This window comes from Monodon monoceros, unplaced genomic scaffold, assembly GCF_005190385.1.
Source record: "Monodon monoceros isolate NGI ecotype Baffin Bay Population unplaced genomic scaffold, NGI_Narwhal_1 Super_Scaffold_21, whole genome shotgun sequence".
NCBI lineage: Eukaryota > Metazoa > Chordata > Mammalia > Artiodactyla > Monodontidae > Monodon > Monodon monoceros.
In genome coordinates this window covers 161,518,298-161,590,386 of record NW_021703778.1, presented here as the reverse complement: position 1 = coordinate 161,590,386, position 72,089 = coordinate 161,518,298, and the positions used below count along the sequence as shown (strand labels likewise).

The window sequence follows — 72,089 nt, the reverse complement described above, 5'->3', positions numbered from 1 at the left end:
TTAGCCTCTGTTGGCCCTGCTTCAGTCACCTTCTAGACTTTACCCGGTGCGGTTGTGGGAGAATCTGGAGGGAGCAGAGCCACGGAGAAAATGCAACCCCATCCTGGGCCCAGCAGGCAGAGTGGTTTACAATCAGACAGATCTGACTTGGGTCTTTCCTGGCAGGTGTGTTAAACCTCTCTGTGCCTCAGTGTCCCCATCTGTATAATGGGGAGGTGGATGATAATAACAATGCCTCCTTAGAAGGTTGTTGTGAGGATTAAATGAGAAAATGCTGGACTTCCCTGGTGGTCCAGTGGGTAAGGCTCTGCGCTCCCAATGCAGAGGGCCTGGGTTCAATCCCAGAACTAGATCCTGCATGCATGCTGCAACTAAGGGTTCACATGCCACAATTAAGAAGTCCACATGCCACAACTAAGAAGACTACATGCCGCAACTAAGAGTCCGCAAGACGCAACTAAAGATCCTGCGTGCCGCAACTAAAGATCCCGCATGCCGCAACTAAGACACGGCACGGGCAAAATTAATTAATTAATTAAAAAAAAAAGAGAAAATGCAAGTAAAGCACCTAGCACGGTCCTTGGCACACAGTAGGTGCTCATGAAATGAGGTGGATTATAGTTGGCAGGGCTGGGTCCCCTGGTCTTTAGCCCAGAGCTTTCTTCCTTTGACTTGTTGATTTTTTTAAAAAAGTGATCTGATTTGCTTTCTTCCATCTCCCTCCAAAAACAAGGTGCCAAAGAACCACTTGTCTAAGCCACTAACGTGTCTGTCCCTTGTTGAGTAGTTCAGGTCCCCCTGAGGAAGGTGGGTCTTAGGTGAAGACACAGGAGAGAAGATGGTGCCCGAGAGGCAGAAGTCAAGCACAACCTCCTTCTTCTCCTCTACAGACAAAGGAAGGAGACAAAAGGATCTAGAGCAGGTGGATCACGACAGACCAGAGGAAGGTTCTCATCTTCCTGCTCAGGCATTTGCTCATTCATTCCGCCACCCATCAAAGTTTTATTGAGCACCTGCTTTGTGCCAGGACCTGAACCAGGGATACAGTGGTGAATGTGACGTGGTCCCTGCTCCCCACACTCTAGTCGTCACATTCTAGACGACTGATCAGGCAGGTACAGTCCATGGGGATCACGGCGCAGAGCAGGGGCCTCCAACCCCATTTACTGAAGTGACTCAAGAAGGACTTTCTGGAGGAGGGGCAACTAGGACCACAGGTGACAAGAGCAGGAGCGAACCGAGCCAGGGGCTGTGGGGAGCACTCACTGAAAACTTTTCAGAACAAGGGAGAAAGTGTTGGCAAATATCACCTAGGACCTGTCTCTACTTGCACCTGGCCTGAGAACCTGCATTTCCACTCTTCCCTGGGGCCCAAGGTAGGAGGGAGGCCCGGAGCATTTCCAGGCAAGCCCTTTGTCCAAGAGACCCTTCCCAGGGGTACCCAGCCCAGAATGGCATCTTCCGTCAATTGTCTGGACTTTATTCTCCCATTTCTCTTCTCCATTGGGACATATCCTCTCTTTATGGGGCAAGGCTCCTGGGACCACAGGGCCATTTCCCCCTAGCACACTGCCTGCCCCCACCATTCACAACCTCCTGGGTCCCAGTAGAGCCCTGGGGGTCCTCAGGGTGCACGAGATCAGTCAACAGCTTAGGAACTGGCTGGCACTCAGCCTCCAAGGGCCACAGGGAGCAGCTGGGCCGACAGTGATTGCCTGCAAATTCCCAGGAACCCTTAAACGACAAGACCATCTTCAAGGAGGCCCCACCAAGAGGAGGTGGTGGGGCGGGGAGCGGGGAGGAGAACTGACCAGGGAGTGGCTGGAGACACAGGGCCTGGGGGCTGCCACACCAGTCCAGGCTGAGACGGTGGGGCAGGAGGAGAGGGACAGAGGACTGAATTGGGCAGAGGGGGCAGAGCCTGGGGCCTAGTTCATTGTGGATGTGGAAAGAGGCCCCAGGATGAGTTCTGGATGTCAAGGCTGAGTGTGTGGGTGTCACTGTTGATTCATGCTTGGAGCATAACGGGCTGATTTTCAGGCGATGCTGCTGTTCAGAGTGGGGTGGGAGAAAGGGGCCTCCTGGGAAGTTGGAACTGCTCTGCATTGTGACCTTGATGGTGGCTGCATGGATGTGTACGTGTGTAAAACTTCACCCACTGTACACTGAGGCTTATGTGCTTTACTCTGTTAGTTGTACCTCAATTTAAAAAGTATAAAGAAAGTGGAGTGGGGTGAAAGTGCTGGAAGAGAATGGTAGCCAGGATGAGGCCAGAAGTCATGTTCCTGCCTCTCTGTATCATCCATCCAACCATTATCCATTGATCTATCATATCATTCATCCATCCAGCTAGCCAGCCTACCAGCAGTCTGTCCATCCATCCATCCATCCATCCATCCATCCATCCATCCATCCTTAGTCCCTCCTGTAAGGTGTCATCAATCAGCTCTTGGCTCCTGATAAGCTCTAGGAAATGTCCTCCAACAATTTGTTTTGCCCTCAAGTAAAACCCCTGGGGCACAGCCAAGGGCCAGAGTGGGCAGGGCGTGCCCTGGATGGTGGTGGCCACCTTCCCTGGGCTCCTCAACATGGTGCCCACTCCTGCTACAGTCATGATCACATCCGCTGAATATGGAAGGCCCTTCTTATAAGCAACACACAGAACAGGGTTGAGGGACATTCCTCTGCTCCTAACCAGCCAAACTTCACCAAAACTCAGGCCACAGTTCTGTCCGGCATCTCTTGATGACCCAGGGGTCTCCATGGAGTGACCCACTGAACTCCAGTAGGACGACTCTAGTTATCCCCTGCACAACGCACTGCTTCATGTCTCTGCACCTTCACTTCTGTGAGTCCTGCTGTCTGGAAGGTCCTTCCCACGCTTTCTCACCTGGCTCCTTATATCCTACTCACCCTCCAAGACCCAGTTCAGTGCCACCTCTTCCAGGCAGCCTTCCTTGAGCTCTCTGAACGAGCCAAGCACCTGTTCTCTGTGTCCCCACAAGCAGTGTTCACAGTTCTATCCCAGCTCCTGAAATTAGCCCCCCCGCCCCGTGGACCCTGGGTTCTTTATCCCTCATTATCTCCCAGAACAAGCCTGGGCCTGGCCCAGAGGAGGGGCTATACAAAAATGTGTTTGTAATTTTGGTTTAATGATGTTCCCTTTTATTTTATTTATAAGGGTGGTACATTATTAATATATTTATGAAGACTGGGTGGAAATGTGGAAGGAGAATTTCCATCCCCAGAGGGTAAGTGTGGGGCTGCGTGAACTTGTTTGGCTGGGTTCAGTCTTTTGTGTCTGCATGAATCAGGAATCATGTGTGAGGCGGCCCTCTGAGTGTTTTTTTCCAATTCAGATCCAGGAAGTGTAAAGAAAGCATAGAAGGCTCTCTGGGCCCCTTTAGGGCAGAACATTTCCCCTGAAAATGTCACTTTAGCGGCGCGACTCCTCCTTTCCCCTCCTCTCCTGCACCCTGGCATTGCCGGAAACTAGGAAACTACTGAGCCACATCAGGAAGAGCTCAGAGTATGGGGTCAGAGAACCTAGACTCAGCTCTGCCTCTTAGCTGTGTGGCTTTGGGCAAGCCACCTTCCCTCTCAGAGCCTCAGCCCCCTCCTCTGTAAAGTGGGGATAACAAACCAATCCGGGGAGGTGCTGGAGAGAAACGGGGGCGGGTGCAGGAGGGAGACAGACACAGAGGCAGAAGGAAAAAGGGAGCAGAAAGGGTGCAAGACAATGTAAAAGAAGGACAGGAAGGAGGCAGGGAGGGGCTCTGGACACAGATGCTTCGCACAAGCGAGGGGCCCCAGGACCTCAGCTGCTGGCTGGCTGGGGGACCTGCAACAGCACCAGCCCCATCTCAGCTGCTGTCTCCAGGCTCAACGCTCAGGAACCTTCCTGTCTCCTGGGTCGCCTTCCTATCTCCCCACACCAGCCTCTGCCACGACGCTGGGAACCCACCCTCTAGTCCAGGGTCTCAAATGTGGTCCCCGCAGCAGCAATATTGCCTGAGAACTTGTCAGAGGTGCAGGTTCTCTAACCCATCTCAGACCTACTGAATCAGGACCCCTGGGGTGGGCCCCACTGTGCGCTTTAAGATGCCCCTGAGGTGATTCCTGCTGTGTGGAAGGTCCTTTAGATGCCTCTAAACTTGGAAGAATCACTGCTTTAATAAAGCACGGCATTCATTCATTCATTCATTCATACACTCATTCATTCAACAAGGATTTACCAAGCACTGGGTTTCCCTCCACTAGTTCTTGGGAAAGCAGATACGAAAGACCTGGTTCCTGATTTCCAGGTTTTCTTTGTTTTGTTTTTTCTTCATTTAGCAATCTATGCCTTTGGGTGAGATAAGACTGGGGCAGCCCTAAGTTGCATGAGACTGTTTGGACTGTCTGGGAGTGACCTTGTGGTCAGCCTGACGGAACTCGAGAAACCTCTCCCCCGACACTGACCCGTTCCCTGTGTCCGAGCGCTCCCTCCTCGCAGGCCTGGGCAGTAGCTCTGAGGAGAACAAGCTCTTCCTCACAGTGAACCAGAACCTCTGCCTTCTGGCCTGCTTGTGTCTCTCACGCGGCCGAGGAGGGTATCTGTGCCCCTCCCCCAGGAAGCTGTTGAGATCTCAGCCCCCCCCAAATCCTCTCTCCAGCAGGCCAGACACCTCAGCTCCCTCTGCTGTTCTCCAGGTGTCCCCAGCCCTCCCCCACTCCTGCCTGCCTGCCCTCAGGCGGAGCTGTCCGCTCACAGGTGAAGTCACCTGGGACCTGGGATTTAGATGTAAAGTCTGGGCTTTGGCCCCAATTTCCCGTGATCCAGTTACTCTGGAGAATTCCCCTAGAAGGTGCCTGGTAGAGACTGACACGCCACCAGCTTCTCTCCGGGGTGGGCGGGTCCCAGCTCTGCGAGGGGCACCCGCTGGGGAGGGGGCTTGAGGCTGGAATCCGTGTCATGAGAGCCGTGGGAACTGAGGCCTGAGGTAGGAACAGTCAAGTCTCCAGGAGCCCATCTCACTGCCCAGGGTCCAGGACCGGGAGCAGGATGCTGGAACCACTTAGAGGGCTGGCTGGCCTTCTCTCTTTTTGTTTTCCCTGCACGTATATGTGAGTTCACGTAAGTCAGCCATGCGTGTGCACGTGTGTGTGTGTGTGTGTGTGCGTGCATGTGTACGTGTGCGTGTGTGTCCTGCCTCTGCGCTGGTCTATGGGGAACGCCTGGAACTGCACACAGCCCTTCACAGTTGGCTCTGCAGTCAGAGGAGCTCACTCAAAAGCCACCCAGTGGGACCCCGGTTGCTCGCTCAAAGCCCTCGCGTGGCTCCCTATTACTTCTCGGGTAGAAGCCTCAGTCAGGAGTTGGGTTTGCTTGGGTCTGGCTCATGTGACCTCCCTCTGCCAGGGGTTCTTAATGGCCCCAGACTACTTGGAGACTCTGATGAAACTAGGGCTTCTTGCCCAGGAAAATCCACGTATGAAACAATTTTGCAAACTGTTTCAGAGGACTTGCGGGCCCCCTCTTTGGGGACGCTGGGGTCAGAAGCCCTCCTCTGCTCCTATCACACCCTGGCTTGCTGCTGCCAACCTCAAGAGCAGTCTCCCCAAACCAGCACTAAGCTGGTCTGCATCTCCCAGCTTTTGTTCCCTCCGGTCTTCCTGCCCAGATGCCTCCCCTTCCACTGGCTTTATCCCTCCCAGCCTTCAGCCCACAGGGTCCTCTTGCCACCTTGGGCCCTCACACCTTAGCACCGTGTAGGATGGCTGACGGTGCCAGCGGAGGTGTCAGTGCCCTTGCCGGGTTGTAAACTCCTTGGAGGGAGATGCTAAGGACACCTCCAGCTACCGCTATGAAGTGCCTACCATGGGTCAGGTATTCCGTCCTTCCAAGAATGCTGACTGCCCCTCTTTCACAGAGGAAGAAAATGAGGTTCAGAGAGGTTAAGCAACCTGCCTAAAGTCAAATTAGAAGGAAAATGGTCATGTATATGAGATCTTTCATAGTGATTTAGAGTCACTAGTAGGTCAAAGTCCAGTCCAGTGGTTGCCTGATGGGAGACCTTTGTTTTTTTTTGTTTTTTTCTTTTTTGTTTTTTTTTTGGCGGTACGCGGGCCTCTCACTGTTGTGGCCTCTCCCGTTGCGGAACACAGGCTCCGGACGCGCAGGCTCAGCGGCCATGGCTCACGGGCCCAGCCGCTCCGCGGCATGTGGGATCCTCCCGGACCGGGGCACGAACCCGTGTCCCCTGCATCGGCAGGCGGACTCTCAACCACTGCGCCACCAGGGAAGCCCTACCAGTATTTTTTAAATACATTTCATAATGTATAATAGACCCAAACATCTTTAGGGTTTTTTTTGTAATAAGAAGACAAAAGTAGGTAAACTTAGACTTGTTTAGCAATTAATTTTCAGTATTTTATCTTATTTGGAAATGATCTAGACATTCAATGAATTCCCATCATTTAACTTACCTTAGAAAAACTTTAAAGTTTTAAATTACCAAAAGATTTTCGAAGTTATTTTTAAGTCTTACCCCATTTATATCAATATTTATCTAAATCATTTTGTTCCCAACAATTATGTTTAGAGTACTCATGAAAACTTCATGAGACATTAAAGTCAACTATCATCCCAAGCTATTCTTCTTGCTGATAAACTTCGTAACAGACATAACGTGAACTTATTTGATTAGTAAACCCAGGTAGAATAAAAGTTTTATATTTAATGCTGATAACTCTAAAGACATGCCTATTTTACTTAAAGCAGTAAATTTAAATTTGCTTTTATTTACTAAAGGTTAATCTTAGATCGTGTGAACTCGAAAAATATTTGGGTTAGTCTGTTATATTTAGAAATATTTAATTCAAAAGTGCTTCCTTTTAAGCCAGTTAGAGTTCTTCTACAAGTTACTTTTGGCAATACCATCAGAAGGTAGAAAAATACCCTGTCTATAACATGCATGCATAGATATACAGACAGACACAACCAGAGACCTCATAGCTTTCATTTTAAGACTTTAGTCATGAATCAGGTATAACAATATAAAACTCACTAGCTCATAAACATCAGTTGCAGTAAGTTAAGTTTATCCACTCAGATGGCAAAGGCTTTTTACCATACGTGGAAAAGACATTTAAGATTTGTATTTGTCCTTGACAAATAATATTAATTAAAGAAGCTGTGAATTAGATTTTTGGTGAGGGAGCACTTCCAGCAGTTAGTAATTTTTTTTTTTTTTGGCTGCGTTGGGTCTTCGTTGCTACGCTCGGGCTTTCTCTAGTAGAGGCGAGCGGGCTTTCTCTAGTTGAGGCAAGCAGGGGCTACTCTTCTTTGCGGTGCACAGGCTTCTCATTGTGGTGGCTTCTCTTGTTGTGGAGCATGGGCCTTACAGCGCACGGGGTTCAGTAGTTCTGGTGCAGGGGCTCAGTAGTTGTGGCTCACGGGCTCAGTAGTTTTGGCGCACAGGCTTAGTTGTTCCGCGGCATGTGGGGTCTTCCTGGACCAGGGCTCGAACCCGTGTCCCCTGCACTGGCATGCGGATTCTTAACCACTGTGCCACCAGGGAAGTCCAGTTAGTACTTTTGAAAAGCTTTTTTTCCCTTTTTTTCCCCCCAGGTTCTACTGATTGATTCCCCAGGCTCAGTCTCAGGTGACTGTGGGCTGTGCTTACATTTCTGATTTTGTAGAGATTTACAAGACAAAGACAGTTGCTTTCAATTCCACAAAGAACTGGGCTACTGCCTAAATGATATCAAAAGGCTGATCTGCTCATCCAACTATATTTTCTTCAATTTGTTTCTTTATATCAGGGAGAAGATTTCCAATTAAAATGGAAATCAAAAGATTTCTATGTTTTAGAACTTCAGAGATCAATGCATCATGCCTTCAAAAAGTCTGCACAAGGTATTCAGTAAAGGCCCTCTTTATGAGTCCTCAAGTCAACCCCAGACCAATTCACCCGAGGGGCAAAAAGCCTCCACCATTGCTCCTATCAGGCCCCAGTATCAGCCCCCAGTTTTCATCTCACATTGTGTGGGCTCAGGCAACCCTACTGACTCTCATTATCATGTCTAATTAACATTGCCCAAAGGGTGGATTTATGTGCCCTGTCTTACAATACCAAGCAGTGGAAACATTCCCCAGGGAGACGCAATGTCTACCCCGACAATACAATCAGGCAAAAGACACAGAACCACCTTACATAAATCCCATTCAAACATTGCAATTTTCTTACAAGCTTTCACCTCAATTTCATCAACTCTTATACCTTTGACCATAGCTTCCATTAGGACCCCATCAATAAGTCTCAGTCTTACAATACTGGGTCGGAGAAGTGTTCCTGGCCATAACATCCATTACCATAAAGCATTCCAGCAACGTCGTTTAACCTCTTCATATAACACCCACTCAAACATTCCGACTTTTATAATCTTATCAACTCTTGTACTTTTTACTTTTCTCAATCTTGTTGTAGCCCAAGTCAGGGTTCCACTAATGGGTTTTGGTACCACAGCTTGTGAGGTTCTGGCATCAAGGAGTTCCAGAAACTTCTTTCCATCCCCCTGCCATCTCCCCACTCTTGTGTAAAAGGCTTTGGGTCTGCAGTGAGGGGTTGAGCTAAGGGACCCAGGCCCTTTTGTCAATCTTGAACTCAATTAATCGACCTAATTCTTGGCCCAAGTGATTGTTGGTTAGGTTTCACATTGTAATTTTTGCCTTCCAGTTTAAAAAATTTCTCCAAACTGAAGTAAGTAGAGAGGACTTGTTTGGGGCCCTTTAATGTTTTGGGGATCAAAGAGCGTCCCTTTGGCCCACCTAATCTTAGATAGTGCTGTATTAAAAACCTTTATTTTAATCCCATCAATGTCCATTTTACTTATCCCATTTCTTAATAGCCATCTGAAGATTTCCATCCTGCTGGGACAAGTCCCGTGAGTCTTCTCTTTCTGATTCCTCTTTATTCTGCAACTTTCAATATTTGCTTTATTTCCCTTCTTAATAACCCTTTAACACTTTCTACCTTTTGGGGAAGAGTACCTTGACCTTCCCCTTGGTTTCTTCCCATTCTCTTGTTAATTAACTGAATGCTTTTATTAGCATCTGTAAGATCCATGAGGGGAAGCTGAGACACCAAATTTGATAAGGTTTCCCAAATCTTTTTTGTTTTGTTTTGTTTTTTAATTAAGGGAGTTCTTAGGGTTAGCCATTATATTTTTTTGTTTCCACCTTTTAATTTGGTCTTTCCACAGGTGCCAGTAAAACAGCTGTTTACAATGAGAGTTCTCTAAAAAATTTACCAGTTTAGAAGTTTTTCCAGTTCAAAGGACCCATCTGCTATTGACGAATAGTATCTTAATAGCAACACAAACCAATAAGTCTTTTTATGCCTTAACTGTGGACGAAAGAGGCATCCCACAAGCCCTACCGAGATCCAGAAATTTCACTCCCCAAAATAGTCTAAGGAAGTGGAGACTTTCGTTGCATCACTAATAAAGCAACAAAGGTTGAACAACAAAGGCCCCTTATGGACTGGACCCTTTATGACAAACTCCCCTGAGAGCTGGCATGGCCACACAAAGAGACGCCAGTCAGAAGCCTGGGTTGTTACCCGGGCTTCTGACCAGTTAGCTACAGCTGCTTGGAATCCCAGTCTATCTGACTGCAAAATGCATACCAGTATGTGTACCCTTCTGATGGCAGAGACCAGAGAGAGTTTTCTCACTGGTCAGCAAACCAAGCTCTTCAGGATGTATAATAAGATGGAAGGAAAAAAACTCATCCAGTTTTTTTTTTTTTTTCTTATGAGACTAGCAAACTCACCAGTGTGCGGGGCCAGCCTGGACAACAAGCTTAATGGACCTATGCCTGCGTCCTACCCTATGGAATTTCCTTCTTATGACAAACAACACAATAGAGAGATAAAGAAAAACAATAACCATCTTTGGAAAAGGAAAAGGATCAACAGATCAAGAGTACTCTGCCAGTTTTCAAAACAAGAGTCTCTGGGTCCAAGGAACTAGGCTCCATAAATATTCCTCCTGTTAGTCTAACTTTAGAAAAGCAGTAAAGGGCTCTTACCACTCTCACTTCCGATAGACGCTGCAAGCAGAGACCTGGGAGACTGACTGACAGGCAAGAACTCTTACCGTCTGTGGCTTCTGTCAGTTGTCCCAGGATCTCTTAGCCGCAGCAGCTTCAGGGAGAGCAGTATCCAGCCAGTAAAGGGAAATCCTGGTGATTATGCCAATTGTCGGGGAGAAAGGAATTTTCCTCCATCTTTCTAGGTTCCTCTGGCTGGTATAAGAATTAAATTGACATGAGTTAGATAAACAGGAGAAAATAAAACAGGAGTTTAATAACATGTATACATGGGAGAGGCCCAGGAGAACTGAAAAATTTACCCAAATGGCCGAAGCCCTCATCTTAAATACCATCCTCAGCTAAAGACAAAAGAGGATGTTGGGGGTACTGGTTTGGGACTTCAAAGGGGAGGAAGGCAATGCACATGGAGATGGAAAAGCAAATGTTTGCCAAATAAATGTTTGCTGGGTCATGTAGAGACAACAGGACACAGGGTGGACTTTGATCTCTAGGCCATGCTGAGTTTCTCCCACTACACCTAGCCCGTATTCCTGCAGATACCTCTGCTTATAGCTCTATTCTGGGAACAGGCCCTTTAACTAAATTCTTTATGCAGCTAAGGGGGAGCTGAAAAGAAAAACTTCCTGAGTCTTCCTTTTCTTAAAAATCCTCCTCCTCTATACACCTGAAACTAACACAACATTGTAAATCAAATATACTCCAATAAAAATTTTTTAAAGATCATCCTAAATTAATCCTCATGCCAAGGAGACAGATTTCTTTTTTTAAAAAAAATAGATTTATTTATTTATTTATTTTTGGCCGCATTGGCTCTTCGTTGCTGTGCGCGGGCTTTCTCTAGTTGCGGTGAGCGGGGGCTACTCTTCGTTGCGGTGCGCGGGCTTCTCATTGTGGTGGCTTCTCTTTGTTACTGAGCACGGGGTCTAGGAGTGTGGGCTTCAGTAGTTGTGGCTCACGGGCTCTAGAGCGCAGGCTCAGTAGTTGCGGCGCACGGTCTTAGTTGCTCCGTGGCATGTGGGATCTTCCTGGACCAGGGCTCAAACCCGTGTCCCCTGCACTGGCAGGTGGATTCTTAACCACTGCGCCACCAGGGAAGCCCCAGGGAGACAGATTTTTGGGGTCACAAATTTTGCTCCCCAACAGGTTCATCACCCTGCCTCTAAGCAGCAGAACTCAAAGAATGGTCCCAAGACCAGTGGCACCTGTAGTACCTGGGAACTTGTTAGAAACACAAATTCTTGGGCCCCAGCCTAGACTGACTTAATCGAAACTCAGCAAGGGAATAGGGGAGCAAACTGAGTTTTAATAAGCTCTCCAAGTGATTCTGATTCAAGTTAAAGTTTGAGAACCATTGCTCTAAACCATCTGGGTTATGCACTGTTAGTGACCAGAAGAGAAGAACATTCAAGCTATAACCCCAGGAAGCCATTCCAGAACTCTCCCTTATGGCTAACCTGAATCCCTCACACTGCATGGAAGCCCACCATCAGAGGGGTTAGGTAACAGCTCCATCAGGCTGTGTTGCATCACTTCTTCTTGTGCTTAGAGATCACTCCTAGGTCAGTCAGAAGCCAAAAGTGGGTTTGTAGTGAGTGTAAGAATTAGGAGCCAACAGGCAAAACGAAGAAACGCCGATTGTGCTGTGATGAGATGATAGTATTTTTGTCCTCCGTCACCCTTCACTACCGCCTTCTGTGAATGTCTATAGTATTGTTATGTCATCTTTTCAATTAAAAAAGTGAAAGGTATGCTGTATTCAAGCATGGCTAGATCATGGGATACATAGTGGAGATCAGGGAGATGAGGCTGAGAGGGTCCCCAAGACCAGGAAAAGGGATTAGACTTGAGCCCATATTCAGGAGCCTGTTCTGGGAGGCCCCCTGTGATGTCCCACAGCAAACTTTGATCTCTAGAGGCACCAGATAGCGCAGAAGAATACACCTTTAGGGCCAAGGCACCATTCGCTTGTGGACCCTGTCGTGGGTTTTTTCTCTTCTCACTTCCATCACACCTGTCTGACTATGGCTGGGCCTGACACCTTGCTGACCAGCCCTGGTGTCAAGAACCAAGGATGGAGTCAGCAGGGCTTCTGTGCCTCCTAATTCACTCTCCTTGGGAGATCCACTACCTGCCCCCTCTTGACTGCCCCTCCTGGAAGAAGAATAGCAAATCTGCTGTGACTACCCAGCCCAGGGCCAGCCTGGGTGACTTTGAAAAGGCTTTCTCTAATCCTCAAAGAGACTCACTTTCTGGGTGAGGCTAGCGAAGCTTGGAGATAAGAGCTGCTATCTCCTTACTGATTCCGGAGCCCTTGATCTTTCTTATCTTTGCTGAACTGAAGGAGCAGACAAACTTCTCTGCTTTCAGGCCCCAGCAGCTCCCAATCCTAATTGGATGGGCCCCTTTCCATCTCTCTCAGCCCCAAACCACAGATTTTCATCTGAAACTCTCATTCCAGATAACAGCCCCTCTCTCCCCACTGCCAACTGGGATCACCTTTTCTCTTTGGGGAACTTCACCTGCTGCTAAAATCGCATCAGTGATGCAGTTGGCCAAGCCTTTGAGATTTGTTCAATTATACAGAGAACCTACATTCTGGGTGGCAGATAAACAAGGAAATCTGGGGACTTCCAAAGAGATTCTCCAGAGGCTCCCTTCCACTGAGATCCAAGACCCCAGGATAAAGGGGACTAGTAAATAACAGACGTGCCGACAGCAAGCAAGCTCGGCACGCCTGAGGGGTAGGGTTTGTCTGGGTGTCCCAGCCAAAAAGTTAACCCAGGGTGGAGACCTGAACATCTTTTCATATCCTTACTTGCCATCTGTACGTCTTCTTTGGTGAGGTGTCTGTTCAGGTCTTTTGCCCATTTTTAAACTGGACTGTTTACTTTATTATTAGTGAGTTTTAAGAGTTCTTTGTATATTTTGGGTAACAGTCTTATCAGAAACGTCTTTTGTAAATGTTTTCTTCAAGTCTATGCCTTCGCATTCTCTTGGCATTGTCTTCTGCAGAGCAGAAGTTTTACATTTCCTTCTTTCAGTTTTATTGAGATATAATTGATATACAGCATTGTATAAGTTTTTTTTTTTTTTTTTGCATTGTATAAGTTTAAGGTGTAAAGCACAGAGATTTGACTCACAAACATCATGAAATGACGACCACAAGTTTCGTGAGCATCCATCAACTCAAATCATCTCCTATAGATACAAAATTAAAGAAACAGAAAACAAGTTTTCCTCGTGATGAGAACTCTTAGGATTTACGGTCTTAACAACCTTCACTTATACAGCAGTGTTCATTATACTTATCATGTTGTACATTACATCCCTAGTACTTATTTATCTTATAGCTGGGACTTTGTGCCTTTTGACCACTTTTATCCAATTACCCCTCCCCCCACTCTTTTTCTCTGGTAACTACAAATCTGATCTCTTTTTCTGTCAGCTTGTTTGTTTGTTTTTGAAGTGTAATTGACCTACAACACTACGTTAGTTCCTGGTATACAGCATAGAGATTCTGTATTTCTATACATTTCAAAATGATCACCCCTGTAAGTCTGGCTAATATCTGTCACCATACAAAGATATTAGGTAATTATTGACTATATTCCTCAAACTGTACATTTCCTACCCATGACTCATTTATTTTGTAACTGGGAGTTTGTATTTCTTAATCTCCCTCAGCTATTTCTTTCCTCCCCAACCCCCTGGCAATCACCTATTTGTTCTCTGTATCTCTGACTCTGTTTCTGTTCATTTATGTGTGTTCATTTGTTTTGTTTTTTAGATTCCCCAAATAAGTGAAATCATACAGTACTTGTCCTTCTCTGTCTGACTTATTTCACTTAGCGTAATCCCCTTTAAGTCCATCTGTGTTGGTGCAAATGGAAAGATTCAATTCTTTTTTATGGCTGAGTAATATTCCCTTATATATATATATACCACATCATCTTTATCCATTCATCTATTGATGGGCATTTAGATTGCTTCCGTAACTTGATTATTGAAAATAATGCTGCAGTGAACATGGCGGAGGGGTGCATATACCTTTTCTAATTAGTGTTTTAATTTTCTTTGGATAAATACCCAGGAGTGGAATTGCTGGATTGTATGGTAGTTCTATTTTTAAGTTTTTGAGGAATCTCCATACTGTTTTCATAGTGGCTGCACCAATTTACATTCCCACCAATAGTGTACGGGGTCCCCTTTTCTCCACATCCTCGCCAACACTTGTTGTCTGTTGTCTTTTGATAATAGCCACTCTGACAGGTGTGAGGTGCGATCTCATTGTGGTTTTGATTTTCATTTCCCTGATGATTAGTGATGCTGAGCATCTTTTCATGTGCCTGTTAGCCATCTGTATATCTTCTTTTGAAAAACAAAATGTCTGTTCAGGTCCTCTGCCCATTTTTTTTTTTTTGGCGGTACGCGGGCCTCTCACTGTTGTGGCCTCTCCCATTGCGGAGCACAGGCTCCGGACACGCAGGCTCAGCGGCCATGGCTCACAGGCCCAGCTGCTCCACGGCATGTGGGATCTTCCCAGACCAGGGCATGAACCCATATCCCCTGCATGGGCAGGCGAATTCTCAACCACTGCGCCACCAGGGAAGCCCAGTATGTCATTTTTAATCAAATTTATGGGCACAGAGTTGTTCATGGCATTCTTTTATTATTCTTTTAATTTCCATGGCATCTGTAGTGATGTGCCCTCATTTATTTTTAGTAACTTGTGTCTTCTCTCTTTTTTTCTTAGTTAGTCTGGCTGGAGGCTTATCAATTTTGTTGATCTTTTCAAAGAACCAGCTTTTGGTTTTGTTAATTTTCTCTATTGATTTCCTGTTTTCAATTTCATTGATTTCTGCTTTAATTGATATTATTTATTTCCTTCTTTGGATTTAATTTTCTCTTCATTTCTTAGTTTCCTAAGGTGAACACTTAGATTACTGATTTTAATATACACATTCGATATAATAAATTTCCTTGCTTTCACTGCACCCACAAATTTTGATAAATTGTATTTTCATCAAGTTCAAAATATTTTAAAATTTCTCTTCAGATTTCTTCTTTGACTCATGTGTTATTTAGAAGAGTGCTGTTTAATCTCCAAGTATTTGGGGATTTTTCCAGCTATCTTTCTGTTACTGATGTCTAGTTTGATTCCATTGTGATCTGACAGCAGACATGTTATGATTTCTAGTCTTTAAAATTTGTTAAGGTGGTATTTATGGTCCAGAATGTAGTCTATCTTGGTGAATGTTCCATGTGAGCTTGAGAAGAATGCGTAGGCTATTGTTGTTGGATGAAGTAGGGCATAAGATGTCCATTATATACAGTGGATTGATGGTGTTGCTGAGTTCAACTATGCCCTTATGGATTTTCTGCCTGCTGGATTTGTCCATTTCTGATAGAGCGGTGTTAAAGTCTCCAATTATAATAGTGGATTCATCTATTCTTCCTTGCAGTTCTATCAGTGTTTGCCTGACACTTTAGGAGTATGCACATTAAGAATTGTTATGTCCTCTTGGAGTATTTACCCCTTTATCATTATGTAATGCCCCTTTTAACCCTGGTAACTTTCCTGAACTGTTCTGAAGTCTGCTCTGTCTGAAATTTATATAGCTACTCCTACTTTCTTTTGACTAGTGTTAACATGGTATATCTTTCTCCAAACATTTACTGTTAATTTATACATTTCTTTATATTTAAAGTGGGTTTCTTGAGACAACCATATTTGGGTTTGTTTTTTGATCCACTCTGACAATCTCTGTCTTTTAATTGGAATATTTAGACCATTGACGTTTAAGGTGATCATTGATATGGTTGGATTACTATCTACCATACTTGTAGCTATTTTCTATTTGTTGCCCTTTTTCTTTTTCCTATTTTGTCTTTCACATTTTTTCTGACTTTCATGGTTTTAATTGAACACTTTATATGATGCTATTTTCTCTCCTTTCTTAGCATATCAATGATACTTCTTTTTAAAAAAAATTTTTTTTAGTGGTTGCCCTAGAGTTTGCAATATATGTTTACAGTGAATCCAGGTCCACTTTCAAATAAGCACTACACAGGTAGCTCAAGCATGTTATAATAACAAAATATTCCTAATTATTCCCTCTCATCCCTTGTATCATTGCTGTCATTCATTTCATATATATATATATATATATATATATATATATATATATAATATATATATGTCCATATATACACATAAGCACATATTATTGAACACATTGTTGCCATTATTAGTTTGAACAAACTGTTATCCATTAGATCAATTAAGAATAAGAGAAATAAAAATTTTAATTTTACCTTCATTTATTCATTCTCCAATGCTCTTCCTTTCTTGTGTAGATTGAGTTTCTGACCAATATAATTTTCCTTCTCTCTGTAGAATCTCTCTTTTTTTGCTGTTTTAAATATTTATTTATTTATTTGGTTGCACCAGGTCTTAGTTGCAGCAGGCGGGCTCCTTAGTTGTGGCATTCAAACTCTTAGTTGCGGCATGCATGTGGGATCTAGTTCCCTGACCAGGGATCGAACCCAGGCCCCCTGCATTGGGAGCACAGAGTCTTATCCACTGCACCACCAGGGAAGTCCCTAGAATTTCTTTTAACATTTCCTACAAGACAGGTCTACTAGCAACAAATTCCCCCAGTTTTTGTTTGTCTGAGAAATTCTTTATTTCTCCTTCACTTACAAAGGAAAAGTTTCCAGGATACATAATTCTAGGTTGTTGATTTTTCTCTGTCAACACTTTAAATATTTCACTCCACTTTCTTCTTGCTTGTATGGTTTCTGAGGAGAAGTTGGATATAATTCTTATCTTTGCTCCTCTATTGGTAAAGAGTTTTTTTCCTCCAGCTTCTTTCCAGATATTTTCTTTATTGTTGATTTTCTGAAATTTGAACATATGTCTAGGTGTAGTTTTTTTTGGCATTTATCCTGCTTAGTATTCTCTGAGTTTCCTGGATCTATTGTTTGGTGTCTGACATCAATTTGGGAGAAAATTCTCAATCATTATTGCTTCAAATATTTCTTTTCTCTTTCTCCTTCTGGATCCCTATTACAAATAGGTTACAGCTCTGTAGTTATCCCACAATTCTTGGGATATTCTTTTCTGTTCCTTTCAATCTTTTTTCTCTTATCTTTTTAGTCTAGGGAGTTCCCATTGTCATATCATCAAGGTCAGAGATTATTTTCTCAGCTGTGTCTAATCTACTAATGGGCCCATCAAAGGCATTCTTCATTCTGTTACAAGTGTATTTTATCTCTAGCATTTCTTTTTGATTCCTTATTAGAATTTCCATTTCTCTGCTTACATTATCCATCTGTTATTGCATGTTATCTACTTTTGGGTATTTCTCTCCCCTAGGTAAGTTAGGCTCTGTTAAAACCCTAGCAGGCTAGGCTCTGGTATAATAGTTTCTTCCGAGGGCAGGCCTTGTTCAGAAGAACAGGCGCTCTGGTGTATTTCAAAAATGGCTCACTTTCCCCTCCCCTACCTAAAACATGAGGGGATTTTTCTCTAATATTCAGTGTGGACCTGGTAGAGCCTGTGAAGGTAAAGCTCACAGAAGGTGGGAGCCTCCTATGACTAGGTCCCCCTGGAGCTTCTAACTCTCAGACTTGTCCACACGAAGCTTCTAGCAACTTGTCAATTACAGTGCAAGTTTTCTTACCCAGGCACTGGTACCCTCAGATATTTCTGCTTATCTCCACGGCTGTTTTTGACTTTGACAATGAAAAGGGAGAGGGCCTTTCTCAGGTATGGGTCAAAATTCCTGAAACTTGTGACGAAGTCAAGGGAGGAAGGGCGGGGCCTGGAAGGACCCAGACACAGGAAAGGTTGGTCCTGATGGGAAGGGCAGCTGCAGGGAGGGGCAGGGAAGCCTGGGGCAGAGGTAAGTGAAAGGAGAGCTGAAGTCTCCTGCATCCTCCAAACGTTTGCCAGATTGTTCTCTTCCTTTCCACCCCACAGGAGGTACAGATAAAAGCAGAGATGACCCCTCTTCAGAGCACTGATCTAAAGTGGCCTGCCTGTCACTCTCTCTCATCTACCTGTAGCTCTTCTCACTGTTTAGCACCATCTGGTATATTTCTTTGTTAGGGCTCATTGTCCATCTCCCAACACTAGAGCAGGCACTCCGTGGAGCAGGGCCCTTGCTGCTCCAGCCTCAGTACACAGAGCAATGTCTGGCCCACAGCAAATGTTTGTTGAATGACTGAGAGGCCAGAGGCTAAGAACCAGGTCCCCTTCTTACCCTGGTGCCCTCTAGACTCCACTCATGGAGGAGGTGACTTTCTGGCTGGACAGGCTCCAAGCCAGGTCCCTCCCCCGGGCAGCCTTGCCTGATTGGCTGGCCGTCTGAGACTCACCAGCGATGATGACCGCAAAGTCAGTCTCCACGTCACAGGCAATGACGTCCCCGTTTCGTATGTGCCTCTTCACGGCCTCCTTGACTTTGCCCATCCCAAGCTCGTTGCCTCCGTCACCGACCCCTGGAGGGAAGGGAACTGAGTCAGGGCACAGGATCAGGCAAAATGTGGCGTGGTTATGGGGCAGAGCAGCCCCTTCACATGTGCCTCAGGGTGAGGAAAGGGGTTGGCTCTGGATACATTTTCACACTACCAGGAGATGCTGGACTTCTTCAGGTATTCTAGAAACTTCTCCAGTTAAAAATGAGTCCAGGTTTGGAACTCAGCAGAGTGTGGCCGTGTCCACCGTTGGGTCACATTCTCCAGTCACAGATGGGGCACCAGGTCCACGAGAGATGGTGGCACCCAGGACTTCCTCTCCTTGCCAGTAGCTCCGGCTCAGGGAGGGGCCACAAGGCCCTGAGTCTCATTACTGTGACCAGACAGCATTCCATTGGCAGAAGGGAATGGGTATAGGTTTGTTAAAGTCAATTCTGTAATTTAAAGCCTTCTGTTTCAAGTATGTGAAATGTATGTTTGTCATTTTAGTTAATTTTAATCTATACCAGATAGGCACCTGGTTAATATGTGAAGCAGCATAATGAGGAATTCACACCCCAGGGGTGGCCTGTTAGCATTTGAAAGAGACCACAGAATAAAGGCCAATCTGCTAGGCACAAGAAGGTTTGTTAATTATTCTAGCATAATAAATGCTAGAATAAATATGTTAGAATAAGTAAATGTCAGAAATTTTCTTTTTTTTTAAATTTTATTTTATTTATTTATTTTGGGCTATGTTGGGTCTTCGTTGCTGGGCGTGGGCTTTCTCTAGTTGCAGCGAGCGGGGGCTACTCTCCGTTGCGGTGTGTGGGCTTCTCATCGCAGTGGCTTCTCTTGTGGAGCACGGGCTCTAGGCACGCGGGCTTCAGTAGTTGTGGCAAGTGGGCTCAGTAGTTGTGGCTCGTGGGCTCTAGAGCACAGGCTCAGTAGTTGTGGCACACGGGGTTAGTTGCTCTGCGGCATGTGAGATCTTCCCGGACCAGGGCTCGAACCCGTGTCCCCTGCATTGGCAGGCGGATTCTTAACCACTGCGCCACCAAGGAAGCCCTGTCAGATATTATTTAATTCATTGGTGAAATAAACGGTGTTCAAGAGAGGTGAACTGGCTAGAAGTAATTACCAGGTAACTCCACCCTTTTAGGAACAAGATGAAAAAAACTCTAACAAGCCCTGCAGCCTGTGCCCTTTGAGGTGGTGCCCTAGGAACACCATTTGGTCCTGCGTTCAAGTGTTTCTGGAGGATTCTGTAGACTAGAGGTCAGCTGAATCTGCCTCTGGAAGATGGTTGCAGCTGCCTCAAGATAACCATTCACCAAGGGGATTATCCCAGTGCCCCAAGGACAGAGGGCTGGGCCCCTCAAGCCTACAGAATTGTTGTATGACTGTTTTTGTGTCTATTTCTACAAATATGTGGAAGAATTCCACCAGAGGCAAGCATTCATTGCGTGATGGTGGAGAGAGGCCTGGAGCTGACTCACCTTGGGCATCAGAGACCTGGTCTCGGCCAAAAGAATGCGATGATTGTGGATGACCAGATGCCCTAGGTCCTCACCCTGAGGATTTTTCTCAGAACAGTTTTCTAGATCCATGACAGTCCATTGAATGAAAGAAAATAACAACACCTAGCACTGATATCTTGTCTATTTCTGTCTCTGCCCTTTAACATTTTATGAAGTTCATCTTGTTCGCTCCTCAGGTGTGTCCCGTCTGTGGACTTGACCTCACTTTACAGAGTCTCTGAGAGGGGCAGGACCTGGGTAGTGAGTGGGACATGGGTGTCTTGATTCTCAATTGAGTGTGATTCCCTGACAAGGCAGCTGCCTGTGGAACTGAGGAACAGGGATGTTGATGGAGCAAAGGAGGGAAAGGAGGGTTTGGGGGGTAACTCTGTTGAGCAGGGGGCTGGTGAGCCACAGGAGGGGCTCAGGCTCCTGAGGCCAAGAGAAGGGTCCAGGGGTCCAAAAAGGGGGCAGCTTGAAAGCACAGCCAGCTCCACCTGCTTCCTCTGGGATCTTGCAGGCATCGTTAGGGGGAAGAGCACAGATCGGGGGTCCATTCAGTGGGGGAAGAGTGTTTGCTCTACAGCTTCTTTGGACCCTGCTGGCCCGTGTGGACACAGAAAGCCCTTCCGCTCTATCCTGGGAGGCCTCCCCAGCCCAGAGAGGCAGGAAGCATGAAGCCAGCCGCACTGGGGGCACCACACCCAAGGCCTCTTCTGGGAAAGACCAGGGCGATTTGCGGAAATTTTCTACTCAGCCAGGAAGGCTTTCATTGTCTCATCAAAACCCCAAAAGCCAAAGGCAACTAATGGGCCTGGGAAACATTCTGAAGTGTTTGAATGGACAGAAAAAGTAAATATGGAACACGACAAACGTGCCTTCATTTCTCCATGCTCTGGTTCCCACCCCAGGGGAGGAATGCTGGCGTCCCAGTCACATCAAGCCTTTCAGAAATTCATAAAGGCAACACGGTCCCACAAAAAGCATAGTCGGTAGGGCCCTGGGAGTCTGGACTCTACTCCTAATTACCTCCCTAGGCCTCACCTTCGGAAACTATACCTGCCTTACCTGCAGGTTTTAAGAGAGGCTTAAACAATACAATGATTGTGAAACCTCTTTGAGTACCATAAATTTCTATACAAACATGAATGATCCCATTATTAGCCATCAAAATATCACACTGATCATACATTCAAGATACATTTAAAAATGAATAGACTTCATAAGTGATACAGAATACATATGGTACATTCACCCTGTATGACCAAAATAATATACCATGGCTTGAGCTTATTATTGTCGTTATTTTTTTATTAGTTTTGATGTTTTAGAGTTGGACAAATAGAATATGCTTAGTTAAGCGTCCTTTCCCTCTCCTGCTCGTGGGAACGCTGGATTTCTAAATGTCAGCATCGTTATTGTCTATACCGACCAGAATAAACAAAGACCAGCTCTGAAGTGGAAAACAATGGTCCCGTATAACTCCTTTCTGTCATGTGTTCAACAGTCAATAAAAAAGGACTTTAGTGCTGACATGTTCTCGTCGCATTCTCAGTGCCCCTTGCTTACCAGCTGATGAAATTCCAGGAATCTTCTGCACTGCAGGGAAAAGACCGTTGATGGCGTCCACCAAGTGCTTGGCGTTCCTCTTCCTTGCGTTGTAGTAATTGCCCTCGGCAGCCCCTCCCGTACGCTCAATCGCCACCAGATGGTCAAACCTGCCAGGGGTGAGGGCACAGGGTCCTTATGGAGAGCCAGGTGCCTGGCTGGCTCATGCCTTCCTGTGTTTGTGCGAAGGATCCTTCCGTCTTCGTTTCCTTCTTTCCTACAGAACTTGGTTGAAAATCCACTGTGTGCCAGAGCCTGTGCTGGGCGTTGGTCTCTCAGATCATTTTAAGAAACAGTATCAGGGCTTCCCTGGTGGCGCAGTGGTTGAGAGTCCGCCTGTCGATGCAGGGGACACGGGTTCGTGCCCCGGTCCGGGAGGATCCCACATACCGCAGAGCGGCTGGGCCCGTGAGCCATGGCCGCTGAGCCTGCGCGTCCGGAGCCTGTGCTCCGCAGCGGGAGAGGCCACAACAGTGAGAGGCCCGCGTACGAAAAAAAAAAAAAAAAAAAAAAAAGAAACAGTATCAGAATCTTTAGCAGCATATTAGAGACAGAGGCTGTGAGAGCAGGAAGGCCAATGGTCAGGGTCACCATGGTAGATGCTGCTGGTGCCCCGCCCAGGTCTCCGTTAACCAGAGGGGCACCAGCACCCAGTGGGTTCAGTGTTGGCTGCTACTGGCCCACTGCTGCCCTACCCCAGGACCTTGTTCGCTTTACAGACACAAAACAGACTAAAAAGGAATTGAAATAGAAGACAAATGACTCTAACACAAGATAAACTTATTTAGACAGCAGGAGATAGAGAAAGGGCACGGATACGATGGTGGTAAGAAGGTGGGTTGCGGAATCAGACTGTGTACAGTTCCAGGTCCTGATGCTGCTGGCCTTGGGCGAGTCCCTTAAACCCTCTAGCCCTCATTTTCTGCATCTGTCAGATGACCTAACAACAGTACGTGTCTCATACTGTGTCGAAAGGCTTAAGTGAGAAAATGCACAAGAGACACTTAGCACAGACCTCCACACCTACTCAGGGCTCGGTAAGGGTTACTGGTGTGGCTGCTATCATGATTAGGAGGAATACTGTTTTGAAAATCTAATTTAAGAACATGAAAATTGCTCTTTTATATCTCTCTAAATCCCCCCAAGATGGAGTTCTTTAAAATCTTAACTCTGCTATGGAAAACGATACGGTAGTTACTCAAAATATTTAAAATAGGATTACCATATGATCCAACAATTCTGCTTCTGGGAATAGACCCAAAAGAATTGAAAGCTGGGTTCCAAAGAGGTCTTTATGCAACCATGTTCATAGTGGCATTATTCACATTAGGTAGAAGGTGGAAGCAACCGGTCCATTGATGGATGAACAAGGAAGCAAAATGTGGTCTGTACATATAAGGAAATATTATTCAGCCTTAGAGAGGAGGGAAATTCTGACACCTTATAACATGCGTGAACTTTGAGGGTATTTTGCTAAGTGAAATAAGCCTGTCACAAAAGGACAAACACTGTATGATTTCACTTATATGGGATACTAGAGTAGTCAAATTCTTAGAGACAGGAAGTAGGACAGTGGTTGCCGGGGGCTAGGGAGACGGGGCGGGGATGGGGAGTTATTATTTAATGGGGACAGAGCTCCATTTGGGAAGATGAAAAATTTAGAGAGATGGCTGGTGGTGATAGTTGCACAGCTATGTGAATATACCTTATTACCACTGAACTGCACGCTAAAAAATGGTTAAAATGGTAAAATTTATGTTGTGCATGTTTTACCACAATATCACAAAAGAACACTTCACTCTGAATGCTTTTGCTGTACATGTTTTTTTTAAAATTAATTAATTTATTTATCTTTGGCTGCGTTGGGTCTTCGTTGCTGCACGCGGGCTTTCTCTAGTTGCGGCGAGTGGGCTTCTCACTGCGGTGGCTTCTCTTGTTGCGGAGCATGGGCTCTAGGCGCACGGGCTTCAGTAGTTGTGGCACACGGGCTCAGTAGTTGTGGTACATGGGCTTAGTTGCTCTGCGGCATGTGGGATCCTCCCGGACCAGGGCTTGAACCCGTGTCCCCTGCATTGGCAGGCGGATTCTTAACCACTGCCCCACCAGGGAAGCCCTGCTGTACATGTTTTAAAAATCAAAATCTATGTGCCTGTCCATGTCCTTTGGTTGTGCTAGAAGGTGGTGCACCTCGTGTGCTTGGATGGCAGGCCATGGAGTAGGTGTTAGAATGTGGTCCTGAGGCTACATGCCCAATGCAAGAAAAGGCAATCACTTTTTCTGAGAAGCAGAACCAGGAAGTGGAAAGAGCTTTGACGATGAATTTCCTCTAGACGTATATCAATGGCGATGAAAAGGCAGTTCAGAGCAAGAGCTCCAGTTGAGATGAATACATCCTCTGGTCTGGACTTTTCCCCCAGGGGAACTCATTACATACCTTGTGATGGTGGATTGATTGCTTTAGGCCATAAGGGTCCATTGAGCTACAGCGGGAAGTAATCCAGTCCTGGGAGGCCTACGCCTTGGGAAGAGTTAATGCGTCTTCTCCAAAGACAGCGGAATCCTCTCCCCGCACAGTCAGATCTGGCTCACCCGCCTCCACGCAGCAAACAGAGCAATACCTGTGTTATCTGGCATCAGCGGTCCCACCCGAGAGAATTTTCTAGTTTCTCCCTGAGTTGCCAGAGCTTTGTTTGTATGCCAACCTTTTGGAGAAACAAACGTTTCTAATATGTGCCACACACGTTCTGGCAGCTTTAAATAGCATGTCGGATCCCCCATCAAACTTTTCCTTGTTGACTCAGGGTCCTCATTATAAGTGCCAGGTTCTGCTGGGAGCTGCAGGGCAGCTACACCCTCCAGGCCTCTTAAAGCAGTGTTTTAACATTTGAAGTGGATACTTGGTAGGGGTTGTGAAATAAACATTATTTTTTTTAAAAACATCTTTATTGGAGTATAATTGTTTTACAATGGTGTGTTTCTGCTTATGTGAAATAAACTTATTAGGCCAGGTCGGCATTTTCTGAAAAGTGGACTAGAACAGGATACAACAGGATAGGATAGGATAGGATAGGATAGGATAGAATAGAAAATATCAGGGTATATTGAACATAGCAAGAGTAAATATTGTGTTTTGAAATTTCTGTTTTAGTTATGTGTATGTGTGTACTGGTTTGCAATGCAAAATGTATTACTGTGGATTGTTGTCAAAAAAGTTTGCAAAACACTCTTAAAAGTTACAAGATCTGAAATACTTCCCTACATATAATTAAGAAGTATTTTTCAAAAATGTTTGACCACAGCACACAGTAAAAAATACACACACATACACACAGTTTCTATACAAGAAATACAATGATATTTCTATTTCTATTTCATTTTCCAAAGATGCTGGTCACCCCCCACTGAAATTATTTCACTTCTCTTTAATGGGTTGTAACCGAGTTTGAGAAACTGCTAGTTTTTGTTTATTTTATAATTTTCCGATCTTCTCCCTCTGTCAGGAAGACATGCCATCTCTTGGGGACTTGCTACTTCCAGAAATCCTCTGCAAAGGCCCCAGACACCTTGAAACCCCCTAGCCTCACTGGTGAGTCTGGCCCATCAGGACACTGGACTCCTGGCTCTGTCCTCTCTGGGGGACTGAGGTGTGCAGAAATGCTGTTGTCAAAGTTAACAGCACGTGGGCTGTTACATGTCACCCACTTAAACTGGGATGGGACACACATACCTGGGTGACTTGGGGTTCCTGTCTCTGCATAGAAATGCCTGAGCAGCTTCCGCCGATCTGCCTTGGTAAGTCAATATTGGAATCTGCCTCTTCAGAACACCTTGAAAATAAAGGCAAAGGGTGGAGCCATCAACCCTAGTGCCGCATTTGGGGAATTCATTTTGGCTTTTCAAAAGCTTCTTTGGAAAGTATCCATTAGTTACCATTATTGAATGACATCTACTTGTATAATACTTTGCTAGGTAAGCCAAGACCTAGACACAGAGGATACTGAAGTTTACTTTCAGTCCTGAGTAAACCCTAGAGCTGGCCAGCATTGGAGTGGAATCGGGCTAGTGACACCAGTCTTGTGGGTGAGCAAATATGCTGCACACAGATGCCCGCAGTACCATATGACCAGAGCCCTATCCTGGCCCACTGCCATCGTGAGTGCTGGGGACATGGTTAGGTGCCCTTGGTGACAGTGAGCCAGCTCTATGCTAAGCATGTGACATGCAGACTCTCAATTTTCACAACAACTATGTGTGATAAGAACCATTATTTCCCCATTTTACAGAGGAGGAAAACTGAGGCTCAGAGATGTTAAATAACTTGGGCAAAGCCAAGTAGGTAGATTGGTGTCGTGACTAGTTTCCAGCTTAAGTTCTCATCTGCTCCCCAACCCCACCCCCCTTGACTATCTTCAAGGAAGTTCAAGAAAACAGAGGAAAAATCCCAGAGTCTGGGCCTTGAGTTAATTACTGGCATCAAGTGATTTCCAAAGTGAATTTGACTCTTAAAAATAGCACACTTTCGGGCTTCCCTGGTGGCGCAGTGGTTGAGAGTCCGCCTGCCGATGCAGGGGACACGGGTTCGTGCCCCCATCCGGGAAGATCCCACATGCCGTGGAGCGGCTGGGCCCGTGAGCCATGGCCGCTGAGCCTGCGCGTCCGGAGCCTGTGCTCCGCAACGGGAGAGGCCACAACAGTGAGAGGCCCGCGTACCGCAAAAAAATAAAATAAAATAAAAAAGCACACTTTCTAATTATAATAATAATACATATTATTGTAGAATATGTGGAACACACACACAAATCCCATAATAAAATAAAATTGATTTGGTTTCCATTAACTAAACCCCCTCAGAGCCGTTTGAGGTAGAATCTTTGCATATTGGCTGGCCCAGGATGAAGTCTTATCCAGCGGCTAACAGAGGGCCTGGGACAGGGATGGTGGACCCAGTACTCACGGTCCCGCTGGTTCTGCAGGAGCTCCTGGACTGCTCTGTGGCCCAGCAGCAGTATCAAGGGGCGGTTGGGGGAGCTTTGGTTACCCCCATAAGCTCCATCATCAGCCCCTCACCCCCTCACATAAAGCCAACCCAAATAAGCACCTTGTCTATGCTAAAACCATATGGCCTCGAGACAGCTGCTTCCCACCCCAGCCTCCCCATGTTGTCACCGCAAGCCCTTTGGGAGCTGTCACGGCCACCCCAGTGGGTCGATGGGGCGAGCTGAGGGCAAGGAGCCAGATCACTGTCAGAGATCCTGAAGTGCCCCTACCGGGGCTCTCCCAGCCCCCCTTCTCCAGTTCCACACCCCGCCTAGGGGGAAAGACAAGTGGAGGGCAGTTGTCCATCAAGGGATACTCATGAGGCACAATCTATGTGTGACGTGACACCCCAGGGAATGGGGGGCAGTCACGACAGGTCGAAAGACCCAGCCCCTCTGTGTACTGTGAGGGGCAGGCTGTTGGCCCCGCAAGGGGGTTGAATAGAACCAAACAACAATTCCTGGCTGTGTGACCTTGGGCAAGCCATGGGACTCCTCTGAGCTTTGGCTTCACCCTCTGCAGAATGGGGGTAATCAGGCCCTCTCCCAGGATTGCTGTGGATGCAATGGTGTGATGTTTGCCAAGCACCAAGCTGGGGGCCTGACACAAAGCAGGTGCTGTGTAAAGCCTGGCTCTTTATTTCTTTGAAATTGTATTGAGGATACAGGATACTAGTAAGACGGGGCAGCAGGGAGCCACACAGATTGGGGAACATAGCATATCCCCAAGGGGGGCACACAGAGAGAAAGAAGCCCAGGCAAGGAAGGTCGGGACGAGAGGAAACCCTGCACCTAAGCTACAAAGAACCAATTTATCAATTTATCTTCAAGACAGGGAATCAATGAAGGAGCTTTCTTCTTTAAACATTTCCCAGGCTTCACTTATAAAAAAAGAACTGAAATCATTGTCATTAAAAGGCCAAATTGCTTCTACTTTCTTCGTCCACATGTAATGAAAGTTCTGCAAAATCTAATACAGCGGATTCCAAATTCCAAGCCACTGTGTGGGCAAGACGCAGTTCTGAGCTGAGGTCCAGCACGGAGCCGGCGGTCAGGTGAACAGGAGGGCAGAGCGACTTCTGGGAAAGTGGGCAGCAAAAAACACCCAGCAGGGCGTGGCCAGATGGAAGAGACTGCAGGCCTGTGAAGCAGTGGGCACAGTTGGCTGTTCCTTCTCCTTGGTGACAACACGGTTCTTGGTTTTCCTCCTTCCTCAGTGCTGATCCTTCTTGGATGAAGGATCCTGCTCTTCCCCTTGACCTCTGGGCGTGGAGCGTCCCAGGGCGCAATCTGGGTCCTTCTCTCTGTCTCAACTTATTCCCTCCATGATGTCATCCAGTGTCTTGACTTTGAGGCCATCAATATGCCAACTGTTCTCCAGTTCCTCTTTCCAGCCCAGACGGCTCTCCTGTACTCGACTCGTGGATCTGATTGCCTGCTGTCTTCCCCATTTGCACGTCTAATAGGTACCCACACTTTCAGTTATCCAGGCTCAAACTTGCACCCTTATAAATTTTTTCAAATTGCAATTGTGGCAAAACACACCTAACGTAAAATTTACCATCTTATCCATCTTTAAGAGTACCGTTCTCTGGCATTAAGCGCATTCATATCATTGTGCAAGTATCCCCACCATCCATCCCCAGAACTACGGGTCTCTCACTGTTGTGGCCTCTCCCGTTGTGGAACACAGGCTCCGGACGTGCAAGGCTCAGCGGCCATGGCTCACGAACCCAGCCGCTCCACGGCATGTGGGATCTTCCCGGACCGGGGCACGAACCTGCGTCCTCTGCATCGGCAGGCGGACTCTCATCCACTGGGCCACCAGGGAAGCCCCATCCCCAGAACTTTTACATCTTCCCAAACTGAAACCCTGTACCCATTAAACACTTACTCCCCCTTCCCCCGACCCCAGTCCCCAGCAACCACCATTCTACCCTTTGTCCCTCTGATTTTAATTACTCTGCCTGCCTCATATAAGTGGAGTCATACAGGTGTGTCTTTCTGTGACTGGGTTATTTCACTCAGCATAATGTCCTCAGGGTTCATCTGTGTTGTAGCATGTGTCAGAACGTCCTTCCTTTTCAAGGCTAACATTCCACTGTATGTACAGACCACACTGTGTTTATCCAGTCATTCGTTAATGGACGCCTGGGTTGTTCCCACCTTTTGCCTACTGTGAACAGTGCTGCTGGGTGTGCAAACGGGTGTGGAAATACCTGTTTGAGTCCCTGCTTTCAGTTCTTTTGGGTACACGCCCAGAAGTGGAATTGCTGAATCATATGGTATTTTCTATTTTTAATTTTTTGAGGAACTGCCATACTGTTTTCCACAGCGGCCGCCCAATTTTATACCCTCACCAACAGGGTGCAAGGTCAGGCCTGCTCCACCATGGTCTTCTCTGAACCAGTCCATGCCAATTCCATCCTCTCAGTCCCCTGCCCTGAACATGAGAGCAGTCACGACTCTACCTTCGAAACATAGATCTGGCTGCTTCTCACAACCTCCATCTCTACCATTCATCTCTCTGGGGTCCCCTGAAACCAGAGTCTGAGACAAAGACTTGGGTGCAGGTGGTTTATTTGGGAGATGATCCCAGGAGGGAACAGGGACAGTGAGGACAGGAAGGAGAAGCCAACAGGAGGGTTTGTGCATTTTCAAGGCAATGGGGTCTCCGTTCCTCCGGGACCTGTGTGTCTCCAAAAGACGGGAGGCAAGGCAGCAGCTCCCACTCTCCACGGGTTGAGGGGGCCCTGGAGGCGTTAGTCCCCATACTTCCAGGCTGGGTGGTTTTGCAGGGGTTTTTGGAGAATTCCCCACAGAGCACTGGCCTGGGCCGTCTGTGTGACTCAGAGCTTCCGCCCCAGCTGTGGCTGAAATCACTGGGGGACAGAAGGACTCGCCACAGGGCAGCAGCCTCGTCTCCTGCCTGCAGTAAACTGACCCATCTCCTGGCCCTACGCATGTGCCTGCAGCTACCCGGGGGATCTTTTTTTTTTTTTGCGGTACGCAGGTCTCTCACTGTTGTGGCCTCTCCCGTTGCGGAGCACAGGCTGCGGACGCGCAGGCTCAGTGGCCATGGCTCACAGGCCCAGCCGCTCTGCGGCATGTGGGATCTTCCCGGACCGGGGCACGAACCTGTGTCCCCTGCATCGGCAGGCGGACTCTTAACCACTGCGCCACCAGGGAAGCCCCCGGGGGATCCTTTAAAACCTAACCGTGACCTCTGTCCTCCATGCAGCTCCTCTTCTCCTTACCTGCTCCAGGTTGGTCAGCTGGCTTCTGTCCTGTCTTAAGCCTGCCGGGCCCCCACTCCACCTCATGACCATTGTCACAGCCAGGGACACTCTTCCCGCAGCCAGTCCAGGCCTCACTCTTGCACCTGCTTCAAGCCTTGTTCACATGGCACCCTGTCCAGGAGGTCTTCCCTGACCCTCTTGTTTAAGAGAGCAGCCCACCCCTGCGCGCCTCCCTCACGCCTGGCCCGTCAGTCCCCGTTCCCTGGGTCCCGGGCCACTCTATTCCATAATGTATCACCTTCTAACACACTACACACGCACTGTATTATTTTCCTATGCTGTTTACCATCTCCATTACTCCACGAGGGCAGGATGGCTGTCAGTCTGGTTCACCGATGGATCCCAAGAGCCTTAAATAGCGCCTGGCACATATTAGGTACTCAATACACACTCATCGTGTGAAATGGGTTCTGTATGTCCAGACACAGCCTTTTCACAACTTCTAACGTAGCAGGCGCTTTAGGATATGCCTTCCTGAGGTGGAAGGCCTTTTTAGAGGCTAAGAAGACAAAAGTACTTCTCTGAAGAATGCATTTTGAGGGACACAGAGAGGCAGTCGGAAGCGCGGTAGGCTCCCGGCTGATGCCTGAGTGACACCCACAGAACGACGAGAGATGAGTAGCAGCTGTTCACCCTGCACCCTAGGCCGGTCCTGACACACTGACAGCAGCGTCCCAGGCTCACACGGTCAGCACTCTCGGCTCTGATGCCCATCTGGGTGTTCCGGGAACCTGGGAAGTGTGGGGCATCCTGCCCATTTGGGCTTTGTGGGACACGGCGGTCTGAGTCTCTCCACCACCCTATTCTCGAGCATTCTACCCTCAACTCGGGGGTCCAGGCCTGTCCCGGGTGGCTCAGTGTCCTCTGCAGGTCACCCCTGCCTCTCACGGGGGGAAGCATGTGCACAGGTGGGATCATGGGGCCTGGTGGACCCGGCTTCAAATTCCAGCTCATCATCCCCACCCGGTTAAATCACCTGGCCCTCTCAGAACCTCAGTCTCTTCATCCATAAAATGGGGATAATGCTATTGATATCAAAGAGTTGTTCTGAGTGTTAAGGAAAACGCCCCGTGTCAGGTGCATAGCACTGTGCCTGGGCACCCGGAGGAAGTCCCACAAACGCTGACTCCCTCCACCCTCCGCCCATGAAGCCTCATCTGGCTAAGGGGACTCCCCTCCTCTCACTGCTCACCTCGCTGTACAGCCTCGTCAACAAGCTTCTTGTGCAAGTTCAAGGCTCTCTGGTCGACGACCATGGAGACCCCCTTCTCCCAGGCCTGCAGGAAGCCGCGGCTCCCGGCGGGCCGTCCGTCTCTTCCGGAGGCTCGTGGTTGAGATGCGCGGGGAAGCCGGTGGTGCGGAGCATGGAGCGGGCGTGGGACGGAGACAGGAAGACCCGCAGCAGCTTGCCTGGACGGAGCAGGTGCCCGAGACCCCGGCTGCCTAAAATTAGGCAAAAACAAAATTAAATCACAAAATCACATAACTGTGTTCCAAGTAGCATCTTATGGGGACAGTAGCTTGTTTTTTTGTTCGTTTGTTTGTTTTTGTTTCAGAAGTGGATTTGAAGGTGTGGCAGACCCCTCCCGGGCCAGTCGAGAAGGGTCACTGGGTAAGGGGCCCACCAGCCTCTCTTTCAGTTAAGTGTGGCCTCGAGACCAGGTCCTCTCCATGTGACAATCGAAGAGCAGTGGAAAGAGAGTGGGAGTGGTGATGTGGCCGCCCCCTGGCCTGGTCGTACACCTCCAGGCTCTACTCCAAGCTCTTCCCTTCCTGGGAGCTGGGCTGTTGACAGCCAGCGCCCCCTGGGGGTCTCACGTTGGGATGCGGAGCTGCTGGGTCCCTGAGTGACCGCGAGGGAGCAGATACCCTTCCTGCAGAGCTAGAACACTCACCCTGGAGGACCCGCCCTGGACTGTTGTGTGAGAGAGGCAACATTTCTGCTGTATGTATTGGAGCAAAGCCTCTTGGGGGTCATTTGTTAGAGCAGTTTAGCAAGCTCTAACCAATACAGGGAATACAGAAGGAGGAAGGGAAACAGGGCTCTCTTAGCTGGGGATTCCCCCAAAGCAGACCCTAAGACAAGGGCTTGGGGGCAGGTATTTCAGTGGAGAGGGAGCCCAGGAAAGAAGTCAGAAGAGGGAGGAGGTGAAAAGCCACGAAAGGATGTGTGAGTGAGCAGGTTAACTCCAAAGGCAACGGCGGCTCAATCCTGCTTGAGATCCTCTAAGAAACCAAGCAGTAACCCCTGGGGACTGTCCTGCCAGAGGACAGGGAGACTGAGCCGTACGCACCAGCTCTGCCCCCTACTGGGTGAAGGCTGCCCGTCGGGACATTGACTCCCCGGCACTTCTGGGCCGCACCTGCTCTCCTGGAGAAACAGAGAGACCCGAGGCCCAGGTGGGAAGCTGATGTGCTGGGAACCGCCCACTGCAGCTGCAGTGAACCCGGGGGTGGGGGTGGGGGGTGGGGGGGTGGGCCGGGCACCAGCTACATCTTACAGATGCCACCGTGGCTGCCAAGCCAGTCCCAGAAGGCTGCACAGCCTCCGGACTCCCATCACATACCATTGTGCCTTCGTCCATGCTCAGGCCACCTCGGGGCGTATCTGTGCCGTGGAAGAAGGGGGGATGTGACTTAGAACTCCCACCCCAGCTGCGGCTGAAATGAGAGGGGGGGCCTAAGGGACGCGGGGGGTGTCAACTTGCATTCGAGGTACCTGGACAACGTGGAGGGACACAGGGTGTGGATTCTGGTTATGGAGGAACAGCTCCAGATTCAGCATCTGGAAACATACATTCAAGTCCAGGCATTGGCACATCACAGCTGTGTGACCTTGGCCTTGTCACTTGATTGCTCTGAACATCAGTTTTCCTACATGGATCTGGGGGTGGTCCAGGTGGAGGAAGGCTGTGAGGCAAGGGCCCCTCACGTACTGCCCGTGGGAGTGGAAACAGGAACATTTGTCTGGAGGGTGATTTGTACCTTAGATTTGTACACTCCACTGGAGCCAGCAATTCACTTCTAGGAATTTATCCTAATAAAGTGATCATGGGTATGTACACAAATGTAGTCATAAGGATGTTCAGTGCCTCATTGTTTGTGGTGTCAAATAATAAGCTATTAATAAAATGGTAGAACATTCATAAAATAGAATTCTATGTAAACACTATAAAGGATGTTGTGGTGATATTTAATGATATAGAAGGATGTTCACAATACATTTAAAAGGGAAAGAAGCAAGTCCTAAAATAGTATCACAGTATTATTCCAATATATATATTGGAATATACATATATACGTGTGTATATATATATATATATATATACATTCAGTCTTATAGGTTCAAGACTGAAGAAAAAGACTTTAAGGGCAAACATAAAACTGTTAATAATGGTTAATTGTGATGGGATCCTGGTAATTTTTATTGCCTCTTTCATGTTTTCTGATGTTTCTACAATAAACATGAATTACTGTTGATAAGTGGGGAGAAGAATAACAACATCTTAAAAGAAAAAAATTGGAATGTAACCTATTTAATAGGATGTGGTGCATAGAGAGAAGAGGGGAGAGAGACCTTTGTCAACTTGAAAGCCGTCCATCCATCTGTGATGATGTTATTATTAGCACAAACATTACCATTATAAACCTGCATTTCTTCATCTTCTCCAGGCACCTCAAACGCCAGCCATGTGAGGTCTTCTCAAAAATGACTGAGTGGCTCTATTATTATGCTCCGTGACTGGTGTTCAATATATGGCCATCAGTCTTATACCTGCTTATTTAATACAGTGGGAATCAGAAGCCTCTGTTGTTCTTGAGGGTTAAAGACGTTCCTTGATAAACAATATTGGCACCTCTGGACAGTCATAAATCTGCCTATCCCCCGAGCCTCATGCTTCAAGCCTTGACACAGAGTTCACCCAAGCACTGAGGGTATTGCTGTGGACGACCTCCCAGATCATTTTGATTAAGCAAAGGGAGCACCGTGTCTGCAGTAAATTTACTTCCCAGTTACTTTTTTATCTGAGCTAATGGCAGAGCTAATAATACATCTTTCCTCATGACGCTTGTACTGAGCAGGAGAGCCGTCAGCCTGGGTAAGAATGTTTGTGAGACAAAAAGTATTGCAGAATTTTAAAAAATATTCACCACGGAGAACAGCTATGTCAGAGACTCTGTGTATACACAGCCACGACTCGATGTATGTGTGTGTCCTGAAAGGTGCGTCTGTAATGAGCAGATATCCCAAATTTACTGTGTGTTTGCATGTAAAGGAAACTGTTTTCTGCAGCATGAATGAATGAATGAGTGAACGAACAGACAAGCACCTTTCAGCAAACCTCGTCCTAACTGGAACCAGCACACCCCTACTGGACCCCAGCAGCCCTGTCTCATGTCTAGAAAGTCAGCGGCTCTCAAACCACAGAAGGGCTATCCTCTGAGACGCCAAATACAATATACATGTCGGCTGCAAACTGTTGTGAGGTTGTCTCTGCAGGGTCCTGCCCCACCAAGGATCCGCCAAGGAGGAGCAATCCAACACCCCCTCATGTCTCCGCTGCCCGGTGCACAAAATCTAGTCTACACCCAACCCCAGGCGATGGCACAAAAGAAGACGATTAGGGACATTATTACGGGATGACGGATGACATTGGTTAAACAGTGGCAGTTGACTACCTAGGAATCATTCCTCTCCCTTTTTCTTCCCTACTCAACCCCAATTTAGTTCTGGATGGGAACGTGCCCACCTTCCAAACTCCCTCGTACGTTTAGTGTTGAAAATTTGGGGGGAAAATGAAGAAAAAAAATCACCCGCAATCACGCTATCCAGAGATCATCACCGTTAGTATTTTGGTGCATTTACTTTTTTCCGGATTCATACACAGTATTAGCATTAAAAAAAAAGCATACTGTAGATACAGTTGGCATGCTGCTTTTTTCCCTGAACATTCATCAGTGATGAACTTCTCCAGGTCCTTGAGGTGTGACTGCTTGGTTTCTTACCTGGGTCGATGGCAATTATCATCTCCAGTTCTCTGACCTTCTGAGCGACTGAAGCTGACGCCATGCTGCAGTGCAAAGGATCCTGGGAAATGTGATGGACCTCTGGCATTCCCTCAAGGGTGAGACATCTGGCTGGAGCCACTGTACCCTTCAGGGCAGTCATAACTGTGCAACCCGGTGCGCTGGTGAAAGCCAGTGGCATCTCTAAGGCACACAACAGGAGGGTCTGAGCCCAGCCCACTTCATCAAACCCTGTCCATGCCCGTCTAGCCCACTGTTAATGGGAAAGATGGCACCCATGCCTTGACTTAGCCAACGGCACTCCTTAACCATTTGTTGGCACCAGGTCAGGACAAGCTGGCTTACGACTAAATCAAGTTCCACATTAACGGGGGCCCCTGATTTTTAGGAAAGTGAAGATGGGTTGAGTGTGGGCAAAGAAGTGAGGTACCCACAGCTACAGTTGGGGCTCTAGGAGTTTCCATCAATGCAATCCCATGGATATCAGAAAGTACTTACTAAACACTTGCAACGCATCAAGCCATCTTGCTTTACTTTGCAGCAGTTGTTAGATCTGCTAACAAATAGTTCTCTCTGAACATAGCTTCTATTTTTCTCATGTCCCATATATTTTGCTTTGGTTTATGCTAATTTTGTTCTCCCCCACTAGATTCTGGGCAACAGATGCACTGTAGCATGGTTATTAAGACATGACTTTGCATGGTGAACACACTTGAGCATGAGATGTGACTTTATCCTCTCTAAACCTGTTTCTTCAACTGTAAAATAATGATAATGCCTCATCTGGTTGTTGTCAGAAGTGAACTGGAAAATGCACATAAAAGTGTTTAGCAAAGTGCCTGGTCCAGTGTAAGCCCTCGGTATAAGTGATGGTTTGCATTATTGAACCAGGTGCTATGTATTATCCGTTCTCATGTCCCTGTGCCTGGCCTGTTAGGTGCTTAATCCTCACTATAACTTAATTTAGACCTTCTGCTTTCTTCAGTGTCATTATGATCCTTGAGTACTTTAACCCCACTCAGCTGTATATTCCCAGAGAAGACGGACCATTGCTTATCCATCTCACAAGTGCACACAATAAGTGCTCAATAAATGTAGACACGAATTGAGTAAGTAACAACGTCTTGGATTTCACAGGAAACTGTAAAATTTCTCAGATCTAACAGAAAGCCAAAGTCAGCCAACACTTCAGAAGGAAAACCTACTGACAGATGCGTCAAGCATTCTAACTTAACTTTCAGCTGTGATAAAAAGTGGAAGAACTAAGGATTTCGATGAATGCAATTGTTTTTCTGTGTTTGGGGCAGAACCTAAAATTTGTCACTCTAAAGCCATCACACACTAGAACAGTCAGCTCGAAGTGTGACATGGCGTTTTGGCCCATCTGTCGTGAGATGTGCAGCAGTTAATCTATTGCCAATAGAAGTTTAAATATTGAGGTTTGAGCATGATTTTTATAAATTAGAAAGATTCAAGGTGGTCCCTGACCAACGATGTCATTTGTTCTCATTTACAATCAAACATGCTATCACAAATCACAACTGAAGGGCTATCGTGTGCTGGGATCCCAGCCGCAGTGAGAGCTCTTCTGCAGGGCATCCCCCTGGCAGGGGACAGGAGAGGGCTGAGACCATCGTGCTGGAGGATATTTACTGTGGGTGTGTGGATGTGTGTACACACGTGAGCACACACACACTTGTAAATGACCACAAGCTCCCTGAGAACTGCATCTTGTCTCCTGCAGCATTTTATTCCTAAGATCCGGGCACAGAGTAGGCTCCCAATACATTTGTGTGAATAAACGAATAGAATCCCCTGGATCTTGGTGTTTATGCCCTATCACCATATTGGAGATAATCTTCCCCTATCATGAGGCCATTCTAGTAGCTAAGCGTCCATGAATGCTTTAAAAATAAATTGAAAGGAGCACTAAATTCTATTATTTGTAGTGCAAGCCGGGCTGACCTGGCTAGAATCTTCCTCTGTCTACAACAATGGGCTGCAACAGTTATTTTTAATGTCTCTGTCACATCCTTACCTTACTGTGTGCTAGTTAGGGGGCCCTCGTGTGTCGCTTCAGTGTAATATCACCCTTGGCCTTTGCAAAAATGGACCGACAGTATTGCTTTCAAACACCCGGCAAATACCACGTGAAATGCTTTGCTTAATTGAGTTGCTTGCCTTCACCTTTGCTTTCAAAGCCCCACTAACCTCCAAGATGTCTCAAAATATCAAGCAAAACTGGCACCTCTGTTAGATTGGACTGTGAGCCTTCCGCTGATAGAAATATATTCAATCAAAACATATTTGAGCTGAAAGACAAGCTGCTCTGGTGAGACCCAGCACTGGGATGAAAAGAAAGCAGTCAGAGGGATCTTTGCTGCGGGCTATAGGCCTGTGTTTTATGACTTTATTCCTTAAGTCATTGCACCATAAGCCTATGCATTCAGGAACTGGAAACCCACCCAATTCCCTCCTAGGTCAGAGTAACAGCCCCCTTAAGCCCAGACATACTGCAGGTGCTGAGAGCTTCGAGACTGGTCAGCTGAGAAGGCCAGAACACTGGAACGTGCCCTGGCTGACACACCACAGGCTCCCCGTGGTCAGGTTTGGAAAGATCTTTGATACCCAACAGTTCTGCAGATGGAAGAAGAAAGTGAATTCCACTGGATCCTGCACTAGCTGGCACTATCTGATTTGAACATGTTGAGCAGTTTATGGTTCTTTCTCCAAGAGCAACTCTAGTCACAGAACCACTGTAAATTGGAGAAGTCCAGGGAGGACACCAGGAATCCAGACTTTGCCAACCCAGAATACTTGCTGACTTCTAGTGCATTTTGAGGGGCACAGTTTCAGAGCATGGAATCTTAAATGCGTGGTGTGATTGCTGGAGGAGACTAGGGGGCATTTAGTCCAACACTGTCATCATACAGATTGCGATTTTGAGTTTATCTTGGTGCAGACCGAGTCACATAACCTAGACAGAAACTCTGTTGCTTGACGACCAACAGCATCCCTACCCCTGGCCGGATATCAGAGCGCTCACGAAGACAGCAAAGATGGATGTATTGGGTTCAATTCATCCCATTAATGATAAAACTGCCGACACTCTGCTTTGGGTGGTCCTGAGACCATCTTTCTGTGAGGGAGGTGACAGGTGCTGACTGCATTTTTGCAGAAGGCCGGGCTTTGTCTGATTTTGTTTGTTAAGCAGCTGAGTGAGTTCAGTTACTCTGAACTCTGAACTCTCTCACCCAAGACCCAATCCCAAGCTCTCATCAGGCCCTCTGAGAGCCTCCAAGAGGCCTGGGAAGCTTCCACGCTTGGATCTGCTCACTTGCCATCAGATTGAGTTAATACACTGGGGATCAATGGCTTTCGCCTCAAGTTAACATTTGGAAGGAAGCTGTCCCCTGCCCAGATATGCCACTGAACAATAGCCTAGATTAGCGGTTACTATGATTTCAAATTTCAAGGCAAATAGCTCTGCTGACATCCTCCACCACCTGCTTCCCCAACCCCCGGTTCACTTGAAGTTCACAGGGACCAATGGATGAGGCTGGCTATTCTGCCAAGGGCGTCACCTTCAAACCTGAAGGGCACCTGCAAACCCAGCCCTGGTGCTACTGCAGGAATCTGGGTCTTGTCCAGGGCCTTAACCCCCAGGACCGCTGGGAAAGATGAGGACACGTCAGGGGAACTCAGGAACACAGCAAGTTCCCGCCTTCTCAGGCAGAAGTCCACGTGCAGCTGTCAGAATCATGAACGAGAGTGGACACTGACCTGGGTCACCAGTGTGAACCGGTTGTCCATATGCTCACCCCCCGCGGAGCAACAGGCCTGCACCAGCTGTTCCAGTTTGTCCTTGGGAACGGGCCTCACTGTGACCACCAGAGGGCAGCAAAAGCCAGCAATGGTGGCACAAGGCACCTCTGTCTGCCAAGAAATCAAGTGAAATAATGTTAAAAAATAGAATAAGCACAGATGAAAGCCCTCAGAACCAAGAGTTCAAAGCAGCTCAGTGAAGGAGGAGGTCCAAGTAGCCATCATAAAAATATAGCTTCTACTTTTTTGTGTGTGTGTGTGTGTGGTACGCGGGCCTCTCACTGTTGTGGCCTCTCCCGTTGCGGAGCACAGGCTCTGGACATGCAAGGCTCAGCGGCCACGGCTCACGGGCCCAGCCGCTCCACGGCATGTGGGATCTTCCCGGACCGGGGCACGAACCTGTGTCCCCTGCATGGGCAGGCGGACTCTCAACCACTGCGCCACCAGGGAAGCCCCCTACCTTCTACTTTTATGTGACATAAAGATGAGGAAGATTGCTGGTAATTATTGGTCTAAAACAGAGAATCTTAATTTTGTACTCACCCTGGACCCCTTTGGAAGTCTGGTGCAGCTACGGACCTGCGTCGAAGTAGTATTTTTAACTGTGTAAAAGGAAATGCATAGGATTACAAAGGAAACCAATTATGCTGCAAATGCAGTTAGCAAATTATGAAAAAACTATGATATGGTGATAGGTATGCTTCTTCATTAGCAACTCAAGCAAGGAACAAGATGGGAGACCTACCCTTGGAATTTTGAAGTAGTGATCAACATACGGGATATTTCTGAGATGTCAGGAAGGACTGCAGTGTGACATGGGCATGTCTGTGACTTCTTTGGGCAGCCACCAAATCACAGGGGCTGCTGACGTGGTGCTCGGTTTTTTTTTCATTACAATCATAACGGAAGGAAACACTCCATTACAGTTTGAGGCTATGAAAAATAAATGCAAATTTTTTCCCACCCAATTTCATAGACCCTCTGAATTTTCTCCGCAGACCTCAAGGGGCCCATGAACACAAAGGAAGACCTCTAGGAGAATCAGAGGCAGAGGGTCCCCAGGAAGCGGGAGCCTTGAAGGAGGCCCCAGGGTCTCCTCTGCCCCATGAGTCCACAGACCCCACTGAGCCCTGCTCACTCCTCCTGCCTCAGTAGAAGCTGCCCAGGATGACCTGTGTGACTTTCCCTGCTTATGTTGTTGTTTCCCACCCCCCCGCCCCCCGAATGTTTTCTGGTCCCTGTAGTGGGGCTTATGAAAGCTTCAGGCCATGGCCAGGAGGATATACCACTGGGACAGTCTTGGCAGCTGCCTGAAGGGCATGCTGTTAGCACCCTGGCAGCAGCAGGATGAAACCTTGGTGTGCCTGCCAGGTTGACGTCTGCAGAACAGCACTCAGGAGGGAGCACATGCCAGGGACACTCATAAGAGACCGGCAGCACTCCTCAAGGCCAAGGCGCCTCCTTCTGGGGGACTCCCTGCATCCCCTCAAGGCTGCCAATTCAATCCATGATGGCAGCCTGGCCATTTCTCCCAGCAGCCAACGGGCAGAGGCATCGATATTAAACAGAAAGCTATCTGGTATCCACTGGGATGGTGAGGTGTGGCTAGACCGTGGCTCTGCAGAGCACTTCCTCTGGGCAGCAATGGGCACCTCTGTGCAAAGCATCTTATAACTGTCACACCTCCACTATGGGCATTTTACAGATGGGAGCCAGGAGTCCTGGGTTCCAGCCTGGCTTTGGGATTTAGGCAAGTCCCTTTCTCTCTTGAGCCTCAGCTTCTGCATCTAAAATGAAAGGCTGGCCAGGATGAGCCGCGAGGCCCTCCCAGCTCCTACCTGCCACAGACAGCGGTGTGTTCCAGGGCCAGCCCTGCAGGGGCCCAGCCAGCAGCTGTGGTTCTGCAACCCCCCTTCCCAACCGTCAAGAAAACCGCTCAGACACATATTTCACACATGAAAAGCAGCATGCACTGTGGGCAGCCTTGTTTCTCATCAGAGGCAGCCTGGGCCCCTCTGGCAGGAGCCCAAACCAGGCAAGTTCTAATAAACGTCTCAGACCCAAGATGAAATCTCCAATCTGCGTCCTCTGTAAAGAAACCTGGGGCTGGCTGTTGACACTGGCTGCCCATCCACCCAGCAGAGTACGTTCCCAGACTTCACACAAGTGTCCAGAAGGGGTCAGGGGAATGAGCGATCTGGTTCTCCACTCCCCCCATCTCCCCACCCCATGACAAGCAGTGTCTGGAATAAAACCTCAAAAACACTGCAGGGAGGCGGCCCCATGGCGGGCACATCCTCCGAGAGGCAGCCACTCTGCATTAGTGACCACCAGCGGCCGCCTCTGGCCAAGAACATGACCCAGCTTTCCTGACAGAGACATGACCTAGCAGCTAACAGCCTGGCCAAGGCTCTGCCACAAATCCCTGGGCATTTACCCAGCCAGGCGCGCTCTCCCCGCTGCCAGGGAGCTTTTTCAAAAATCTCACTGAGGTGCCCGAAGTTAAAGGAGCCAGACAAATTCCAAACAGGTTTGGTTTACACAGCACAATGATCTGCCCGGAAGGGCTTGACTCGCACTCTCAAGGGCATGCTGGGTGCTCACAGAGGTAGGCAGGGGAGAGGCTGGTGGTCCCATTTTCCAGATGAGGAAAAAAAGCCCAGAGAGGTTAACCGCTTGTCCTGGATTGCCCAGCTAGAAAGTGGCCAGAGCTTAGGTCTCTTGCCTCCTGCACCATTGTTCTCCCCACTGCAGGAAAATACAAGATGACCCACATTCTCAAGTCATTCTGCCCCTGTGGATTGCGTCCCTACCTTGTATGCACCCATGTGGCCGTGGCCTGCTGAGTCCCTTCTGGGGAGTCCCCCCTTCTCCCAGGCCCCTTCCAGGGAGAAGCTGCTGCCCAGGAGGAAGGCCATCATGTCCTTCAGCTGCCCCGAGGACTCCTCCAGCGAGGTCAGGCTGCCCGTGCAGGTGCCGAACTCATACTTCCAGAACTGGGGACAGCCCGTCCTGGAGACACAAGGGAAAGCTCATAGGCCCCCAGACTCGGTATGGACTCTGACAATGCATTTTTAAAAAGGACTGGAGAGGGAGAAGAGGACATCTGGGGCTGAAATTTCAGACACCAGCACCAAGGTGGTGAGCAGAGTTTTGGGCAGGGGGCCTTGCTGGCATCCTTCAACATCCTTCATCCTTTCCAGACTGGAAACTATCAAATCAGCATGAATATACTGTAGCCCCTGCCTCTACCCTATTATATTTCCTGTAACCTCAACCGGAAACCAGCCAAACCAGCAAGTAAAGGACAATGGTGCCCTCTCTGCCATCGAGGCGAGGCAGGCCTGCAGGCCAAAGGGACAAGGAAGCTCTCAGTGCTAACAGTGGAAAGGCCTTTCTCTGCTCTCTTAGAGAAACTCCTCCACAGGGTTGAAAGTCTTTAGTCATAAGCCTATTCTTCATTCACTCCAAAACCATTTTGCTGAGTCGCTCCTCCGTGCCAGGCACAGGCCAGGTGATGGGCTATAGTGATGGAGAGGATAACGGCCAGCCTTTAAGAAGCTTGAAATCCTACACTGGCAGGCGAGGCTCCATTGAAATCAGATGCTAGCAATACAGAGCAGTGAGTGCTAACTGCCTAGATCGAGGAGTGACTCAGAGAAGGGAGAAATCCATTCTCTCTCACAAATGGGGAGATGCTGGAGCTGGGTCCTAAAGGCTGAATAGGAGTTCACCAGTTGGACAAGGGAGAAAGCACATCCTAGGCAGAGGGAGCGGCATGTGAACAGCATGCAGGCATCAAGCCCCTAAAAGCCGCTGAGATGGCAGCATGGGAGGGGCTCGTAAAGGAGTTGACCTCGGACCCAGGTGGGGCTCTGAAGGACCCTCCCACCCCTGGAGTCCACAAATGATAAGAGAAGAATGTTCCTGGGAACTTTTTCTCTGAGGAGACAGTTGGGGATGACTGGACTGTCGGAGGGGGGTAGGTACTGAGCCAGGGCCTGGTCACTACAGGCCTGATATCAAGTAAGGTACAAGCCACAGGAAGGCACCAAAGAACTTTTTTAAAAAAAAATATCTTATTTATGTACGTATGTATGTATTTGGTTGTGCTGGGTCTTAGGAGCTCCTTACTTGTGGCATGTGGGCTCCTTAGTTGCGGCATGCATGTGGGATCTAGTTTCCTGACGAGGGATCGAACCCGGGCCCCCTGCATTGGATGCGCGAAATCTTAACCACTGCGCCACCAGTGAAGCCCCTACACTGAAGAACTTTAAACGAAGGAGTCACGTGATCAGACGTAGTAAAAGTCACTCCAGGGGGAGAGAATATGGGGATGGGGTGGGAGAATAGGGGAGGGAAAGAGTGGGACAAGGAGAACAGTTAAGACGTCACAGGATTTTCGGAGAGAGATGTGAGCCTGAGCTAGGAGGGCAGGAGAAATGTGGGCTCCCCAAGTGCTACTATGGAAGCAGAATCAGTAGGGCCATTTATTCCATATGTTGTATTTTAAAAGTCTGGGAGGGCTTCCCTGGTGGCGCAGTGGTTGAGAGTCCGCCTGCCGATGCAGGGGACACATGTTCGTGCCCCGGTCCGGGAGGATCCCACGTGCCGCGGAGTGGCTGGGCCCGTGAGCCATGGCCGCTGAGCCTGCGCGTCCGGAGCCTGTGCTCCACAATGGGAGAGGCCACGACAGTGAGAGGCCCGCGTACGGCAAAAAAAAAAAAAAAAAAAAAGTCTGGGAGAACATTCATGACAGTATTAACAATGTCTGTCTCTGGATTTAATTGCAGGTGGTTTTATTTCCTTCTTAATCCTGTGGAGTCAGGTTTCTAGCTTGGGTAATGAAGTGGACGGATGGCAGTGCCATCTGTCCAGGGCTGGACTTTCTTGGTAGTCCCAAAGATTTCTCCCAGGGCAGGGGACAGGGGTAGGAGTGGACATGCGAAGACGGCAGCCCCTTCCAAAGCAACAGTCATGAGTTAGGCTCCATGCCAGACACCATGGGGTCCCCGAGGCTGGACAGAGAGGTTCCTGGTGACAGACACACCTGGCTGCAGCATCTGGCCACTCCCAAGCTTTAACCCCGAAAGCTCAGGTTTTTTACCTGGTACCTGGGACAGCACCCAGGGCAGGCAATGTCCACTTGCCTGGCTCACTTTCGCCCAGCAGCGGCAGAGGGCCACTGTTGATCTGGCAGAACTTTTCAAAGGCCGGAGCAAGGGACCTGGGCAGGGCCACCACACTGGCTGGCTGGAGCCCTGGGTTTGGTGAGAGAAGGGAAGAATGCAGTCAGTTCCTTGTAGAGGCTTTTTAACTTAACTTTTTGTTGAAGCGTAACATACACACAGAAAAACGCACGTACATGTACAGCTTGATAACTTTCACAAAATGAATACACCCATGGAACCGGCATCCTGGTCAAGACACAGAGGGTTACCAGCATCCCAGGACCCCCTGTGCCCCTCCTGGTCATCATCCTCCACACGCCCCCCACAGGGATAGCCACTGCCCTGACTTCTAACACCACAGATTCCTTTTGCTTGTCCTTCGTACATGTTCTTCCTAGAACGGAATCATACAGTATGTGTCTTTTGAGTCTACCTTCCTTTACTCACCAATAGTGGGTTCATTCTCATTGCTCTGTGGTATACTCATTACTACAATGCATTTACCTAAAACTATTGCTGATGGATATTTGAATCGCTTCCGGTGTCAGGTTATTACAAATGGTGCCTCCGTGAACATTTTAGTACATGCATTTTGGGCACACGTGTGCACGGTTCTGTTTGGCACATACCTACGGTTGTAGGCAATATAATTGCTCAGCTTTAGTAGATACTGCCGAGCAGGTTCCAAAGTGGTTGTGATATTGACCAGGGCTCTTGGCCTTCCCCAATCAATAGAAATTGATAAGAGGTCAATCAAGAAATTCTGGGTTTGGTGATTGGCCCCTTTATTGGGGCCCCTGCGGCCGCAGGAGGGAAAGAAAATAAGTAACAGGTTCCCTTGCTCGCTTCCCGACGCAGGGTAAGCTGGTTCCTTACATGGGGTGAGGGTAGGGGTGTGTCTAGGGGCTGGGCCGGAGCGGTGGCGTAGGTGTTTTGCCCACCCTTTTGGTGGCGTTGAGTGCAGGAGTCAGGCACAGTACCCTGCTTTTGCTCCTGACACCCTGTTTTTGCTCCCAGCTCTTGAGAAGTGGCAGTTGGGTTTTTCGGTCTTTTTGTATCTTTTGTCCAGAATTTGCCCCAACTGCGCATGCACACAGTTATTTTTAGTCTTTGCATTTTGTAGCTCGAGGAGACGTTTGTCCAGGTGCAAGCGTTGCAGCACTGCAGCAAATGGTCCCAGGTCCCAGCCGATCCCAGTTGTACCGATTTATACTCCCACCAGGGGGCGCGTGAGTTCCTGGTTGCTCCATACCTGCTTCAACGCTTGGTGTTGCCTCTGCCTTTTTCATCCCAGCCTTTCCAGTGGCATCGAACTGTGGTTTTGATTTGCATCCTCCTGATGAGCAATGCAGATGAGTGCCTTTTTGTATGCTTTATTGGCCATTTGGGTATCCTTTTTGGGCAAGAGACCGTTCACTTCTTTTGTCTGGACAGGTTCTTAACTGGGCAGGCTCAGAATCCTCGACTCTCCTCCAAAGAGATAGTCTTACTGGAGTTTTAGAGGAAGACCCCCCACGTAAACGCCACAATCTCCCCCGGGGGCAACCAGCCCACCTCTGGAATGGGAAGTCCTTTGGCTTTGGAGGCAAACAAACCCGAGTTTGAATCCTGATTCTGCCTCTGGCCAGTGCTGTGACCCTGGGCTTGGTTTTCCCATGGATAAGATGGCAGTAATCATACCTACCTCAAAGAGAACTCCTTGAGTCCTTTCCTGTGTGTAAATTACCTAACACACCGGTATTCGGGAAGTAGGGGTTGGAGTTACATTCATTCAGTGAATCTTGTATAGACATTTAAAATTATGGTACAGAAGAAATATTTAAAGATATTAGAAGATATTTGGGATGTACCATTAAAGGAACATTACTAGGTAACAAAACATTATGTTCAGCATATTCTCCTTTTTAAAGGAGATAAGAGAAAGAACTAGAAGGAAACACATCTTCATGTTAATCACGGCTATCTCCACTGACAAGATGGTGGGTGATTTTAATTTTCTCCTTTGTGCTTTCCTCAATATTCTAGAATTTATGCAATAAATAGGTATCTGGAGGAAAACTGTAACTGGAGGAAAAACAAACAAGAAAAGTTATGTTTCAAAAAAAGGGACTATTTCCTTAAAAAAAAAGATCATCCCAAAGAAAAATATACTCTTTTGGAGAAATAACCTTGGTGACAAATCTCCTAAATGCCAGGTATGCTCTACCAACAAGTGGACATTTCTTTTCTGCAATAATATCTGTCAGCTAATATTTTCTGAGTGCTTGTTATGTACCAGGATCTCTGTGCTAAGTAATTTACATGTGTAATCAATCATCTGTATTTTATACGAGAGGAGAGTAAGGCTCAGAGAGATAGAGTGACTTTCCCAGGGTTACACAGCTGGTATGTGGCACAGCCAGGATTCAAGCCTCAGACTGATGACCCCTGTGTCCCTCTGAGGTCACCACTGGGCTGCGGGCACGGGCCTCCCCAGGATGGGTCCACCACCACCTCCAGCATCTCCCTCCTTGGGCATGGGGTAGTGAAGCAGATGTGACCCTCTGCAGGGAAAGTCCGGGACTGGCTCCTGCTCTAACTGCCTGGAACTCATTACGTCAAACCCTACCGAGCCTGCCAATGCTACAGACTTTCCAAAGGAGGTCAAACTGAACACCCCCTGCTGCTGAAAGCTCAAGGAAGCTGGCTGCATGGCTCAAGCAAGCCCAGCATGCCCCAAAAATAATCTGGAGTGAGGGAAGGGAATTCAGCCAGCCTAGAGGCCTCCCATCCCCTACCCACCCCTTTCTTACCTCCGAAGCCTGTTTCAAGAGCAAACTGGATTAATACCATAAATCACGAGGTATTATGTGCACAAAGCTTCTCTGTTTCCTTTTTAATTAAATGTACTTCAGAAGGCACTGTGTTTCGGTTTTGCTCATCTCTACTGTTGGTCATAGAAAGTCCCAGAGTCGTCTCCATTAGTAACAGGACATGGAATAGAAGTCTCCGTGGTGCCTTTTTGGAGGGGCGGTGGACACACGAGGTGGGGCTACTTTATGGTCTGCTGTCTCGGGCTCCATCTAAGGTCATGACAGCTTTTTCTTTGTGGTGAGAAATCAAGTGAGTCCTCTGAGTCCTTTTACCCAAAAAGCAATGTTTTCATTTTTTTAAAAAAACTTAATAACAAGAGAAAAAAGAAGAAGAAGCAGCAGCAGCAGAAGCCTTTTAATGTTCCTAATCTGATCTAAAGCCCTGGAAGACGTAGTCCCAAGCTGAAGAGCGCCAGCTGTTCCACAAAATGAACTGCTTTCCTTGTGGAGAATCCACGACAGACAGCAGCTAACGTGGGTCCCGCATCTTATGTACATCAGCTCTGTGGGGAAGATTCCGTGGTTACTTTCAGTAATAGATGAGGCTCAGAGAGGTCACACAGTCTGCCCACGGCAACAGCCAGTAAGGAGCCACCTGCGCCCTTGGCCTCCCAAGGTTCTAGTGAGCAGGGTCGACCTGGTTGAGCTAGGGTTTGCTGGTCCATCATGTGTACGAAGGGTTGTGGTCCACTGTTCCTTGCTGACTCTGTAAAGCACACTTCCTGGTATTCACATCATTGGGAGCCCCCTCCCCCTTGACGCTGGCCTGGGCCACATGACTTGCTGTGCTAACGGGACATTAGGAGGTGTGATGCAAGCAGAGGCTTCATATGTGCTTGTGCATTAGGGCTTGTCCTCTTGGAATATCTCCCACGGAGGCCTGAGCTACTCCGTAAAGAAGTTTGGCTTCCACTGCTAGAGGGGCTTCCTAGAGAGAGAAATGAGAAGCTAGTCCCAGTGGTTCCAGCCATCCCAGTGGACACTCCAGACATGTGAGGAAGAAGCCATCTTGGTTGTCTAGCCCAGTGGACACCCATGGAGCCCAGCCTCAGGGCAGAATTATGGTTTAAACCACTAAGTTTGGGGTGGTTAGTTAGGCAAGACTAGATAATTGTTGGCCCACAAATAGCGACAGAGGCTGGACGTGTCCATAAACAAGGAAAATTGTCCTGCTTTAGTATTCTAATCTGTGTTACTGGTGACTCCACCAGAACCAGAAAAGTCTTTCCCATTGTGAAATTTTGCTGGGATTCAGGTCAGTGACAATTTGGATATCTGTTTTCTCTTGCAGGACATTTTAGAGCCTTGGGCATCACTCCTGGGATGTAGTAGGGAGATGGGTGCCACCAGTCCAAGGAGGGAGACTTGGTCTGAATCAAAAGCAGATTAAAATGCAGCGTAACAGCACTTTTCCCAGAAGGGAAAACCTTTCCATCATTGGAGGTCGTTGGCGGTTCTCCCTATGAAGCTGTGGGGACCAAGCAGAGCTGGTTGGTGATAGACTTCGCACCTGAGTCTGGTCCAAGGTGCCCGCTCCTTCTGGGAAGTTAATTAGTGACCAGCGAGAATCTCCTTCTGCTCTGATTTTCTGTCTCCCGTGCAGAAGCTAGGCGTCTCAGGAGTTCCTGGGACCTACATGGCTGGTATTTCCAGGGAATATTTTTTTAACATCTTAGCACCACTCACCCCTAGCCATGCTGGACATGTTTCTGAGGTTTGGTTTCTTCTGTAGAATCAAACTCCTCACAGCAGAGGGAAGGCGGGACTTCAGGGGGAGTGGGAAGGTCATCCCTGGATGGGCCACAGAGGATCTGGGTTATGGGACAGGGAGGGACAGATGAGAAAGCACAGCTCCCTGGAAGGCAGCAGATCCAGCATCAGGACTGCCTCCCGACCTGCCCAGGGCTGCTCCTGGCCCTGTCCTGGGGTGGCTGTTATTTGGAGCAAGTTCTCGCCCAGCCCTATCCCCTTCATGTCTCAGTTTCTAATGAGAAATTCCTGACACTTCAAGATGCTCTTTCTCTGGCCTGGAATGTCCTCCCTGCCTCCCTCCCAGAAGGCCTTTCCATTCCTCAGAACTGGTTCAGAATCTTCTACCTCCAAGATGTACCCAACAGGCTCGTGCTGGCTGGCTCTGAGCTACCTTGCCCCCAAAGCATTCTTTGAGCCACTGATTTTGGCCTAGAGTTGCAGTCAGCCTGATGTTCTACTTGACCCTGAACCCCCTTTCTCTCTCCCAGAGAGACCCCGAGTGCCTAGAGGGTAAGTCCGTAACTTAGGGCTCTTCCTCAGCCCCCAGAGCACTTATCACAGCCTAAGCACATAGTACACACCAAACCTACTTACGAGTAAGTGAAGAAATGAATACATACCACGTGAACTCACAAAGGGATTAATAGGCTAGATTTTCTGTCTACTTATGACTTCTGTTATTTAGATTTAGGACCTAGAAGGTAGAGATTTTTTTTTTTTTTTTTGCAGTATGCGGGCCTCTCACTGTTGTGTCCTCTCCCGTTGCGGAGCACAGGCTCCGGACGCGCAGGCTCAGCGGCCATGGCTCACGGGCCCAGCCGCTCCGCGGCATGTGGGATCTTCCCGGACCGAGGCACGAACCCATGTCCCCTGCATCGGCAGGCAGACTCTCAACCACTGCGCCATCAGGGAAGCCCGAAGGTAGAGATTTTATGTTTTCTTCTTTATATCCCCTCCTCTCACCACTACTATAGGCACAGTGTCTTATACAGATTTTTGGTGAATGAATAAAAACTGTAAATTTTAAAATATAGAGATAGTCTCAAAGCTCTAGGAAAATATGCTCAAAAAGTAATCCTATAAATTGACTTCTTATACTCTAGAAAGAGAGGCATCAACATGTCAGCAAAATCTAGGGCTAGATAGCCACGTTGTGTTGGCCTCCAAGGCACAGCCCATGTCTTCCTCATCTAAATATACCACATGCCTAGCATAGTGCCTGACACAAAAGTGGGAGTTCATACGTGTTTGTTGAATGACTGACTGCAGGCTGGTTGAAAGCAGGATTCAAGGGCAGTGTCCATAGTGAAGGTTCTGGACAAGCCTGATTTTCCACAGTTCTTTCTATCTACAGAGACGAGCCCAATGGAATTCCAAATCACCAATGTGTGTTTTCTACTCTCATCTCCCAGACAGAAGATCATGTAAACCGCATGGCTATTTTCATGAAGAATTTGAGATTGTATAAAATCTCTAACACAAAAAATATAAATGATACTGTCCTGGAAGGGGTAGAGATACATTTGAAACTGACTGCAGGTGCTTTCATAGCTGCAGGAACAAAGGGCCGTGGAGGCACAGAGGAGAGGACAGCCGGTCCCCATGGGCTGGGGTAGGGTGCCGGGAGGGTCAGGTGAGATTGGGTTCCATGCCCCAGTTGGAGATACTGAGGCTTAAAGCAGCTGCCTTGGCAGGTCCAGCCTGTGCTTGCCTGCCGGGCTGAGCAAGCCCCCGCTGGCCCTGGCGGGCCTGTCCTTTTAGCCAAGCATCCAAGGTACCAGCTAAGGTCCTGGATGTCTGTGGCTCCCTTGAGGTTTGTGGAGGGCTTAGCACCTCAGCCAGGCATTCAGCAAAGTTTGAAGAGAGAACCATCCCATAACCATGTGGGTCAGTGGCCAGACCCCTCTGATAACTGACCTCACTTCACATCCGGAGGAGAGAATGGAGTTTACCCCGAACCTGATGAAATGAGACACCCCACAGGTATCTGTGGGCCCTCGCTCCCCATTATTGCTCTATAAGGCAGCAGATGCAAGCTGGGTGCTGTTTTGCAAATAAATTGTAGCCAGAAGACCCAAATCTGAGGGTAATTGCCTTTTCTTTCCTTTATTTATTGTTTTAATATAAATGTAAGTGGATCTAGGTAATTCCTATAATAATGTTACTTCCCTAGCCTGGAGATAGATGAGTGTAGCTAGAAATCCTGCCCTGTGCAATGCATGCGGGGAGCGTGCCAGGCACTTAATGTCACTGGCTGTGCACGCTGGGAGGGAAAGAAGGTCGAGGACCCCCACTCAACAGGGTTGTTCCCTTGAAGGCAGGGGCCAAACAGAGCGTGAAGTACATGTTCATTGGCTCCTGCCAAAGAAATGCCCTCAGTAACCAACCAGAGCAAGTCAGTCATAAAATAAATGATAGGGAGAGCACTGTGGGCCAAGCACTGTGCTGGGCCCTTCACCCTCATTGGTTTACAAGCACTGGCTCCCCACCACTGCCCCACAAAGAAGACTTTCCCACTATAGGCAAGGAAACTGGGGCTCAGGGAAGTCAAAGAAGTTCCATAAATAGGAAGTAGCAGAGCCCAAATTCAAAAGCAAGTCTAAGTTCATGCTTGCTTGATCAATACCTATTTATCTATGGATATTTTCTATGTATCTATGTATCCATCCAGCCTTCCATCCATCCACCCACCCATCCATCATCTATCCTGTGGTGCTAATAGGAATCACATCCTCAGGAACATCAGAGGCCTTGTCCCTTTGTCCCTTTCCCCACAAGGTGATTCTGGGGCCAGGGTTCAAACATGTTTCTTTGTGGACTGATCCCTGGACTCAGGCTTCTCAGGACCTCCGTGAACTCACTGCTGAGTGGCCCAGGTGTTGCGTTGTCCTGCGAGGTCTTACTCTAGAAGTAAGGTCAGATGGGATCCAGTCAGTAAGACTTGGTCAGACTCCAAGAAGCCACCTTTCTGCTGTGAGGTCTCTCTTTTCTCCTTAGAGAATAACAAACTATCAAACCCACAAATATCATTCCCCAGTATCGAATATGCCAGAGAGGAGGACCCATGGCCAATCAATTCCTTAGCAGGATCTGAAACATCCAAAGCCTCAGTGTAAACATGTCTTATCTGTGCCTGTCACAGATGACTGAAATTCTACCATTAGAAAGTCATTCCTCTGCTTTACCCAAGCAATCCAATTCTGGGAGTATAACCTCCAGATGTGTTCAAAAGTGGATGAGATAATGCCAGCACAGAGGCAGCACTGTTTATAATAGAAACAATTTAGAAACAACCTAATAGAGGCTGCTTAAATACATGGAGGACTGGTTAAGTAGAGAGAAGCTAAACTATGGTACATCCATACCATCCATCTAAACCATACATAGATAATATGTAACCATTAAAAGAATAAGCCTACTCTATACGCCTCAAATGCAAAATCTCCCAAAGATGTAAAATGAACAAGGCAAGGTGAAGAATTCTGTATTGAATAACACACACACAACCGATCAGTTCAAATGCACAGAGACCTGCTCTGGAAGGATGGAGAAGAGCTTGGCACCAGTGATGGCTGTAGAAAGGGAAACTGAGCAGATGGGGGCTTGATCAGGAGCAGTGGCTGCTACACGATTTTATGTGAATGGCACCCTCTGGAGTTGTGCCACAGGGTGGCCCTGGTGGAAGAGGGACTCTCTGCAACTTTGAATAGCACAACATGTAAGTATTGCCTAATAAAAAAATGGAATTTAATTTAAACACACATTAGGAAGGTAGAATCAGGTCATTATGATAAAATAAGTTACTCCTTATACTTCTGAGGATCTGGGTCACTTGGTTTTCACTCTTTCAGGAAATATTTATTTAGTCCCAACCATGTGGGGTATGCTGAATATACGGAGGTGAGTAAAACAGATCCTATTCCCATTTGAAAGGCGTGGATGCCTGGGAGTATGAACACCATAGTGATAATAACAACAGCTGTCATTCACCAAGTGCTTGCTCGATGCCCAGGGTCCAGGCACCATCCACCACCCATCCATGCAACAGGCACTGTGGTCCAGAGCACAGTTTGGGGGCAAACTGTCTGGATTCTAAGTGTGCCTCTACACTTAAGAGGGAACCATTAACTGCTCTGTGCCTATTTTCTCACCTGTAAACAGGGGCTAATAACCGTTTGCTCCTCATTGAGTTGTGGTGAGGATTTTAGCGATGCTTGTGAGGTTCTTAGAACAATTCCTGGCCGGGCCCACAGGTAGCAAGGTGCAAGCATTGTGTATGTTTATTCCTCCTCGCCCAGCTCAGCGTGCTGCAGATACAGTGGGAATGAGACAGACACAGCCCACGCACACAGAGGGTTTACCATCCCCCAGAGACAGACATTAAACACATAATTACCATTGTGTCGTCTCCCAGGGAGAGACAGAAAAATAAATAGGTAACTATAACTGCATGTGCTGAGCGCTCCTGGGCCACATGGACTGCAGGTGGAGGAGAAAAAGGGGCTGAGTCTAGAACGAAGAGTAGGGGTCAGACTAGCAGAAGTGTGGGGAGGAAGGGTGCTCTAGGCCAGGGCACAGCACAAGCGAGGGCAAGGAGGCACGTGCAGGGAACCAGCTTCCGGTGCCGTTGGAGTATACACTGCACGGGAGGAGGTGAACGGAGCAGGGGCTGGGAGGGTAAGCAGAGGCCAGCTCCCGAAGGAATTTGGATTTGTCCCCAGAGCAATGGGAAATCACGAAGGTTTTCAGCAATAGAGTGACTTGGTAAGATGTGCCCTTTATGAAGATGGCTCTGGCTACGGGTAGCAGACGGACTGCAGGGCAGGCAAAGCAGGAAGCTGGCAGATGAGATAGGAGGCCAGGCCAGAGAGATGAGCGTCTAGAAAGCCTCCCTCCCAAAAAAGAACCTGGCAGGAGAGAGGCTGCCTTAACCCTTCATGTGCCCTGCTGGACCAGCCAGTGCTCAGCTGAAGTTGCTCCTGTGAAGTGGGACCACGGGATCACACATCCACAAGGGAGAAGGTTTTCTGTTTCCCTTCAGTTCTGCCAGGACAGGCCTTTTGGTCTGTTTTACTTGCAGTATCTCCAGCACCTGTAACAATGCCTGGCGCATGGAAGGCACCCAATAAATGTCCTCTGTCGGGGAGGCGGGGGATGGGCAGAGCAAATAGGATGTATCAGTACAAAGGCAACCAAGACGAGGCAGCCAGGGAGGCCGGAGATGTGGCTCAGCAGCCAAAGAAGCAAGTGTCTTAAAGAACAATTTGTGATCACGGAGGTCAAGGAGGATAAAGCCCAACAGGCGTCCGTCGGACCTTGTAACTTATGCTCTCTCTCCCTCACTACCACGAGGAAGCCGTCACAGCTCTGTCGGCCAGCAAGCCCGGGAGGCATCACATATGTACGTTCACAGATCATACTTAGGACCTGACCTTGAGGGGTACAAAAAATAGTAGAAGACACAGCCCATTTCCTTGATATTCACAGTCCAGCCAGGAAGATCTCATTATTCACTACAAGGCAGTTCACAGTGTTACAAAACTCCGTTTCTGGTTTCCGTAGCTGTCCCTGGATCACCTCCCCAGAGTCCTATAATTTGGTAACGGAAGCATGGAATTAAGTAGGTGTACAGACCTTGTCTTCACTCATTAATTTTTGTGGTGGGAGTTGCTCAATGTTTGCCAAGAAAGTTGCTGGTGGCAGCCTAAATACAACTGCGAATTTGCAAAGTAGATGTTGCTGTAAGGAAGACGGCATCCTGGCTGTATAAATATTTCACAAAAATTTTTCATTACAATAACAGAGACAAAATATTGGGGAAATGCTGGCAGTCATGATTAGAATTGTCTATTTAATAGGTCAGACACAAGTGTTCCCAGTATGCAAAGGATTGTTAGCAATACAATTACCTTCAACCAAAGTCAGTGGTGGTCCCTTCCACTTCCTCTTCCTAAACAATTTGGTCCTAAAGTCATTAGGTAGAGTGGAGAGGTAGGAGTCCATGGCGGGGATGCAGGGCAGGAAGCCATGAAGGCCCAAGGTGGGGGTCAGGGCCAAGTAATGAGGAGGACATCCGCAAGGAGGGTGGCCTGGCCTTTGGTGTCACAGCCCGATCAGGGTAAGGGGGGATTCTTCAGAGCGTTGGGGAATGGCAGCCTGGCAAATGGTATCAGAGGGTAAGGAGTGTATCTGTGTATGTGTGTGTTTGCAGAGAAACATATATTCCTTAGCCCTGCCTGGGAGCAGCAACATCTCAATAGGAATGAGCACATCTACTGCCCAGATCTTGGATTCTAAATACCATTTTCCATTAAAATGAATTAAGACTCCTTGGAGAACAGGCTGATTTCCAGAACTGAGACAAGAACAGAAGATTAGCCTTGAACATCTTGTCATGCCAGAAAGCACATGGATGTGCTTGAAGAATGATGGGCCCATACAGAAAGGACACAGATCAAAGGGGCTCTCACTGGTCAAGCTGGGGCCAAGGTGCACTTTAAATAATGATGGGAATGGAGTATAACTCACTAATACAGGAATCCATAAGTCTATACGGATATAAAAAATAATTAAAGTTGATGAGGCATATGGGATATTTACCTAGTTTCAAAGTACCTCCCCAGGGACTTCCCTGGTGGTCCAGTGGGTAAGACTCCTTGCTCCCAATGCAGGAGGCCCAGGTTCAGTCCCTGGCTGGGGAACTAGATCTCGCATGCATGCCACAACTAAGAGTCTACGTGATGCAACTAAAAGATCCTGCATGCTGCGATGAAGATCCCTTGTGCCGCAACTAAGACCCAGTGCAGCCTAAATAAATAAATAAATAAAGTCCCTCCCCATAAAATACCTATTAATCAGAAAGGAGGAAAAGACTAACTTTATAGTGGTGAAACCTGGTAGACACCACCTTAATCATGGGATCAAAGTGCACATCATTAGTATAGAAACAAATCACAATGGTGAACCCCTTGGCAGGGTGCAAGAAGAGCACAGTGTCACTGCTGTGATTTTTCTGCCAGAGATGCATCACCTGAATCTGACCATGAGGAAACCTTAGACAGACATTCTACAGTCTGTGATCTTCAAAAGTGTCAAGGTCATAAAAGTCAAGGAGAGACTGAGGAGGTGTTCTAGCCTGCAGGAGACAAAAAGACATCTGTACATGCCAGGGTGATTCTGAGCTGGATCCTTTTGTGATAAAAGACACTATTGCGATGCTTGGCAAACCTTGGACAGAGTCTGAGCATTCCGTGGTGGTTATGAATCTGTGTCAGATTTCTGGTGTTGGTGGTTGGGTTGTGGTGAGGTAAGAAAGTGTCTTTGTTTATAGAAAAACACAGGAAAGTATGGGAAAATGATGAGGATCAGGGCATCTTATTCTCAAAGAGTTCAAGAAAAAAAGAGGTGTTTTGGGGTTTTTTTTTGGTACTGCCCTTGCAATTTTTCCGTCACTTTGTGATTGTTTCAAAATTTTAAAATGATAAGAAATAGGGCTTCCCTGGTGGCGCAGTGGTTGAGAGTCCACCTGCCGATGCAGGGGACACGGGTTCGTGCCCCAGTCCAGGAAGATCCCACATGCCGCAGAGCGGCTGGGCCCGTGAGCCATGGCCGCTGAGCCTGCGCGTCCGGAGCCTGTGCTCCGCAACGGGAGAGGCCACAACAGTGAGAGGCCCGCGTATCACAGAAAACAAAAACAAAACAAATGATAAGAAATAAACTATAGAAAAGTTAAGTGGTCGATAAAATGTGGTATATACAAACAATGGAATATTATTTAGCCTTTAAAAGGAAGGAAATTCTGTCACATGTGACAACATGGATGAACTTTGAGGACATTATACTAAGTGAAATAAGTCAACCACAAAAGGACAAATACCATACGATTATATTTATATGAGATGCTAGAATAGCCAAACCCATAGAGACAGAAAATATTAATAGAACAATGGTTGCCAAGGGCTGGGGGCAGCGGGGAATGGGAGCTAGTGCTTAATGGGGACAGATTTTAAGATAAGGATGAAGAAAAAGATCTGGAGGCGGATGGTGGTGACGGTTGCACAACAATGTGTGTGTATTCAATGCCACTGGACCGTACACTTAAAACTGGTTAGCGTGGTAAATTTTGTGTTGTACATATTTTCCCACGATAAAAATTTTAAATTAAAATTAAAAAAGGAAACTGTGATTGTTAAGGTGCATTCACATTAAATGTTTAGTCACAAACTGTTGGGAAAAGTGACACAAGGGTTTGTGTGTCTCTTGAATTAAGTATCAGCTATTCTCTAACTCAGGCTTCCTGTTCCAACGCCATGGAAAGGAGCTTATCTAGGAAAGGAAGGTTTCTTTGTTTATGCTTCACATGGCCAAACATTAACTTTATGACTCTACGAAAATCTGGGAAAACTCTGTCTGCCAAACAGAACTGTGAATGTCCATTCTTAGAGAGTTATAGAAGATTCGTTCTTCAAAGCAAATCTGCTTTTAGTTACTAGGCCAAATAAAGCAATCCAACCAAGTGGCAAAACTCCAAGGTATGAGAGTGCTATGGGCAAGAAAGGCAAGCCCTCTGTTTCATAGTTTGCTTCGCCTGTAAAACTAGGGCACACGTGTTTGCTTATTTAATTCAGAGGCTCTGCAATGCTCGGTCACACCAAATTCCTGTAACCACAAAACATGATATACAGAACGCAGATGCAGGTTACGTGTACGATGCTACGAACAGTAAATGTGGAGGGACATGGTTTCACGGATGAGTCCTAGGGACAAACCAGGAAGTTGCTTTAATGTCTGGCTACCCTTCTACTGCACAGCTCCACCAATGGCATGACCTACAGGCCTACTTCAAGGTCACTGTTAGCACCACTCGCTAGTTGGAGGGGTGGGAGACTCCATGCATTTCCACTGCTGGGAAAGAGCCGGCTGTGTGGTAATGACCTGACACACCGCCTGCATACACAGAAGATATGCTGAGCTAAACAGCAAAGCACCTCGACTCTTTGGGGCTCAGTGTCTTCATGTCAAATGCCAGATATGCCAGGATAGACATTACTTTTAGCGCCTTCCAATGCTATGATTTTCACAATCTGTAACTACCTGGGCAATAATTCATGAGTTGATGGTGGTATGGATTATTAATTTTTTTAAAAAAAATTCCTTTGTTAAGGGTATGTGTGTATGTATTTCTTTAATTGAGAGTAGAATTAACTTCAATTGGTCAATGCTTAGAATTACTGGTCTGAGGACCATACTTTAGTCCAGAATTATACTTCTGTTGCCCTGAAGGATGTATGCCATCTGATAGTATAAATGTATGGAAACAAGTATATGTAATAGAGCCCCATTGCAGAAGTAAATATGATGGAACAGATATTATAACATATGTCCTTTCAACTTAACCCTCTTATGCCAGGCCTAATATAAGACAGTTAGGTTTAAAGGGCGTGTGTACACATGGGTTATATTGCAGAAGACGTGTAATTGGTCTAAATCCAAATAGAAACAAGCTAAGCTCCAACAGGATCATTTACATACATCTACAGACAGCGATGCTGAGATGGTTATATAAATGCTATGGGACAGCTTGAGCAGTTGTTTCAAAGGGTCTTTCAGTGCATTAAAGCTGCATCCGGAAGCAGTTGTGAGGCTGGGCCTGAGTCTACACCGTCCGAGGGTTCACAAACTGAAAGCACGACCTCAGACGTGATTGATGAAGCCCTTTCCTGCTCTGCTTTCAGGTTGAGATCCTCTGAGATTTCATTTTATGAGTGTTCCTGGTTACCAAATGTCTGGGACTCAATCCCAGTGGTAAAAGCTCTTTATTACCATTGCATAAAACCAGTGACAGTTCCACATCTAGTCAGGATGGGGACAGGGTGTTCCCAACAGTGGGGACAGGAACGCTGGCAGTGTTAGAGGCCACTATTGGCCCGGATGGGCAAAGCCAAAGCTCCATAAGACAGTCTCTGGTATGACTCAGAGAGCAGCTCCCATGGGTGCCCTCGGAGGGAGGGTGTGCTATCAGGGACCTTGGACAAACTTGGTGAGAAAGTTGGAAGCCTCAAGGGGCCATCGTAAAGCAGTATCACGTGGTTGACTGGAGCCGGGCCCTTCAGGGAGCCTGCTGTGCGCTGCAGCCGGAACACAGCAGAATCCTGGGCTCTTCCCAGGGCTCGGTGCATTTCCATGGGAACGGCTGGCTCGGCAGCCCCACGCTGGGCGGTGTGCTCCATCTATTTCTATGGCACCTATCACCATGGCACCTACTTGCTCTGAAAAACACAGGCTAAAAACAGAACACAAGGAAAAGGGGGGCAATCCACTTCCCTGCAGTCACCTTCTCCCGCAGCTGTTGTTATACCTTCTGATTGCTCACGTGGACCTTGCTCATTCCCAGTTTCCATGTTTTTGTTGTAGTTGGCCTTAAAAAATAAAAGGCATACTATCAGCACCAGCATCATCTTGGGGGTGATGTGTCCCGAGGCTCCGGGAAGTCTGCACTCTACTTGCTGCAGATAGAAAATTCCTGGGGCGGAGGGAGCCCGCACGGGAAGTGACTCCTCTGGGGCTTGTTCAGGTATTGGGGGAGGGGGGAAGAAGTGGGGAGTAGGGGAGAGGGATGGTGACATCAGTGAACACAGGTGACCCAAGAAAGGATCTGTGCTTATTCCAACAAAGTGGATCAGACGCTCTCCAGGGAGCACATGACGTTCTCTTTGGGGAGGAATCCACAAGGCCAAACAGCTTCACTGAAGGTTTTCCCTAAATTCAAGGTCACCCTTCACAGCAGAGCACTTAATCCAGTCTCTGGAGTCAGACAGAACTTGAGTTCAAATTCCAACTCAGTCACCTGCCAGCCATGTGAGATCGGTGGGCAACCTCCCAGAGGTTAACGTACTCATCTGTAAAATGGGGATGAGAAGACACACCCACAGGCACAAGCCACTTGCTGTGACCTCAGCTGTCATGGCCGTTCCTTGGTTTGCTCATCTAGGAAAATTTGTGATGTTCGAGCAGACACTATACATAAAGCAGCGAGGAGGGGAGGGTGTGAGGAGGACAGTTATGACTTCCGGAAAGGATGCTCAGCACCCCCTCTGCCCCCGGTTCTCCTGGGCCTGACTTCCCGTCCTCGGTCCGATGGGGAAGGTACAGAGTCCCTGTTCATGAGTAGCCCCCTGCCTCCAGACTCCCACATTCAGTAGGGTCCTCGGGCACAACCAATGTAGCCGAGGACAAGCTTGTGCTCTGAGGCAGGTGTCACCATGCAAAAGGGTCATCAGCCCAGGCGCTGCTGTGATACAGGACAGCGGAATTCTCAGGAACCGGAGAAAATCCCAGCCTGGTGCCCTGCTGTGGGCTTGGGAGTCAAGCAGCCTTGGGGACTCCAGGTTCCCCACTGCCATCTCTTAGCTGAGTGACTCGGGACAGGTCACTTCCCTTCCCTCTCCCATCTGCGAATGCCATAAAGCCTCCTGTCCCAGAGGGAGGTTGGGAGCATTATTAAAGGAGAATACACAGGAAACTCCTCTACCCAGAGTCAGCATGTAGTGGGCTCCCTCTCTTCTAATCCCAACACTGAACGTTTTCAGGTGGAGTGAATACTCTGTTTCATGAGTAAAGGATTAGCCTTTATAATAGAAGGAAACAGGCTCATTTCCTGAATTTGCTGGTGGTGCCGGTATACGCTACAGTAAAACTCCCAGGCTCACACAAGGCCCCAGGCCCCAGAGGCTGGCATGGCCTCCTGCAGGGCCCCCACTTCCCTCTCAAATGCTCCATTTCTCACAACTCCCTCTGGAGAATGCACTGCTCCCCCCAACAAGTCTGTGGGTTCACTCTACCCACAGCTCCCTCGATCCTCTTTACTTTATAAAAGCAATTTCCCTGTTGAGGGCATTGTGTCTCTCCCTGCCAAATCCCACCTCTCAACTGTGCCCAATTTCCATTTGAGGAGCCATGTACTTCCAAGGAACTGGTCCCTACTCCAAGGCTCTGGGGATGGAACATGTGACCTAAGCTGAGCCAATCACATAATCCCAACCTCCTGTGTGCAGGGATTGGTTCATGTGGTCTAGATTGGTCCAATCAGAATGGCTCTTGGGACTCTTCCTGAGAATGGAGGACAGAAGGTCCTCAGGGGCTATAGATGCGAGGCTTGGACTGTTTCTCCAGTCACTTGACTATCGTAAGTAAAGTCAGACTCCAGGTAAAACTGCACATGAAGAGTACCAACAAAAGCACTGCCAAGAACTATAGCTGCAACCATGATGATATTATCAACACCTAGAGCATCTCAAACTTGCCCTGTCTCTGAATTTCTTAGTTCTATGAGTCAATCAATTCCACTTGTGTTTAAACCAATTTCAGTTGGATTTTCTATAACATGAGGATAAAAAGCACCTGGAACATTACTTCCTCTCTATAGTTTCAGGGCCTTCACCTCATTCAGAGCTCAATTCCAAAGTCAGATCTTGAAGGAAGTCCACCTAATTCTATTTCCTCCTTTATCTCCAGACCCTGTGTACTGTTTATTAAGTATTGACATATATGTGCCCCTAACAGTAAAATCCTTTGAGATTGGTAGTGTCTCCATTTTTCCAAAGAGGACACTGAGGTCCAAAAGGATGTGAAATCATTTTCTCCAAGGCTACACATCCAGTAGTGAGTAAGATCCCAACTAGAAATGAGAACCCTGTATGATACGTAAACTATTAATAAGTTCTGAGTTTTTTTTCTAAATATTCAATTCTTTCAATACTCCAGTTAGATTACAAAGGTCTTAAGTCCAAGGCTATTTTTTCTTCCTATTTTGACCATCCATTGTAGTTACTTGAGAAGTGTTCGTTACCAAATGGTCAAGGGAACCTCCTGCAGCCTGGAACACACCTGACTCAGGCCTGACAATGCCTGGAGGTCTGCTGAGTCCTTTAAAAAGTATCAGGCACTGGGCTAGGTGCTTTACATACGGAATCTCATTTAAAAAAAACGGTTCATTGTATTAATGTTATTCTTGGACCCAAGGGCGAGTGGCCTTTCGCCAAGGCCTGTGAGTGGAACCTGTTTAGATTGGAAGTAGAGGATCTATTTTGAGGGATAAACACAGAGGGCAGTGGTGCCTTACAGTGGCACGTGGCTAGGTGGAAAGGACAGGACTATGGGTTTGATTCCTCGTTCTACTTCTTGTTATCTGAGTGGCGTTGGGCAAGTTACTTTGAGTTTTGTGGTTCTGTTTTCTCATTTGTCAAATGAAGATACTGATATAATCCCAACACCTCTCTGGGCTGTTGGCAGATTAAATCATATCAGTCAAACACCCAGCAAAATTCCTTGCATAGTTTTTCTCTTTCCCCCACTATATTTCTTCTTCGCTGGGCACTAACTAGTGGCTGGCCCTCATAGCCATGTGCACCCCCAACCTCTGCTCTGTGGATGGTGTCCAACCCCACCCAGGATCCAAAGAGATATAGAAGTTCAAGAAAACACTGGCCATGAGGTGGGGAGAAGTTTCCATCCCATTCCTTGCCAAACATAGATTTGCTGCTAGAAAACCAGGGCATGCCCAGGAATGGTTGTAGCCCAGGCTGCTTTGTTCCATTGCAAATTCATTGTGTTTAGATTATAACTAAGCCTTTTTCCTTTCGTCTCTGCCTAGTGAGCCATGAACAGTTCCAGATCTGACAGGCTGAGTACCAGGTCTGACTTATTAAAGAAAGGAAAGGGGATTTGCTGGGCAGCTCAGTACACATTTTCAATGAAGATGTGCAATCGTTCCTCAGAAGAGCCAGGCTTCCCTTAGTTGCTGAGTGTTATCACATAACCAGTTGATTACTTGCTCAGGGCTGCTTGTTAGCAAAGGTGACTGTTACACCTCTTTAGGTAAACTTGATGGAGCAGCACTTCTCTGGCGTTTAGTTGAGGGACAGAAAGAGATAAGATTCGTTTACATTTTATCACTTCTTCTAATCTCTTTTACCCAAAGAATGTGGGTAGGCCCAGCATTTTGTTCCACCCAAGAATGAAGCTTCTGGTGTTGAATAGTTAGATCCTTCTGCTGGAAGCAGTTCAGTTTCTATTTATGGGAGGCAGTGTTCTCAAAGTGTAGATCTCCGGGACACCCGCCTCAGAACCCTGGAGTGCATGCAAATGTCTGGCTCCATAGATTCCCTCTGAATTAGACTCAGTATGAAAGACTGAGAACCTTAAGTAGCAGTTAAGAACATGGGTTTTAGAGTCAGATATATATGGACTAACTCCGAGCTCCAACTCCACTATGTACTACCTGTACAGGGTATTTAACCTCTCTAGGACCTTGGGCAGGGTATTTAGCCTCTCTAGGTCTCAATTTCATCACCTGTACAAAGGGAACGCTCAACAGTCAAGAGATATGGAGCTCATGTGGTTGTTATAAGGATGAAATGAAATAACACATATTTAGCAATGCTTGGCATATACGAAACGCTCACTATGTGATAATTCTTCAAAAAGTCTTAGGATCCTACGAGAAATAGCAAAATTGGCCATCACAACCAGTGTTAAGATCCCTGATTGTATTTTCTACTGGAGCAGGTTTTGACAAGTCTACAGACCAGCAGCCAGACCTGAAGTTATTATGAGCCATATGAACTCCACCAGGACTCTCCTCTGAGCCTCAGCAATGGGCCAGCCAGAAGAGGGCAGCAAGAGAGAGCCAGAGGCTAACTCTGTAGCTGTTAGAATCACAATGCTTACAAGTTAGGGGCATTTACTTGGTGTGTCCAGGTTGGTACTAATTTCAAAAGATACTAAGTTTGGTGGATGCAGGTCTGGCAGCGTGGATCATGCGCTGGGTGGGTGTACATTAGTACTGTGGGTGGTGGCTGTCTATCTGACTCCTTATTTTCATAGATTATTTACTTTAGGAAACCACACAAGCATCACTATATTGTAGAAAACAACAAAACTTAATTGTGATGTAGATATTGGGAGACAATCTAAACCAAGAGTTGGCAAATTTTTTGGCACAGCCTGTGAGCTAAGAATGGTTTTTATATTTCTTAAGGTTGTTAAAAAGCAGGAGAGGGGGAGGAGAAATAATAACAGAGTGGTAGTTAACTTTATGCGTCAGCTTGACTGGGTCACAGGGTACCCAGATATTGGGTTACACATTATTTCTGGGTGTGTCTGTGAGGGCGTTTTCAGATGAGATTAGTATCAGCAGACTGAGTAAAGCAGATTGCCCTCCCCAAAGTGAATGGGTATCACCCAGTCCATTGAGGGCCTGAATAGAGCAAAAAAGCAGAGGAAGGGAGACTTTGCTCTCCCTAAGTATTTGAGCTGGGACATTGGTCTTCTCCTGTCCTCTGGCAAGGACTTACACCATCTGTGTTCCTGGTTCTTAGGCCTTTGGACTTGGGCTGGAACCACACCACTGGCTTTCCTGGGTCTCCAGCTTACAGACAGCAGATTGTGGTACTTCTCAGCCTCCATAGTCCCGTGAGTCAATTCCATATATCTATATATCTATGCATATCTTATTGGTTCTGTTTCTCTGGAGAACCATGACTAATACAGAGATGTAAGTGTTGCACAAAGCCTAAAATATTTACTATTGTCCTTTGCATAAAAGTTTGTTGAGCCCTCATCAAGCCAACTCAGGAGCTGACTGTTCAGCACATGGTCTGAATATAATTCAACATCATGCTCCATCAAAACACAAATTCTCATATGCTGTTGGTGTGTTACCAAGTCAGCAAAAACCACCCATCTACTATCCTTATTTAGGCAGGAAACAAAGTTTATCTGGATCAAAGAAACCCTCAGGACCAAAAGAAGACAAGAACAAAACAGGATAGGAAAGTGACAGGCTAATCTAACTCATGAATGTAGATGCAAAAATCCCAAACAGAATATTAGCAAACTAAATCCAGCAATGTATCAAAAAAGTTAGTACGTCATAACCAAGTTGGGATTATGCCAGGAATGAAAGGTTGGTTTAATATTAGAAAAGTGTTTAATAGAATTCATATTACCAGATGAAAGGCAAAAAATTTACTACCTCAATAAAATCAGAAAAAAATTAATAGCATTTAACATCCTATTAAAAATTTTAAAACTCAGTTTGACTTAGAACTTGATAAAGAACATCTAGCAAGAAAAAAAAGGACAAAAAACTTATATCATACTTAATGTGAAATGTTGAAAATATTCCCTTTAAGAGCTGAAACAAGGCCTAAGAAGTCCCATTAACACCACATTATAGCAGCCTGTGTAGTAAAACAAGAAAAACAAAGCAAATGGAAATGTGTAAGGATTGGAAAGGAAGGGAAAAAACTTGCAGATCTTGTGATTGTCAGCATGGAAAACCCAACATTATTTACAAATAAATTGTTAAAATTAGTAAGAGAGTTCAGGAAGGTTTCTAGATACAAAATCAATGTGAAAAGCAAATTGTATTTCTATTCACTGGTAACTGCTAAAAAATACAATTTTAAAGATACCACCTATAATAGCATGAATAAATCTCAAATATCCAGAAGTAAATATAACAAAACACGTGAAAGTCCTTTCTAGAGAAAAACTTTACTGCAAGTTTTAAAAAAATGACATAAACAAATGTTCATGACAGGAAGACGATATTGCGAATATATCATTTCTCTCCAAATTGATGTATATATTCTAGGCAATTCCAATCAAAATCCTAACAAGATTTTTAAAAGGAACTCAACAGCTGATTATTTGGAAGAGCAAAGAGCCAAGAAATGCCAAGTCATATTTAAAGAACAACCAACAAGAGTGTGTGTGTCGGGGGCATTTCCTTTACCAGATATCAAAATGTATTATACCGCTATGGTAATTAAGATTGAAAGAACTCCTACAACCCAGCAACAACAACACCAAAAAATCCAATTAACAAATGGGCAAATGACTTGAATAGACGCTTCTTCAAAGAAGACATACAAATGGCCAAACAAGTACATAAAAAGATACTCAACATCACCGATCATTACAGAAATGCAAATAAAACCACAATGAGACAACACTTCGTACCCATAAGGATGGCTATTATTTAAAAAAAAAAAAGGAAAAAAAAACCCGCCAGAAAATAACAAATGTTGACAAGGATGTGGAGAAACTGGAACATCGTGTTCATTGCTGGTGGGAATATAAAATGGTGTAACCTCTGTGAAAACAGTATAATAGTTTCTCAAAAAATTAAACATTGAACTACAGTTCCACTTCTGAATACATACCCAAAAAGAATGAAAAGCGGGTATTCCAACAGATATTTGTGTACCTATGTTTACAGCAGCATTATTCACAACAGCCAAAAGGTGGAAGCAATCCAAATGTCTATCAATGGATGAATGGATAAAAAATATGCGGTATACTCATATAATGGAATATTATTTAGCTTTAAAAAGGAATGAAATTCTGATACACGCTGCAATATGAATGAACCTTGAAGACATTATGCTAAGTGCAATAAGCCAGACACAAAAGGACAAATACTTCATGATTCCACTTATATGAAGTACCTGGAATACTCAAATTCATAAAGACAAAAGTAGAATGGTGGTTACCAGGGGCTAGAGGGAGGGCGGAATGAGGTGTTATCATTTAATAGGGACAGAGTTTCCATTTGGGATGCTGAAAAAGTTCTGGAGATGGATGGTGGTGATGGTTATATAATAATGTGAATGCCTGTAATGCCACTGAAGTGTATTCCCAAACATGGTTAAGATGGTAAATTTTATATTATGTATATTTTACCACAATAAAAAAAGATTGAGTGATACTACAGCAGGAATAAACAAACACATCAGTAGAGCAGTACAGATTAGCGTGACTCAACTGCGACCTGCACACTGGTTACCATCTTTGAATTCCTTGCCATGGGCCCACGATCAGTACAGAAGTGAACAGTAAGCATTTAGAAACTTTCATAGCAACTTTACAGAGCAAGCTTATGCCCACTGAATCTAATAACCAATAATTGAGGCCTTTATTTTATGCATGTTTTAAATGTTTTTAGTAATTAATTTTCGTTATATCTACAAAAATATTGATCTGCCATGGATTAAGGGAAAAACTGGAGCTCAACACAGAAAATTTGAGAGTTCAGAGGAAAAAAAAACACTCCTATGTGGAACTTGATTTGTGACAGAGGACACTGCAGATAAGTGAGGGGAAAAGTAAAAATGGAAGTCTATTATCCTGTAACAGTTACAAAAATCGAATCCAGGTAGAATAAAGGCTTAGATATGAAAGATTAAGTACTAAATATAAAGGACAAAATAAAAGGATTTTAGAAGAGAATAAAAAAGAATTATTTTTGTGACCTCAAGTTGGGAAAGTTTTCTTTGACAAGGTAAATTTTACATGCAAATTAAGAGCTTCTGTTCAAAAGTCACCATAAATAAAATGCAAAGGCAATCCCAAACTGCAAGGAGATATCTGAGAGATATCTGAACATATAAAAGCTAACATAGGATTATAATCCAGACCGTATAAAGAGTTCTTATGAATCAACTGTCAAATACCAACAGCTCGTTAGAAAACAGAGGAAAAGGCTTAAATGGACATTTCACAGTAGAGGTAAAAAACAGACGGTTTGTAAACGTGAGAAGATTCTTCATTTCAATAGTTATCAAATAAATGCAAATTATAACTGTAATGAGACACAGACCATACCTATTGGAATGACAAAAGTTAAAGCTGACAGGAATGAGATCAACCAAAATACTATCATCGATTGCTAGCGGAAGTGTAGAGTGTTATAATCACCTTGGGAAGACAATTAGCAATATCCAGGAGAGTTGAAGATGTGAGCACACGTGAACCTAGCAATTCCTCTCATAGGTGTGTACTCTAAAGAGCAGAACAGATGCATGCAATGTGGGATGATCACATACTGGACGATTACACAGCACTGAAAAGTGAACTGCAGCTACTTGCATCAGCACAAAGGAATCTCAAAAACATATTGTTGAATAAAAGAAGTCACAGAGGGCTTCCCTGGTGGTGCAGTGGTTGGGAGTCCGCCTGCCGATGCAGGGGACACGGGTTCGTGCCCTGGTCTGGGAAGATCCCGCATGCTGCGGAGCGGCTGGACCTGTGAGCCATGGCCGCTGAGCCTGCGAGTCCGGAGCCTGTGCTCTGCAACAGGAGAGGCCACAACAGTGAGAGGCCCGTGTACCAAAAAAAAAAAAAAAAAAAAAAGAAGTCACAGAAGAATATATATTGTATTCTTAAATACAGCATTAAAAATAGGCATCTGTACCCTGCCAAACCAAACAATATACTGCTTAGAGATTTAAGTGTATTTGTGTGCGTGTGTGTGCAGGTGTGCGTGCATGCATGTGTGTGTGTGTAGTAAAACTATAAAGAAAATCATGGGATGATGAACACAGAATTCTGTATAGTATCCATCTGATAGAAGGATACGTGACTGGGGGGAGCATTCAGATATATCTAAGAAACTGACACTGTTCTATTTCTTAACTTGGGTGGTGGGGATGCAGGTGTTTGTTTTGCTATTCTTAAGCTGAACATATGGTTTATATGTATGTATGACATATTTCACAATTTTTAAAAAAAATTAAAAGAGAGGATAAAAAGTCTCTCGGTGATGGCTAAGAATGCAGAAAGAGGGTCAAATCCCCTGAGGGTGAAGGCAAAAACTAGGCAGGCTGCATGATCTTGACTAACAGGAAAATGTAAATCAAGAGCCTGCTCAGAGGCCTAGCCCCTCAACACTTATTTTTGTCTCCCCAGCACTTTTTTCCTTTCAGAAACTGCCTTCCCCCCAACCCAGAAGGGTTGTCGTTCATGTGGCACATCAATGGTGGGTATATGACTCAGGCCAGCTAGAGTATTTCTACTTGTCTGGCCTCAGTGGTTAATACAGGGATGAGCAGAGGTCCCAAGCCAGCCCAATCAGAGCCATCCCTGCCCTTCTGTTGGACCAATCAAGAAAGAGGTGGGGGCTTCCCTGGTGGTGCAGTGGTTGAGAATCTGCCTGCTAATGCAGGGGACACGGGTTCGAGCCCTGGTCCGGGAAGATCCCACATGCCGCAGAGCAACTAGGCCCGTGAGCCACAACTACTGAGCCTGCGTGTCTGGAGCCTGTGCTCCGCAACAAGAGAGGCCGCGACAGTGAGAGGCCCGCGCACCGCGTTGAAGAGTGGCCACTGCTTGCCACAACTAGAGAAAGCCCTCGCACAGAAACGAAGACCCAACACAGTCAAAAATAAAAATAAATTAATTAAAAGAAGGCTCAACATTAAAAAAAAAAAAAAGAAAGAGGTGGGATTACTATATGCAAATGAATGCATGGTAAGCCTAGACCTCCATGAAAATCAGCCTGAAAATGAAGCCAGCAGAGAGAAAAGCAGAAAGGAGGACTAGAGAATCACAGAAAGGCAAAGAGAGGGGGTAAGAGAGAGAGAGGCAACATCCTCATTGAGTATCTGGATCCAGCCATTCCTGATTCCCATTAAGTAGACAGTTGCAGATCCAGCTGCAATCAAAAGTGTCCTAAGTAGCATAGAATTTTGGACCAGGAGCAGGATTTTGGAAGTTGGCTGTGTTGGGGTGGAGAGCAGGGCAGTGTGAAGCCCCCCCTCCGTGACCAGGAAGTGAGCCATATCTGTTAAGTGGAGCAAAGTTGCTAAGCTCTCTCCTGTTGAATCCGGTGAGGTTGGAAATTTAGAGTACTTGTTATTTTTTTATTTTAAAGCCAGGTTACTGGGGCGTGTCAGCCCTTTCTTCAGCCCTAAGTGAGGGTCTCTAAGAAAAGATACACTTGAGTCTCAGCTGGGCCTTTCTGAAAGCAGGGAAAGGGAAAAACAAAGACTCTTTCTGTTGTGGCCTGTAATTCAACTGAGCTGAGAGCCAGAAAATCATTTTTAGGATCGCAACAGTCAAATTCCTGCCCCAGGCTAAAGTTGGTGCAAGCACAGGCTGGGAGAAGGAAACACAGGGGAAGATAGGAGAGGGACCCTGGAGAGGGCTTCTCCCCCTCCAGCAGCACCTGCTGGGCACTCGCTGCCTGAGTGAAGTGCCTTTTACCCCACTGTAGGCAGCTGTCCACTGGGAAAGAGCCTGAGGGCAAATGGCCTCCCCCTCCCCCAACCCAGTGTGTCCAGGGCAGAGGCCAAATGGACAAAGTCTAAATGAAAGCTGGGAGCGAGCAGAGCACAGAGACGGTTGTTAGGGGATAGACGTGGTGAGGACAGGGTCCAGATTCCAGAGCATGACTTGTCTGGGTTCTGGCTCTGGTTGCCAGCTCATGGAGTTATCAAAAAACTAACTTCCCAGCAACTATCTAAGAGTTTGAGAGAGTCATACTGCCAGAGACGTCTCAGTCTAGCAAACCGCAGCACGAGATTGCACAGCCACTGGAGCCAGACCCAGATCTCTGGACTGACATCCTCAAACTGTGGCCTGCTAGAGTCTATGGTTTCCAGAAGGGACATTCTCTCTGATCCACCCATGCAGGGCCATGGGCAAGGGAGAGTCTTCCAGAGATAGAGCCCTGGGTACCCCTGGCTGATTGAGGAACTCACATCTCTCAGGGATATGAAGTGGCTCCTTGTCAATCCTCTTCTGCAGGATGTTGGACAAGTGACTGGAGCCTCATGTTTCCCCTTTACTAAATGCAAGTGGCTTTTATTCCAAGTATCTTACTTTTCTCCACTATTAAATGACAGGGGTGTTTGAAATGATCATTTAGCTGTTGGTTAACAGGCTATTAAGAGCAATAGTCTTAGCAATAGTCTTAGTCTTCTTGACTAGACCTGGTCAAGAAGAAGGTATATCCGCTAGCTTTGCTTTTATGTGGATAGCCTGTACCATGTTCCAGGGGGTGCATTTCTGAAATTGTATGGGAAAAGGGCACAGATGGATGCTAGGAAGTCAAGGAGCAGAGTGTAATGGCTATCTATTACTCTTTCTGCCCTGTAATGGGTTGAATTTTGCCTCTACTCCCCACAGCCCCAGCCAAAGATATGTCCACGTCCTAACTCCCAGCACCCGTGAATGTGATCTTATATGGAAAAAGCATCTTTACTGATATAATTAAGCACAGGGTCTCGAGATGAGATCATTATGGATTAATCCAGTGGGTAGAGACAGAACAGCACAGAAGGGGCAGTCATGTGAAGATGGAGGCAGGGCTTGCAGCCATGCAGCTATAAACCAAGGATTGCCTGGGGCCAAAGAAGCTGGACGAGGCAAGGAAGGATTATACCCTGGAGTCTTCAGAGGGAGTATGGCCCTGCTGACACCTTGATTTCGAACTTCTGCCCTTCAGAACTGTGAGATAGTACACTTCTGTTGTTTCTAGCCACCCATTTCCTGGTGATTTGTTGCAGCAGCCCTAAGAGACTGATACACGCCCAAACGTTTTTAAGACTGTCCCTCCCCTGGCGGGACTGTCAATCACTATCTCAGACCTAGGTGACCAATCAAAATACCCAACCCCCATGATCACAGTGTTTGGTTTGGAGATGATCACTACAATGGACTGAATGTTTATGTGTCCCCCAAATTCATATATTGAAATTCTAACCCCCAATGTGATGGTATTAGGAGGTGGGGCCTCTGGGAGGTGATTAGGTCATGAGAGTGCAGCCCTCATGTATGGGATTAGTGCACTTCTAAGACCCTAGAGAACTCTCTTTCCCCTTCCATTTTGTGAGGACATAATGATAAGACAGCCATTTATGAACTGGGAACTGGGCCCTCACCAGACACAAAATCAGCCACTGTGTTGATCTTGGACTTCCCAGCCTCCAGAATTGTGAGAAGTAAATGTTTATTGTTTAAGCCACCTAGTCTGTGCTATTTTTGTCTTAGCAGCTCAAACAGACTAAGACAGTCACAGGAGAGAGCTGGCCCGTGAAGGAGCCTGCAGAGAAGTAAGCAGAGATAGGAGTATAAGGGGAGGGACAGGTCTCAGTGATGCCACCCCTGGACCTACAAAGAACCATGTCTAAATACAGATCTCCCTCTAGACTTTTTTTTTTGCGGTACGCGGGCCTCTCACTGTTGCGGCCTCTCCCGTTGCAGAGCACAGGCTCCGGACGCGCAGGCTCAGCGGCCGTGGCTCACGGGCCCAGCCGCTCCACAGCATGTGGGATCTTCCCGGACCGGGGCACGAACCCGTGTCCCCTGCATCGGCAGGCGGACTCTCAACCACTGCGCCACCAGGGAAGCCCTCCCTCTAGACTTTTGAGTTAGTAAATTCATCTTTTTTGCATGTGTCAGTTTGAGTCGGCTTTGTCATTTGCAAACCTTCCAGGTCCTGATGTGCATATCCTGTGAGGTATCTGACCCCAGCAGATATCCTCAGTCATGTGAGAGCCCAGGCTTAGAGGAGCAGCAGACGTAGAGGTCCCACTTGGTGATAGGCACAAGGCTCCTGATAGGTCTGGCTCTCAGGGTCTGGGCCATTGGACC

The 72,089-nt window shown here is 46.9% G+C and overlaps 1 protein-coding gene across 1 annotated transcript; it reads right to left on the bottom strand.

The window, feature by feature from the left end:
- Positions 1–13,223: 13,223 nt before the first annotated feature.
- DGLUCY (D-glutamate cyclase) lies at positions 13,224–48,687 on the bottom strand. Its single transcript, XM_029238989.1, is given in 13 exon segments — positions 13,224–13,297; positions 18,482–18,604; positions 21,649–21,797; positions 25,415–25,514; positions 31,215–31,313; positions 31,316–31,465; positions 35,030–35,233; positions 37,565–37,687; positions 38,834–38,861; positions 38,864–38,986; positions 41,689–41,887; positions 43,983–44,136; positions 48,585–48,687. Coding segments are annotated over 13 exon segments (1,572 nt in total). The 3' UTR covers positions 13,224–13,280.
- Positions 48,688–72,089: the final 23,402 nt, after the last annotated feature.